The 72,089-nt window shown below is 36.3% G+C and overlaps 3 protein-coding genes and 1 long non-coding RNA gene across 9 annotated transcripts in view; 1 reads left to right on the plus strand and 3 right to left on the minus strand.

The window, feature by feature from the left end:
• Nucleotides 1-8,141: 8,141 nt before the first annotated feature.
• On the minus strand, nucleotides 8,142-15,846 carry LOC125650184 (uncharacterized). 5 transcript variants are annotated; one of them, XM_048878233.2, is made up of 2 exons: nucleotides 15,488-15,846; nucleotides 8,142-9,555 (listed from the first exon to the last, which is right to left on the minus strand). In XM_048878233.2, the coding sequence occupies exons 1-2, from the start codon at nucleotides 15,578-15,580 to the stop codon at nucleotides 8,539-8,541; spliced, it is 1,110 nt and encodes a 369-aa protein (XP_048734190.2). In that variant the 5' UTR covers nucleotides 15,581-15,846; the 3' UTR covers nucleotides 8,142-8,538. The 5 variants fall into 5 exon arrangements, with proteins under 5 accessions (XP_048734190.2, XP_048734189.2, XP_048734192.2 ...); XM_048878232.2 differs by lacking the exon at nucleotides 15,488-15,846 and adding an exon at nucleotides 11,968-12,097; XM_048878235.2 differs by lacking the exon at nucleotides 15,488-15,846 and adding an exon at nucleotides 11,996-12,064.
• A 6,696-nt stretch (nucleotides 15,847-22,542) lies between these two features.
• LOC125650182 (egl nine homolog 1-like) lies at nucleotides 22,543-42,858 on the minus strand. The gene is made up of 7 exons (XM_048878231.2): nucleotides 42,049-42,858; nucleotides 41,225-41,344; nucleotides 30,622-30,761; nucleotides 29,944-30,014; nucleotides 29,673-29,734; nucleotides 27,737-27,808; nucleotides 22,543-23,031 (listed from the first exon to the last, which is right to left on the minus strand). Exons 1-7 carry the CDS (start codon nucleotides 42,856-42,858, stop codon nucleotides 22,921-22,923), a joined length of 1,386 nt encoding a protein of 461 aa, XP_048734188.1. The 3' UTR covers nucleotides 22,543-22,920.
• Nucleotides 42,859-50,488: 7,630 nt separating this feature from the next.
• Nucleotides 50,489-70,495, minus strand: LOC125652597 (uncharacterized). Its single transcript, XR_008803180.1, has 3 exons — nucleotides 67,901-70,495; nucleotides 65,215-65,389; nucleotides 50,489-51,255 (listed from the first exon to the last, which is right to left on the minus strand). It is a non-coding gene; the product is annotated as an uncharacterized LOC125652597 (long non-coding RNA).
• The window catches only part of LOC125652594 (TNF receptor-associated factor 3-like), a 41,543-nt gene continuing 32,893 nt past the window's right edge, over nucleotides 63,440-72,089 (plus strand). Inside the window, exons 1-2 of one of the 2 annotated variants that reach the window (XM_056165784.1) lie at nucleotides 63,440-63,507; nucleotides 63,597-63,665. The gene's annotated coding sequence lies outside the window, so the exon portion shown is untranslated. The remainder of the gene's footprint in view (nucleotides 63,508-63,596; nucleotides 63,666-72,089) is intronic. The other variant, XM_056165783.1, reaches the window with a different exon arrangement.

A 72,089-nucleotide genomic window follows, 5' to 3' on the forward strand; every position in this document is an offset into this window, starting at 1 on the left:
AGGGGTATTCTTTCCCCAATAAACACATTAACACCTGAGGGTTTATTCTTTCCCCAATAAACATTAACACCTGAGGGTTTATTCTTCCCCTAATAAACACCTGAGGGTTTATTCTTCACCCAATAAACCACACATGCCCTCCGTCTTGATTGACAGATGGGGGAAAACGCAGGCCAGAAATGTCCCAAAATGCCCCCCAGACCCGCCACAAACATTGATACAATGTTTGGCCATTTCCCTAGACCCAAAAACACCTTATAGATGTAGGCCATCTCCTGTAGGTAATTAGGCAGAAATTCTTGTCAAGAACTATTTGCATCAATTTCCCCAAGGGGAATTTAAGAGTCACAGGTTCACAATGAGCACCACAGGCGCCAAGGAGTTGTGAATGATGTAATATGTTATCTGAGACTACCCGAGACTGATTTACAAAGATAAATGCATGTGATTACAGCTTGCAATGACAAATTGAACAAAGTCCAAATTTATTGGACATGGCAGGATGGATTATGACTTTTGATTATGGGATGTACTAAGAACTAAATCGCAGACACACAAGGAAAATCTCCGATACGAGTCTGAAAGACCTGCACTTAAACAGGTGTAAATACAGAGCCGACCCAGACATGCCACATGTACCAATTTTTGTCGGCACCAATGAAAGAATGCTTTCAAAAAGGAGAAATCTAGTCTCCCAAATGGTGAAGAAACAACCAACTCGGACAGGGAACGTTAATTTCCAATATAACTACATGAACCGGAAAATCTCTGACACGAGTCTGAAAGACCTGCCCTTAAACAGGTGTAAATTCTGAGCTGACCTATATATGACACGTGTACCAATTTTTGTCGGTCCCAATGAAAGATTGCTTTCAAAAAGAAATCTAGTCTCCCAAATGGGGAAAAAACTGACCAACTCTGGACAGGGAATGTTAATTTCCAATATCACTACCTGAACAAGGTAAATCTCCGACACGAGTCTGAAAGACCTGCACTTAAACAGGGGTAAATTCTGAGCTGACCCAGACATGTCACGTGTACCAATTTTTGTCGGTCCCATTGAAAGATTGCTTTCAAAAAGAAGAAATCTAGTTTCCCAAATGGGGAAAAATCTTACCAACTCTGGACAGGGAATGTTAATTTCCAATATCACTACATGAACTAGGAAAATCTCCGACACGATCGAGTCTGAATCTGAAAGACCTGCACTTGAACAGTTGTGAATTCTGAGCCGACCCAGACATGCCACGTGTACCAAATGTTTTGGCACCAATGAGAAAACTAGTCTTCTGAATGGTGAAAAACTGACCAACTCTGGACAGGGAATGTTAATTTCCGATACAACTACACGAAGAAGGAAAATCTGACACGAGTCTGAATGACCTGCACTTATACAGGTGTAAATTCCGAGCCGACCCAGTGTACAAATTTTGTCGGCACCAATGAGAGATTGCTTTCATAAAGGAGAAATTTAATCTTCCAATTGGGGAAAAACTGACCAACTCTGGACAGGGAATGCTTAATTTACCATGTTTTTGGCAATTTGTCCAAAAGTCGACCCACTTAGTGATAACTTGAAAACTGAATACTTTTCTAACCTTTTCATCATAAATTGCATTTGTTAAGGATGTAGGAATTTTTATTGGGCATGGCACAGAAAGAGTGCTGGATTGCAACTTGGTCATATGATGTCCTACGTGGATGTGAACAAGAAAAACTATGACAAATGGGATGACAAAAACATACGTGTGTGTGTGTAAATTCTGATCCAACCCAGACATGCTACAGTAAAAATTACTGCAAACCAATGAAAGACTCTGCTTTCAAAAAGGGGAAAAACACGTTGACCAACTCTGGACGGGGGACACTGCTTAAGCGAAAGCAAACTCCCCCCCCCCTAATGGAATAGTTTACATGAAAACAATCTGGAAGTATAAGTGTAGGTTGCTTGGAGTGTGAGATTGGACTAGAACATTAGGGGCTGTAGTGTCTATGGAATTGACTGCTGCGTAGGCCCCACTGCAACATATGAATGAAATTACCAACGGGGTGACTGAATTGCTCTGACGTATATCTTGCGGTGTGATGTACCATAGCCAAAGTTATGGATTGATAGGACCTGAACCAGAAGTTGACAGGTCTGTATGTGATACCCGACACCTCCGATGTGGTGAGACAAGTGTCTCGGATGTACTGGTTTTAAACATTATCTGCAAAAGACTAACGTAGCTGTGCCCTGTAATATTCAGGATGTGCTGGATTTTGGCTTAAACCCGGCATGGTTTCCCCAACTCCTAGTATCACCCCCGATGAATCCATGGGGTTTGGATGGCCAAGTGAAACCATACACTCCAGTATGCTTAAAGGTGAAAAGGAACCTAACCAGAGATAGGAATTGCCGATACAGATGACCTTTTGGCCATATTGTACATTGTATGATTATATAACAAATGAGTTTGAGTACCTGTGAAGGCCAGACCAACATGGCCTTCTTTGGACATAACTATTGATATTGCAGCATGGTCAGCACATTAAAGAGCCCACTCTGCTACCGCCCTGGTTTTGGGAACAAGTCAATCTGTGGTATCTGACCCCCAGTGAGCGACCCCTAGCACGGGGTGTGTGGAAGACGTAAAAAAAAAATTTGGAGGCTTCCATGGTGTTGTTGTGCTCAAACATGGTTGAAAAACTGACAGAGTTTTAACTAGACCTAAGGGGAGATGGACTGGGTTAAAATAAACAAAATATGGTGCAGATGCAAGTAGCTGCATGTATCTGGTATGACAAAACCGATTCTACTGGCAGGATCTTAGACTGTCAGATGGTGGATATGACAGTGAGTAGAATGACAACGAAACTGCTTACGTGGTGAAAATTTGCTGTGTTTGGGGTGCTCTGCACCCTATGACTAAATGGGGGTAATTGAGGTTAAAGCTTGATGAGCTGCACAACCTGAACTATTGGGTATGTGTAATAAAAGTTCTTTGGTCTAGCCGAAACGTATAGATAAAAACTGGTCTACAAGACTAATGTAATAGTTCTAAAAAGCTGGTAATAATAGGACCTACAAGTGTAGTATGGGTAACTGGAATTTATGCCAATCTTCCTACTCTACCAACTGGGTATATATCTTAAACTTATGTGTTGTGATAGGATATGAACCAACCCAGAACTCGAAAGTGGTTTGTGATAAACATGTTGCCTAATATAGACTTTACCAAATGGCAGAATTGGGTAGTGGATTTCCTCAATGTAGAGGATACGTAGTAATGGAATAACAATTGGCTGATACCAACAAGTGAGCCAATAAGCATGTTGCTGTATACAGAGTTACTACAAAGTGATGGGAAAGTAAAGGGTATATATCTGCAATTGGGAGTGAAACGGTGGTAACTTATTACATTACCGGTGCTTGTGTTACAATAGAAGAAAGGGGAATTAAACATATAAATTATATGAAATGGAGTTTAAACAGACGTGACTATATATTTAGGTCCTATACCATATGAATTACTAACAGACATTTGTAGAACAGTTGATTTGCAGATATAAATTATATTTGGTTTGCAAGAAGTATCTGCATAGTAATACTTGCCTAACTTTGCTGCGAGGTAAGCAGGTGAAAACTGTTGCACCCAGGTTCCTATGGGAATATTTGCTTGCCTTGGCTGCTAGGTAACCGTAAGCTGGATGCCCATATTCCAATACCTGAATTCGGCTCTCACCGGGTAACTCGTCTATGCTGATACATTCAGCAGACAGCAAGCATGGCTGTTAACTTCGTGATGTCCAGGTGCCTATGTTTGATTTTTGGCTCTCAATAGGTTTCATCTCCGGGGGGAATCGTCTAAGCTGCTGTAAAATTTTCATAGCAGACAAAGGTGCTTGGGTTGAATTCCCAGCCTGGCTTATTCAGTCTTCCTTTGCACCTTGGCAGGGATATTCGTTGTCTGGCGAGCTGGCCCTGGGTTTAGCGCTTTCTAGTAGCTGTTGTAGGGTGTATGATGAAGGATGATAGCGGATTTCTGACAATTTTCAACAATTGATGGTTGGTGACACATTTGACAGTGGCGGGTAAATGTTACAGGAAGTAGTAATGGGTTATTAACTTGTACGGTAGACTTCCGGTTAAGAGATTAGACAAGTTGTACCACAAATGTTTCTCAAACTGGATACAAAACTGATATACAAATATCTAGTCAATTAACTGGGATTATTTGTATATAGCATCAAATAATCTATATTAACAACATGTACAAAGGTTCTGAATGAAAGATTTTTAAAAATTCATTATAAGACTTATTTGCTGTTATTTAAATAACTTTCGGCATAATCAGATATTTTTCATTTGTGATTTTAAACGAAGTTTTTGCAAAGAGATGGGAACTTCAATATCAAAAACGTTTGAAATAAGGAACTTTTTTATGTTCTGAGTGACTCTGACTTTTCTAAACTATCCTTAAAAGACCTTGCTCCAAAAGTACTTGATTAAAGCTGAATTCGGCTCTCACCAGTTTCATCCCCGGGGAACTCGTCTTTGCTGATGCATTATCAGAAGACAGCAAGCATGGCTGTTAACTTCGTGATGTTCAGGTGCCTATGTTTGATTTTGGCTCTCAAAGGTTTCATCTCCGGGGGAAATCGTCTATGCTGCTGCAAAAATTTTCATAGCAGACATAGGTGCTTGGGTGGAATTCCCAGCCTGGCTTATTCAGTCTTCCTTTGCACCTAGGCAGGAATATTCATCGTCTGGCGAGCTGGCCCTGGGTTTAGCGCTTTCTAGGAGCTGTTGTAGGGTGTGTGATGAAGGATGATAGCGGATTTCTGACAATTTTCAACAATTGATGGCTGGTGCCACATTTGACAGTGGCGGGTAAATGTTACAGGAAGTAGTAATGGGTTATTAACTTGTACGGTAGAGACTTCCGGTTAAGAGATTAGACAAGTTGTATATAACTGATGTAAATTATACACGTAAACTATAGATAAATGATGTACCCTGTACAACGGTTGTTCGATATGTAATGTGTATTGTACGATATCTCAAAAGCATTTGATTCAAATAGTGAAATGAACGCTATATCACTTCAACATATTCTTCGCGGTTTGAAATACATAATTTCAATCTCTGAATGCATTTCTGAAATGCGTCACGGTACGCTGATTTAGGTAGACCTCTGAGGCACTGACTGAGCAAAGGTTTTTCGGGACCTGTAACGACGACCAGATAAGAACTTTTTAAGTTTTGGAAAAAGGAAAAAGTCGCATGGGGCTAGATCTTGAGAGTATGGTGGGTGTGGGAAGACAGTAACCGTCATCAATAACAATGTTTGCAAATTGTCTTTGATTGAATTTGGAAACATTTTGAGCAATTGCTTAGTGGTTTGTACTCGAACTGTTTTTGGTCATCTGTCAATATATGTGGTAACCATCTGGCAGAAATCTTTCATACTTTCAAAATACGCCTCAAAATAAAATGAACCCATGATAGCGATGATTATGCCAACAGTTTTGGCAATATGACGAATCGTGTATCTGCCATCACTTTCAATTATTTCCCTGACTTTTGAGACATTTGTCTTGCCTGTTACAGTCACAAGTCGGCCATATTTTGCTGCATCTTTGACGGACTCTGTGCCAGTCAGACATTTCGTTCTACACCTACGAACTATCTCATAAGATACCTTATCAGACCTATAAACTTCCCCCAATTCAGTAAAAATCTGCATTACCGAATGACAGAGTTTTGTGTGAACTTTTATATAAGCTCTAATTTCTTCAATATTCTCAACCCGTTTCCCAACCATTTTTACAACAGTGGTCAACGACTGGCTCTATTGAAATGACTATAAGTTTAAATCTATGTGGAGCTGAAGGCTCGTGTTTATACCGTTGGAAAGGTATTGGATAAAGCTAAAGAACTATTCAAGAGTATCATCATCCACGAAATCGTGCAAAGTGTTATCGCGCTGTGGTGCAATACACATTACATATCGAACAGCCCTCGTATATAGAAATGATGATAAACTGTATATTACAAGTTTGACGATGATAGACTTTATATTACACGGTACCTGTAGGATCATTACAAACTGTAAAAAAAATAATCGTATAATATACCCGAGATATGAATTTACACATCGCAGTTTATCGATCGGAATCAGAAGGACGGGGTAGGCCAGAGACACAATCATGTTGGGAAGTCGAAAACACCACTTAAGAGACCGTTTTTATGTTTGGAGTAAAAAAACAACTTTGTTGTTGCATCATTTGTTTCACTCGAGCAATCGGTTTACGGAGCTTAAACTACCGGGAATAATTCAGATACGTCAACGGTTTCGTAATTAGAGCGCTCCTATTTAAGACCATCTTTAAGCCTTTTCTTTGTGTGTTTATTTGGAAGCCCACTCCTTCAGTTCGAAGTAATACGATTATCTATCACCTGGCACTGATGCATGTAGTCGGCATTATTTTCCTTTTAATTCAACTTGGCTCAAAGAATTTAATTTTCAGATAACTTATTAGGGGCTCGACATATGTGGATCTCATACCCATGAATATATCTAACAAATGAATCAAATGGCAGAATATGTTGTTGGGTTATATAAACATAACATGGTATAGATTATGCCATTACTGATAAACTGCGAAGTAGTTTTATAAAAAGTATAATCTGCGCGCAGCAAGGTATGTTTGAGCGCAATTCTCATTCCGTACTATTTAATGTACAGTATAAGCGTGTTACAAATGAACTCTTATTATTCCATAGAGACACCAAGACTGAATCAAAGCACAGAAAACCGTCTCAGGGTTAATTCACCAAGTATTTTAAGGAAATGAACAATAAAAGTTCAAAAACACGGCGCCGAAACTTTCAGAACCAATCTGGTTCATGGTGTGAACTTTGTAAACAGACTGGATATTCATATTCATCTTTTGTTCTTCAGTCCACATTAGTAAATAAAAGCCCACATACAAATTATGAATATTAATAAGAGTATCAGTTACGGCAAATCCACCGCAATAATGATCTTTCTTCTATACTCAACAATTTAAAGATTATTAATGATTATTCACTTCGATAATCGAAGGATATCAGTTTCAGATTCCCTTGCCTCTTTTTTCGGACAAGCCTTTTGATCGCTGTAGTACATTTGTTGAGCAAATGTTTATATCGTATGCTTTAATTCGTGGTGGGTGTATGCATATTGTTCAAATGAATACTAAAATACATTGATCTCCGATAATGTGAGGTAAACGTTACCTTAATGTCAGGATAAATGGAAAACAACAAAGCTTGTACAAAATTGTATGAATCTAGAAATGAAAATTATAGGTAACGAACACTGATCAATCTCATAAATCCCATAAAGAATACAAAATCTAGATTATGGCAAGCATGGACCCCTGGACATACCAGAAAAGAGATCAAAACTAAGAGTAGTGCAAGTACGAATCCCTGAACATACCAGAGATGGGATCAGGTGCCTAGGAGGAGTAAACATCCCCTGTTGCCCACTCACATATCAAATGTTGTATTCCTGTTCACATTTTTGTAAATTTAGGGAAAAAACACAGTAATATCTGATATACATAAATAGTTGTAGGGTGTACGGATGTAAAACTTTAAATGTGCTATTGTAATTCTATTACACTGTAATTTTTAAATTCACGGGGTTGTGTAAATACAAATTACTACACAACAGCAGTTCAAAAATTACAACTGAATTCCCTGAATGTTGTCAATTCAACATTTTGAAATCTACAATTTGACAAAATTTGATACTTTTTCTCGTTTAGGGAGTAAAACATTATGATTTATTTCAATTTAATCAGTGAAATGTGCTCCGATATAACCCTAAATGGCCACAATGATAAATAGTTTACGACCTAGTTATTCAGCAGCGATTATCATCTGAAACCTGGATTGGTGCATCTGATAGCAACAATAATCTTTTTATACGCAACATCTGGAATACTAGATGTGACTCTTGGCTTTTGTTTATTTTTGTATTTAATGTTCTTATGTATAAATAAATACAGACCCACTCCGACAAATTCAGCACACCGACCAAGTTATGATGGGGGTTTAGCAAATCCTTGAGCAACCATAAGCATGTGAATAATTAAAAGGAACACCATTGATTGATCAAACTTTATATAATATATGAAAAAGAGATAAAGAATATTGAAACTGTATAAAGATAAGAGAGAAAACACGTAGGTCGAACACAGCACAAATACCGGGCGTCTCGATATCTGACATTTCATATTTAGCGACCAATAAACTGGGTGTGACAGCGGTGATTCAATAAATATACAAACACAAATATAATACTGCTCCAACGTGCCAACAAGAAAGCGAAAGTAATAACGACTGAGCAATATTTCATATTGCAGAATTCGTGCGTGAAAAATAAAAGTATCACAGACGTCCAAATTGGATTTGCACACGTCCCGATTTATAACAAAATGCGTTTTTAAAACATTCAGTTGTTTAATGTCTTACAAATGTTTAATTCGAAAAGTCATACAAGGTCATACTTTGACTTGACCTTCTTTGCTTTTTAGCCATTGCTTACTTGCACTCGGAACACTGATATGTGAACCCCCGGCACTCGGAATACTCATGTGAGAATCGGTTTCTTCTAGAATTCGATCAAACGATGATCCACTGTGTTGTCCGCTGCTGTCGTAATAGTCGGAATCATAATCCGCTCCCCACCCATTGGTAGCACCAGTTTCATTGTCAATAGTAAGGGAAAGGGTTTGACCCTCTGTATAAGAACTTTGGCGGGTAAATGCCTTCTTCTTTTTACTTTGGTTGGGTTTTCGTGAGTCCTGTGTTCGCAAAGGCAGTAAAAGCGCAGCGTGCGTGTGGGCACGCTGTTGATTTTTATTGTATTTTGATTCCATAGTTGGGCTTCCCACGTAGTTTTCTCGCGTCGATTCCGTACGGCGTAAATTGGCTTTTGTCCTTGACCTGTCCTTGACGGTCCATCCAAGACTTGTAGTTTCCGGTGATACACCCATTCCAGTGGAATTTTTAAAGATATTTGGCAACTTTACGTCATATTCAGGCAAATACTCGTTAGAGTGTAGATTAACCAGATTCTTTTCGTTCGGAAGTGGGGACTCAAAGTCATTTGTTTTAGGTCTTGTCGGCGGACAACTAGGGGATCTACACAACTTCTTCCGCCGATGTTTCCTCTCCCTGGTTTGCGGGGTTGAGTTACTTTGTGAAGACAGGCTTGGTAACTTACAGGGCGACTTCGATGGACTCGTATCACGTGATGATAATGGGAGAACTTCCGGTGCTTCGACTGTATCCGAGTCGTTGCTGCTACTGTTTGATCTTAGTACATGTTTCCTAGGAGACGCAATGGGAGGAAACAGTCCATTCACTTCCTCCCTCCCCGCATGTTCCTGTTTTTCCGACAGTTTACTGTTAGTCGACATGTTTAATAAGTCCGTTCTGTGATTCACGACAAACACACGAACATTTTGTTGTTGTTGTTGTTGTGATTTTACATTTTCAATTCTCTTGTCTATGATCTGAAAAGAAAAAAACAGTACATGTATATATTTGGTAAGATTTGTTAGAGTGATAAGACATTTCATAAGGACGGGACCAAACGTGCACGTCTTGTGGCTTAAGAGTTAATTATACACCAAGAGAAGAGAGGCAATCAAAGTCCTCTATTTTATTTGCCCTCTAGGAAATAAGACGGCAAAAAGAACATGTAACAAATGTCTATTAATCCGCCGGCTGTTATGTAACCAAATCGACAGGATGTATCGGACTAAGTCTGGATTTTTAAAGTACAAAATTAATTGTCCAATACACGAAAGCCAGTTGGAATTTTCATTAAAATTTCATGAAAGAAGAAATAAAACGGACAGGCTAACAGAAGACGGGAGCTATTAACACTTAACGTGGAAGGCATGGATCCGAGAAATTCCTACCATATAACGGCGATTTTTTCGTGGGTTTCGCAATTCATTTCACTTACCACTACACCATGCAGGTAACGCCAATTTACGGGTAGATAACTTATAATAAGCAAATCGCACACAGACTTATTAATAACCAGACCAATTTCCTCCGTGACCTTGCAGTGAACCGCTCCACACAAGAATTACTACTGATTTAGAGGGAATTAAATTTGCTGCGATTGTTGAGGCTGTTCTATGGTGAAATAATGCCTATTAGTAGAATTGAAAATTGTCAGATTTTGTTTGTATAAGGTAAAATGTTTATTGATTCCTGATGAAATATTCAAGCATGCGTAAAAAGAAAAAAGAAAAAAAAAAAAACCGTGATCTACATGAGGTATGCTGCCAGTATCATCGCAAAAAATAAGTAAATATGTAAATAAAAGATAAAAGAATTGCTTATTTAAATCGTGGAAATAAAATAATTGAAGATGAAATAAATGAAAAGGAAAACCAACATGTAAAAACAACCGCCATGGTAGATATTCAATTAGAGTGCGTCAATGACCGTTTTATTTGTATCTACAATGTATATAGATCTACTGAGTTCTCTAAAGAATTATTTTCATGAATAGCTATTGTAAATCGCATGCTGATAAAATTCCTCTCCGATTAGGCTGGCCAAATTAGTACCACGTAAACAAAACATAAAATTATTTTTTTTCTCGGTTAATGTCCATTTTCAGACTCAAGGTATTGAACAAGCATGTCGGTGCAAATATGCCTGGATCTGCTTCCGACAATAATTATTCTTTCAGCAGTAAAACATCAGGTGTGGGATTTTCATCACGAGTCGTAAATTCGGATTGATTTTTCCCCTGTAAATTTGCTCTACATACATTTCGACAGCACTTACTAACAGCTTTGTTTATGAAAGCATACAAAATTTTATAAGCATTTCCAAATTAAGATAAAATTTTCAAACAATGGTAAAATTTTAAGCAAACGTTAAGTCACTAAACTTTACATATATATACTACAGGAAAATCGTCTCGACAGATTACCTTACTGTACAGGAACATTCGTAGTACCATGAAAGACTGTTACAAATTTTGATCACAAGTAATTCCTGTTGTAAGTAAAATAATGATGCTATTTCATGATATATGTACAAAAAAATACGACATTTAATTAGATTCACAACATTTGCAACTGTCGATTTAAAAAATCCAACCTAACCCCTTTTTTTTTTTTAAACAAACCGGTATCCCCCCTTGCATGATGGGGCTACCGAAACCCGCGGCTTTTGTAGTACACATGAAAGAGAGATCACATCACGAACCGCTTATCGATGACAACATAAATCCTCAACACGAACATTAAAAACGTATAATTTTCCCGTTCTGAATTATTCAATCATAAATAATGCTCAATATCTATATACGACAGGTACCCGTGGATTATCGTAGTAGTAATTCGAACATAGAGGGGGTCGGCGTGCATTAAAAGTAACTTTTCCTAAACAATGGAGGAACAATACGGCTGCATCGTGTGATATGCAATCAATCTTACACGGCTGTTTAATTTGCACCACCATCATTGAATTGTGTATTGTTAACTCGTCTCATGTCGACACCTACATATCTCAATAAATCCCTCAAATTATTTTTCTTCAACAATAAAAAGGGTTGAACTGTTTGAACATACAAGTATATTTGAAAAGCAATGACGTCAATTTTTTGAAATCTAAAAATAGCTCAATCTAAATAGTAAAACGAAACCAGAATTATTTAACAAGTCTTATATTGCACCTTTGCATTTATCCAAGCCTCTTGATGACAAACTAACAGTGCATGTCAAAAAATGACATGCCAATTATATTTTGCACGTCAGCGTGTGACCCCATATCTGATCATACCATTTTAGGTTTGTTATTGACACTATCATATTTGATTACCATACAAGTTAGAGAGCAACGGTGTGTTATCTAATTGTATGTTTACATTTAAGTGCGAGAGTGATACCAAATACCTCAAGAACCGACAACAGTTTGCAGTACCATTTGGGTTTCTTGCATCGGAATGCATATCCATTGGATCCCCCTCGTAGGTCCCGACAAAAGAAATGATTGGCAGGGATTGAGGAGTCATAGTCCATCTAATTGTACATTTTTACCTTATATAGATAAAGAAATGACGTCAAACTCTCTCGACGTTCAGGATAACAGAACAATGCGATATGCCTTTTCTTTCAAGTCATCAATTTCGCCGTGGTTAAAAAACATATCTGTACAAATATTTTTCATCACTGTTAAACATGATAATCCGTTAAAGAGGACTTACAAGGCAGAAGTTCTGGGATAATGGAGTGTGTGAATAGAGTGATTCAGGGGGTCGCTTTAAGGGAAAGAACTTCAGAACTTCCCACACAGGCAGCTGAGTAAATAATATATTGTACTTATTCCTTCCCTATTTTGGTATCAAATGTTTTAAATATGTAATGAAATTAATTTTTCTCACTAAAAATAAAACTGGGTAAGAGCGGGGCAGCGGCAACCCAAAAGTCGGTCAGAGTTTCGGAACTTCTGACACTTGCACATATCAATTTCAGTTACCGTATAACTTGTCACAAAACCGAATTTAAAAGTGCGTATTTGATTTTAATACGATAAACACGACACCGCAAAGACATGTTTTCCAATGCGATTCAGATGTCAGGTATATAGTTGACCATTATGAGCTCGAATTTCTTTTGAAAATAGTCTTTCATGACCAAAGAGGGCATGTATAGTGAACGCAGCGGGGAGAGAAAACGTTGACTTTAAATAATTAAAATTTAAACCACTTTCATTAAGGGTGATTGGTTCAGTTTGGTGCAACACAGGAGACTTTCATAACCGAGGTACCTGGGAGATTAGAGGGTGGGTCATTTATAGCTTAGCGGGGGATATGTCGAAAACATGAGGGCATTGTTTAAGGTATTAAACGGATCATCTGATATTGACTTCAATTAATATTTTATTTGTTTACGAGGTTGATGGCGGGAAATGACCATCACGGTGAATAATGGATAATAATGATAATTTTATACTTAATGACGCTCTGGTGTATCAGAAAAGGCAAGCATGATCGACTCTCTAGACTATTGAACTCTAAAACCATTTGGGTTTGATTGCAAACAAAACATCCGAACATAAAGTATAATACATAGCTGACTAAAAACCAACGCTTTTATATTTCCTAAATATGGTACTCCAGAATAATTAACCATATACATTGATATTCACTAGAACGATATTTGTTCAATAGAGATATATTGGGATATACAGTATTGTATAGAAAAGGAACAAAAACAGAGAGAGAGAGAGAGAGAGAGAGAGAGAGAGAGAGAGAGAGTACTTAATAAAAATACCATTATTCATCGATATTTTATTGTTTTTTTAAAAAGCACATACACGATCGATTATTTGGAGCCAAAGGCTTTCATTTCGCCGCAGTTTTAAGTTGGCTATTTTCGCCGTTTTATTTTTAAATCGATGAAATTTAAAACTGGAAAACTGGTATGAAAATAACACAAGCAATGCTTTATTCAGACATTGAACAATGTGGAAAGAGAAATAGTGAATTTATCTCGTAGTATAAATATATTTCATTTGGAAAAGTAACAACGACCAAGAGCTAGAGTTCAATGTGCGGTTTGCGTCGATAGTATTTTTGTGGTCGCAAAACAAACCATGGGCACGTTATACGAGAATTTACACGTATGTTAACTGAATGGGTCGATTTTGTTTACGCAAACCATAGGGAAACAAAAATGTGATTAACTGTTTTGCAAAAACTAATATTTCGCAATAAATTTGATAAAAGAAAAACATATTTTGATTTTTTTTAAAAAAAAGTTACAAAGCAAATTGGTAAGGTTACAGTAATTAATTAATTCAAATCAGTATATCATAAGAAAAAAAGATACTCTATTTTACATTACAAAGGCAGCTTACTGACTCGTATTTCAGTTTTTGAATAGTTACTTCATAAACGATTATTTACTATAATCTGTGGCGGGCTGCAGTGAAATAGGACACCGGTCCATCCCCGGCTCGTTAGTTTCTCCGTGTAATTGATCGTTTCTTTTCTTGCTTTTTTTATATTTGATAATCAGCTATAGATTTCTTATGTGGACCGTCGTCTGGTGAACTGGAATCAGAACAACTCCAGCCGTTCTGTTATTGTCAAGGTGTTATTATGTAATGGCAGTCATTCAATAGTCTTCTCATTTTAAAACGTTTCGTATTGATCAAGATTTTATAAAGTCGGCAAGGGTTTTTTTCCCAACATTTTCTCGTTTCTTCTGAATTTTTGTTTGATTTCTTCTTTTTCCGATTTTTAAAAAACTCAAGTTCAGTACACACTGCAAGCAATATGTGGATGGGTGTATTCAATACAAAACTTACATCTATATGTACTAGACTTTGCATTGAAAAATTAGCATCAATTGTTCAATGATACGACTCCTTTCACTTGTCGTAAACTTGGATGTCACTTCCGGTCATGAGATGCGGTTCCATGGTTACACTGAGCCGATTTAATTCTTAGTAGTGTAAAATTCTTTTTAAATACTGTAATATTTTAAAATCATTAATTTGACTGTTGTTTGGAAAGCATACAAAATTCGGGAAAAAAATAAGCTTGGTATTTAAATTTAGCATGTAATCCTTTGCATGCTGTGGTGTTAATCCTTCCCTTCGTGGATTTGTTTAAATTCTAAATTGATTTTATTCGATTATGTGGGTCAGCGAATGTTGAAATTTTTAAACAGTGGAGTTCACTAATAGATATGCTGCTATATTTCAAATTCATTAAAAAGAAAAGGAGATATTAGAATATTTCAAAAGTTGGAAATGAGTGATGAATTGCTCCTTCATGAATACTTTTTTTGAAAATATTAATTTGTTGTCGAATTCAGTGTAGACCTTACTAATAATTAACACGTTATAAACTATATAATATACAACTTAATGAATAATTGAAAAAAAAAACCAATGTGCCCAGACTCATATGACAAACACAATAGGGGGATTCCGGTATTAAATTTCAGAGGATGTCAAATAATAACCAGGTAGTGGCAACATCTTAACGACATTGGCAAATATTCATTTGTTACATCTCAAATGTTGTACTGTGAAATACGATCCTACCATATAATAATACGAAATGATTTCCTCCGAGAAAAAGTCAATCGATTCTAGTCTTGAAATAAAAGCTTTAATTATTTGAAATAAACTAAAACAGTTGCTGGCAGATTACTTATAAGATCGATTTCTAAGTACACGACCTTACGAAATAATACATAATGATGATAATTTTTTTTTATTGCGTTTCAGACATCATATTTCATATCCTCAAATACGATGACCCGTGGAGCTTACGAAATACTTTACAAAAATTATGTAGACATGTTCCCATTTATCAAATCTTTATCCAAAAGTCGTAATAAATAACACAAATTATTCAGAATCTCAACAGTACATGTATCATATAATTGAGAGACCTACCTGTGGGATAAATCTCCGTGCTGTGTAGCGATAGCCGGGTAGACCTTTAATAATTTCTGAATGGAACCGTGAAATCGAAACCACCCGGCACATGCGCTTTCAATCACAACAAATCGGACCAATTGTAATTGATCGTGCTTTTAACCTTTAAAAAGTGCAGTGTAAATGTTTTGTTTGTATTATATCAATTGAATGCTTCACAGTCTGAGTGGAAAATGAGTTTGTTTAAAACGTCCGCTTTTGGAGAGCAGTGTTGCGGAAAAAAAAAAGCTTTACTATTAACTAGTAATTACAATGTATAAGATTAATATCCACAACGAGTGTTTTGCAATTACAGTTTTTTTCATCAACCACGAAGAACGAAGAAGTGGGAGTGTTTCAGAATGTAAGAAATGATGAGACGGAATCAACCTTGAGGCAAACAGTCAACAAGGTAGTTCAATGTAAGGTGCGATGATGTAATTACAAGACAACACATCAGGTACTCCGGACTACAGAGCTTCCGTTAGCCCATCATTTAATGGGAGTCTGAAGAAAAACAAATGCCACTCTATGTAAAGATTATAATTCAATCTAAAGATCGAGTGTCGAACCCGCACCCTGACCCGAACAAACCAAACCCAGACATAAATACATGTGGTTACGTATACAGTAGTCTATAAATTATACTTACTACAACAGACCGGCGTAAACAATTTCATTGCAAAGCAGACGTTCGTGATGTGTTTTTATCATGAGCTCAGCAAATGCACTTCATATCATGATGTCAGAGAAACGGGGATTCTATATATAGATATCACTAAAACAGATGAGTGATTGATTGTATATTGTTTAACGTCCCTCTCGAGAAGTTTTCACTCATATAGACATTACACGTACCATTGTCAGTTACCAGTGTCTTCAAATTAGTAAACCTTCTTAGTGTAAATAAAACAAAATAACTCAATAATTTAGGAAAGTTCCTACAACAGGCTACAAAGTTACGATCTTCGTGTAATTTATGAAATGCTGTATTTGCAACGACATATTATTCACGTGTATTGTTATATGCATTGATTTTATATCCTCAAAATTGTATCTGTATGTCTACTCACCCTCTACTGTCTTATTTGTATATAAAGTATTTGTAAATAATTTGTATTTCTGACCGATGAGCTGTATAGCTTAAGTATATAAAGAATCTGAATCTGTCAGTGAAGGGCTACACAATTTAGGCGTATGCTCAGCGCTTGTACCGTCTTTGAGCAGGGAGGGATCTTTATCGTGTCACACCTACTGTGACACGGGGCCTCGATTTTGCGGTCTCATCTGGACCGCCCCATTTAGTCGCCTCTTACGACATGCAAGGGGTACTGAGGACCTATTCTCACGGTTAGAACTTTGAATCTTCAGTATACATGGGATCTGTCAAGTTTTGGTTTTCCGCCGATTGTTTCCCCTTAAATCCCAACTTATTTCACACATTTCTTAATCAAGTTGAAACATGACCCATCATATGAACGAACTTTATTTCTCTTGACATATGAATGTTTCATGTTAATTTTTTGTTTTGTTTAATTTGTATGGTCTAGTGATAAAATATGAGAAGTTTATATTACGTCAGACAGACAGAGACAAATATGAACAGATATATTCAGATGGCGGACATGAGTCGTTTGCTGAAGTGAGCTGATCAGATTTTAATAGCCCAAAATACCTCAAATTATACCCTATATTTGATTTCGTATCGCCTGCAGCAAAGCAGACATACAACATCCTTTTGCATGCTTGTCAATCATCAACCCGATCTCTTAAAACAGTCACACATTCGATATGAAGTTCGTAGGCACTTGTACGTCTGGAGATGCTTTGAGGTCCCCATTGCTTTCAGGTTAGTATATCTGGAGGTGCTTTGAGGTCCCCATTGTTTACAGGTTAGTATGTCTGGAGGTGCTTTGAGGTCCCCATTGCTTTTAGGTTAGTATATCTGGAGGTGCTTTGAGGTCTCCATTGTTTACAGGTTAGTATGTCTGGAGGTGTTTTGATGTCCCCATTGCTCTCAGGTTAGTATATCTGGAGGTGCTTTGAGGTCCCCATTGCTTTCAGCTTAGTATATCTGGATTGATTGATGTTTTCCGCCACACTCAACAATTTTTCAGTTATCTGGTGGCGCTCAGTTTTTATTGGTGGAAGAGAGAACCCAGATACAATGTACCTGGGAAGAGACCACCGACCTTCCGAAAGTAAACTGGGAAACTTTCTCACTTACCGGCGCGAGCGGGATTCGAACCCGCGCCGACAGAGGTGAGAGGCCGTGTGATTTTGAGCGCGATGCTCTAACCACTCAGCCACGGAGCCTCCTAGTATATCTGGAGGTGCTTTGATGTCCCCTTTGCTTTTAGGTTAAAGCAATGGTGTGGACCAGTTGAGTGAGGTCCTGTAGTGTATTCAGATCAGAGATGGGGACCAAGCACCTGTGGTGGATCCAAGACAAAGCCTTGATGAGGACCAAAGTGAGGGGTTTCATAATCTTCACTTGTATATTTACTTTCTTTTTCGCCTCTTTTTTATGGGGAGAGGGACTACGAGCTTTTTATATCCATCAATACAATTGAGAACATATGCCATTACAAAATGTTTACGTTTTAATTTATTAACCGACTTAGTGAACAAACGTGACTGGTTTTAAGTTATGCCCTAAATACTGCATGTACGACTACGGACTATTCGATCCTTTCCTTGGTTGCATATAAGGTTCAAATATCATATCGTTTTTCCTTTATAAGAAAGAGATATTTTCGTGATTTGAAACCAAATCTTGTGCTAGTTGACCTAAAAATCAATATAGTGAAAGAGTTCACACCCGTGTAATTAATTCATTGATCAATGGCACAGTTACTTTTATGCTTACCAATTAACCGATCCGCCATAAAGATTTATTTCATTTGGCAATTCAAAGGATTCGTCAGACCCAATGCGGATATAATTTTTTTTATCAATATCTCGGAATTTTTAAGTATTTCTTGCTGAACTTGAGAAAGAATATATCTTTTAAATGGGTTTTATCCCCGTTGCCCTGGCTTTGGTATTTGTATGAACTATACAGCATAAAACACGCGCATACACCTGTCAAAACTCTGTGTGTCACGCGTGTAGGCCACCCAAAGATCTGTGTACCGCGCGTGCGCCACCCAGAACTTTGTGGCACGGAATGGTAGTGTGTCCAGCAGTCCATCTACATCTCTTTTACAAACAAAAGACCCTTTTTATCATTCCGGTAAAAAAAAAAAAAAAAAAAAACCCACACAAAAATCGTCCAAAATAATTGATAGCGTGTATTACTATTTCGTTGATGAAATCACGCTTCAAACGAGCCATCAAATAAATGCATTTTTAGTGTAATGAGCCACCCAGAGATCTATCATGAATTTTTCGATATATAAGCTCATCTGTGACGAGGGATTTATCTTTAGTATTTCTGGACACATGATGGAGACACTGCCGGGAATGGAGACACCGCCGGTCTGGAAATGGGGATACCGCCGGTCTGGGAATGGGGACACCGCCGGTCTGGGAATGGGGACACCGCCGGTCTGGGAATGGACATACCGCCGTTCTGGAAATGGGGATACCGCCGGTCTGGGAATGGGGATACCGCCGGTTTGGGAATGGAGACACCGCCGGTCTGAGAATTGGCACACCGCCGGTCTGGAAATGGGGATACCGCCGGTCTGGGAATGGAGACACCGCCGGTCTGGGAATGGGTATGCATACCGCCGTTATGGGGAGGCGATACTGCCGTTATGGGGATGGGAATACCACCGGTCTGGGAATGGGGACACCGCCGGTCTGGGAATAGAGACACCGCTTGTCTGGGAATGAGAATATCACCCTTCTGGGAATGGGGATACCGCAGGTCTGGGAATGGGCATACTGCCGTTCTAGAAATGGGCATACCACCGTTATGGGGATGGGGATACCACCGTTCTGGGAATGGGGATACCGCCGGTCTGGGAATGAGGCTACTTCTGACCCGCAGTCAAACGAAAGCTATGGGACCATATTGAAATTATGAAGATCTCGTCTGCCATTAAAAGAGTGGCAACAAATAATCCAATATTCTTTGATATCACCGACACCCGGATACAAATCTCGATATTTCATAAAACATACTTTCTTTCTGTAAATTATTGTTATAGATATTTGGTATACATATTTGAATTCTTTCTGTATATAAATCATTGGACGTATGCAAATGCCTCAAAAACCTAAGGCACAATTTTCAAACGTGATGTACGAAAAGTCGAAATGCTAATTGCGCGAGTCTATGTTTACATACCGAGGGGCAGTTCAGTTCACTTAATTCACTCAAACCATTCATCTACAATGGTACACGAGGTAACAATCAAGGTTGAGCAACGCGAATAATGAGGAAAAGGGTCAGAAGTATAAATAAAAGGATACATGTCAATAAATAAGTTACGGTGGGCATACCAAATAGTAGAGCTGAAGAATATGCACGCATAGTTTTGAAGTGATTTCACATGAAATCGGGAAATTTACTTACGTTTGAATTATGACAATATTTCTGTTCAGGTAGATTTTACGTAAATCTGACAAAGCTTAAACATAGTATAATTCGTCGGCTGTTGGCTTAGAATTACCATCTACTTGCAAAACAATTTCAAAAATAAGTAAATAATTACTTAAGTCGCCTCGAATATGGATTTTTAATTGCAGCGAATCATAGCACTCAGTGAACTGACTAAAATCCAGTGTTCCGGTTCAGTAAAATACCTGATGGTACAAGTTCATCCGCTCGATAAACAGCCAATTAACAAGTTTTCATGATAGACTTATTTAAACATGATTAAATCATGTCCAATTCAATTTCTTTAATGCAGAATACATGTCTTGTGGAACATATTGAACATAGTTTATAACGTAGTCTAATGGACGGTCAATTCAAGCTAACAGAATCCGTGGATTATTGATATTATTATGTACAAATGGAGAATGACCATAAAAATAGATTGTCAACATGCGCGTGTTACACAGTTTTGAATATAAACTCTCCTAAATTACACCTTTCTTAGATATGATTGACAATTATTAACTGTATTAATTTGTACATAAAGGGTTTACATCATGAACGACTCTCAGTAATTTTGGTCATATTTCGATATATACTGGGCACAAAGGTATACAATGATATTTAGCTTCAATTTCAGTCGTGTGTACTGAATGTTTTACAAAAGTTTTTATCTCTCGGAATATTCTAATATCTACTAATCATGCAAAGACCAGCTTATTTTTAAAAAATGCATTTTTAATTCAATTTTGGCATCGATTTTTTCCAAGCAATACTGTCAAAATGTTTGTAATTGTACCATTCATTTTGCAGTTTAAGTTTTAAATAAAATGGTTGTGTGGGCTTTGTGGTATAATTGACAGATGAATATGTTTATTGTTTATTCATCAATCAAGGACCCTTGGGGGCATGTAAGGTTAACAAGCAATTAATTATAACAATGAAAATAATTAACAATCATTCAGAAGTACTAATACTGTCAGAGTTCACACTTCTGCACTGCACATATCTATAATTATATATGAAATACTGATTGCAGACAAGATTTAAATTAACAACATGATATATACAATAAAATAACCCAACTGCTTCACGCATCAGTTTCAGAGACAGCGGATAATGATAGTGTTATGTGAAATAGTAATCCAATCAATATAATTATAGTTTAGTAAGTACAGTATGACTGATAATATCACTGTGATTGTTCCATATATATACATGTATACCGTATACCCAAACCCTAAACAAAGTAGTTATTCCTTAAATCATTTCTAGACTGCAATTTTTTAAAAATCGAAATTTGAGCATTCACAAAATGCAGGCTAGATACAAAGGTAGTCGCTTTGTCTCAAAATGCAGCATAGTTATCAGGTTATATCTGTAGTATTATTAACCCCAAGCACATATCGTTAACAACAGTTGTCAGAATAAAGCATACTAGTAGTTCGCCGAGAGGCGTGACGTTTTCAAACCCTCTTCCCCTTGGTTCAAATTAGATAGTCCAGGTTAAAGTTATTTGAAAAGTGGGTCGTCCAAGGTCACTAGGTCAAAACTCTTATTACTGAATCAAAGGCCTGGTCATGAGGAGTCTTTATGCAAGATATCAAAACTAGGTTTAAAAGATATAGCCAAAGTTAAAGTTTTTGAAACAAGGTCGAAGATTAAGGTCAATGTAACTAGGTCAAAAGTTTTGAAACAGAAAGAAAGGCCTATAAAATCTATATAGAATATCGAAGCCCCGCCCCCTTCGTTGAAAAGATAGAGCCCAGATTAAAGTTTTTGAAAATTAGGTCAAAGTCCAAGATCACTAGGTCAAAAGTCTTGGTTCGAAAAGAAAATCCTGGTCATGAGAAATTCATAAGTGAAATATCAAAGCACTATCCCCCTTGGTTCAAAAGATATAACCGAGATTAAAGCCACGGTGTGACGCCGTCACCGATACGGGGGTCATGACAATACGTCCTGGCGAGCTGAAATCCGATCACAACACAAGTTATAAAAGACAATGTGCGAGTTGTGTCATTTTTTTTCATGTTTATACTCGTGTATAAAGACTTTCATACAATGTCTTTGCTTTTTGCTAGTGTTTTGTTTTTTAAAATTATTATTCAAAAACATCAAACGGTGAAGATTTTCATGACCTAACGACACTTGCTACAATGTTGTTTTTAAAAATGAAAACTGAATTCATGTTTCTATAAGTAAAATAAATATAATTTACCTTATGAAAATTTATTGTAATTCATTCCCATTATCAGGCCTGGACCTCTCTCAGAGGACCTAAACTCCTCAGAGGGTCTGAACCCTTCAGAGGGCCATGTAGTTCACAATTTTGGCAAAGATATCCATGCTCATTAGAATAATACACAATATACTGTTTTTGTATGACAAAGAAACAATCAATACTGTTCACCATATGACTTACTCATTTCTGTTTTGGATCCTGGAACCATAACCCAAAGGGCACTGAACATACATTTTACAATTTTGGATGAGGAGACCTGTTTTTATAAGTAAAATAAATACAATGTAGCGTATGGAAAAGCATGAGTAGTATTTTTAGCTCCACCCCAAATCTCTAAGGTGGGAAAGATGAACTTCAAAATTGTTGTTCTATCATTCTCTTAGTTCCAAATGGAACTCAAATTTTACTCAGGTGACCTTGACATACAGGTCAGCCTTACTAAAATCTACAATAACCATACATCAAATCTATAATTGTACCTTCATCCATGAGTTTGCATGTTTTTAAACTGTTGAGATTATAGCGGCAATAAACAGAAAGCAAATGGATTATTCACTTAAAGTCAACAACGGAAAAACACCATTCTAATCCAGAACTATACTTCCAAACTTCTTTTCTTCAGAATTTTTCTAGTTCTTTCAATAAATGGCTTTGGATGGAAGGCGAAATTCCCATTTGCGACATCACAAAGTTTGGATCTTTATGGCCCCTCATCAATTCCGCCAAGGCCTATAATAAATAATAGAAGCAACATACTATTAAATAATACTAAATACTTCTCAAATGTATCAGGTTTATGGAATTGCAAATTTCCCCATCGCACACATTAATTCATAAGAGTTGTTTGAAACATGCAACGCTTAAAATCATATCAACGTAACCCGATATAGCAACTACATGTACAGGTAAAGTACTAATAAGAATTATTCAAAAATGAAGTGTTAACAATTTAATTAGGACGGGGGGGGGGGGGGGGGTTACTATGGTGTGAATAAGCCGTTGGGGGGATTGTACCTTTACTTTATAAAAAAAAACTATTACACGATACAAAGCAGGTGATTAATGTTGTTTCCGCATACTATACGATTTTTTAAATTTCCAACACAAGGATTGCAATCAAAACAGATTCATATTTCCGCGGATGATTTTTCGTTTTCGTTTTATATGTGTAAATCATGAAACATATAGTATCACGTAATATCAAATAATATAACTAGAAACGGTTTGATCTTGTGTCGAGGTCATTTAAAGGTCACCAACTCTTCATGATTCTGGTATACATGTACACAGATGTAAGATGTACCAGTTCCTATCAGTGATAGATAATAAATTACAGATGTAATATGTACCAGATCCTATCAGTGATAGATAATAAATTACAGATGTAAGATGTACCAGATCCTATCAGTGATAGATAATAAATTACAGATGTAATATGTACCAGATCCTATCAGTGATAGATAATAAATTACAGATGTAAGATGTACCAGATCCTATCAGTGATTGATAATAAATTACAGATGTAATATGTACCAGATCCTATCAGTGATTGATAATAAATTACAGATGTAATATGTACCAGATCCTATCAGTGATAGATAATAAATTACAGATGTAATATGTACCAGATCCTATCAGTGATAGATAATAAATTACAGATGTAATATGTACCAGATCCTATCAGTGATTGATCATAAATCACGCTCTGATTGGCAACATAAACAATATATGAAATATTATCACAAATTACGCTCTGATTAGCAACATAAACAATATATGAAATATAATCACAAATTACTCTCTGATTAACAATATACACAATATACATGTATGAAATATTATTACAAATTACGCTCTGATTAGCAACATAAACAATATATGAAATATTATCACAAATTACGCTCTGATTAGCAACATAAACAATATATGAAATATTATTTTTACCCTATTCATGAAACAGGACAAACAAGCACGGCATAAGTCAGATTGAATTTCCACTGAAATTTGTCTTATTTTGAATTGGGCTATAAAAACAATCATTTGATTCTTCCATACTTCACGCATTTAAAAACTTACTCATACAAGTACAATAAAACTGGTTTAATAGGAGTATTGGGCCAATGAAGGTAAACAGTGTTCTTAGTTTTTTTCTTCAACAACTTCTAAAATGAAAGAAAACATGAGCATGTTTGCATACCCCACGCCCCCACAATGAAGGACGATGCTGTACATAATATGCATAAAATACAACAAATCAATATGCCTCTGCGCTACATGTATATATATATATATATATATATATATATATATATATATATATATATATATATACACACACACATATGCTAAACCCGATTGTGCACGTCTACATCGAGAGAGACCTAACCATTTCCACGCATGTAACTAGGTGACACTACTCAAGTAATATGAGAAATGTTAATTGTGTAACATATTAAAGCAGAAATATTCTAATTACATTATGGCTTGAAAACCGGTTCCACAGAAGTTGCACCAAATAGTATAGTTTGACCAAACGCCACGGTCTATATTGAAAAGGTGCATACCTCCCAGAAACAAAGAATTTCACTATTAATCCAACTCTGTATCACTATTAATGGTGCATTACTTACCGTCTAAGTAATGTAAATTCCATAGAATAAATAAAAATTTTCGTTCAAATGATGACTTCCATGGCGCAATATCTAACCTCCCGAAATTGATGAGTCCTATAGTTTATTGATTTTTGGCAGTTTTTGTTCCGCCCCTAAGATCCAAGGGGTGTGGGAGTCCTGAAATTTGCAATTCATGCCCCCCTTGTCCCAAAGATGCTTCATACCAAATTTGAAAAGAATTGGAATGGTAGTTATCAAGAAGTTTAAAATGTTCAATTGTTAACTTACAACGTATGACAAGCATTTTTTATTGTTTTTATTCTTGCTCAACTTATGATTTTGAAATAGTGTTCTGTTTATAATTACACAGGCATATTCATTTAATAATTCTTTTAACCTGTATCAGGAGAATGTGTATCAAATCAATATCTCACGTCTTATTTCTTCAACAAAGATGAAATTAGTGTTCTCAAAGACATGAATAAATACAATTGGCACACGGTGTACTAATAATTTAGTCCTCTCTCGCTTGTTCAGCATTTCCTTAATGTCTGCCCCATAGTTCGGGACGTGCTTCCTCTGACGTCATAGCAACGGACACGGATGAACGAGGAACAGTTCACGTGAAGCAGTAAACTCCGGGAGGTAGTCACACTTGACCGAGATTGGGTCTTTGATGCAGACGATTGTACAATCTAAGTGCAAGGTCAAATCAATAACACCAAAGAAACTAGAAAAAAGCCATTTCCATTGAGAAAAAATTCCAATAATCGATTTCTTCACGGATATGAATCACTACGTACAATTTTATGGCACGTCGTTCATGAAAATGAACAAGGTAGGATATGGGCCCCATGTGATTCCCACTTTCATTTAAAGATGAAAATAGACTTAAAATGGTGAGACTTAGTACACACTTATTTCAAGATGATGCTTCAGTAAAAAAAAAATTAATCACGACCACAAATGTAAGTATTATAAGCCGTCACAGAATTTGTCAAATTTAGGGAGAGAAAATTATATCTCTTTTTGAAATTCTAAATACATTTCGATTTGGAAAACACGGAACACACATTTGCCTAAGTACCTTTTTAAGCCAAAGATGAAACTGATACAGAGGTACAAAATATGGAAGTTTAAAAAGTATGCAAGTATGCAATATACATTTTTTAAAAGCTATATATGAAGAAATTCAAAATTTTCAATAATTTTATGACCTTCCCATGAACTTGGAATTGGTCATTACTTTTTCAAGAAATAAAATTCATTAATGAAAAATACATGGAGGACATGAACTGTGGCGTTTTACGCCAGCATACTTCATGAAGCGCTTCAAGGAAAGTAGGCAGATGTGAAGCGTTGCAGTTCGTACCCTCATGTATTTTACAAAACTGGCATTTATTTTTTATATTTACATTTTACTGTCATTTCTGCCCCCCCCCCCCATTCTATCTCAGCTCTGCTAGGGACATTATTTCAAAAGGCCTGAGGAATATCATAATCTTCTTAACTTTTTATAAATATTTCATGAAAACGTGCGATGGTTTTTGGCGTTATGATTAGAACTGAATTCAATGCTAAGCTACAAATGACAGGCTGACACTTCCATTTTTCATACGCAACCGAATCGAGAATACACATTGTGGAATATAAGAGGCCCCATTTTATAACCTAAGTCTTTACATAGTGATCTACCCTCCCCCCCCCCCCCCCCCCCCCCCCCCCCCCAAAAAAAACCAAACAAAAAAAACCCCAAACTTAAAAACAACATACAGATCTGAATAAGACAATGAAAATACAAGATAAGAGAGACAAACGATGAAATGAAACCCGGCTCAGGTGAGCTAAAATTGTACCTGTAACACATGATCGTAAATATAAAGCCCGCATGATTACGTATTGTGATAACCATAAAACTTCTGTGTACTAAGGAATAATGCTCAATAGTTTGAGAACATACCGGGGATTTGATCGAAGTCAAATCAAAATCTCCATGCTCTCAATCTGATTAACAGGTAGAAGAAAAGTTATGATAACGAAGAGTGATCAATCTAATAAATTCTATAAAGAGTACAACATTGAGAAAAATGCAAAAAAATACCAGAGGTGGGATCAGATGCCTTGCAGGAGTAAGCATCCCCTGTTGACCGGTCACACCCACTGCGAACCCTATAGATTGAAGCAGAGTTCTGCTGATCGCAAGTGAATAAAACAAGCTACTTATTATGTGGATATCTATTCCTCATTGGAGGCCACACGATGCCTTCGCTCACCTTTAAACTGATGCACTAGTATATCCATTTTTTTCGAGCTTACTAGGTTACATGCAACTAATACACATTGTGTGAATTTTTTCTTCACCATACACTGAATGACTTTCGATGTGAGATCGGAAACCATTTCCCAAGCATTTTTTAATACATGTATGACCTTGATCCACTGACCCCAAAATCAATGGATCTATTGGAGATTATATAAAAGTGTCATCAACCCTGTCAGAAGAATTTTACAAGCGTACCTACAGCTCGGACATCACGATCCTCCACTGACAGACAGACAGTCGGGCAGAATGGTAAACCCGATTTACTCCATTATTTCTTTCACGGGAAGGGAATGGTGGGAGGGGGGGGGGGGGGTGGGGGTGGAGGGGATGATGATACGATGTCAGTTACAAATTCGGAGTTATTTAACAGTGGACATTTTTTTGCACAGGAAGTCATCACTCTTTCACGATAAAGAGTATGATAGAAAACGTTGTTATTAATTATGCATCATTCAGTGGATTAAGAGTCTAGAACACCTGCACTAGTTTTTTTTATTACCTGTAATTCTTCTGTGGTTAAGGACTCTATGACCCTCTTGGCTTCTTGTTGTATCTTTTGCTCTATATGGGTCTGCAATAAAAAAAAAAATGTCCTAACTCACATCCGCGTGTGCTTGAGACATCAAAGAAACAATTAGGCTCTGATACATTAGCGAAGAGTGAACTGATGGCTATGTCGTGGTGACCTTTCTCGCGGCATCACGACATATTTAATATTCTACAAACATGAAACAGAATTGGTCTGCAGAACAAACATTACATCGATAACATCAAAATAATAAAATGTACTGCAACTGACTGTAGGGCTGGAGTTAAAGTCCTGTATTCTCTCCCCTTGGTGACGAAGTACTTTCACCCAGGGGAAGGTTGTTAATCAACATTTCATTAGTCAGACCTTCACAATGTGATTGCTAATAATTAATTTGCGATTTACAACTTGAATATCATTTGTTAATAGTACATATATACCACGTGCCCTGTGTACAGATATATTCATTTATTTGATATTTACATGTAGCATAACTCTGTTATTTATCTACCATCGAGTAAACAATTTCAAGTAAAACGACTTGGACTATTCTACGAGTCGGGTCCATTTTTCTGGGTCCGCCTTTTAAAAGCAGAAACGTGTAAACTGGAAATCTTACATTTCGCCGGGGTAAAAAAACAACAACCAAAAACCAGCGAAATAGGTTGTTTTGTTTTGTTGCAAAATATCAAATATTTAAGGTTTTGAATTTACGATGGTTTCAGTCTAAATGAAATTAGATATTCTGATCCGCTCATCTACGATCGCTACACATGTAAGCGGATCAAAGAATCTACTTTTAGTTAGATTGTGATGATGTAAAATTCTTTACTTCTTTCGGTGCTTGGATTTCAAGCATAGATTTTATAGTCCCTCAACAAAGCCAGCTCTGAGTCTCCATGAGGTTTCACTGGTCTTCGTAAAAAAAAAAATGTTCTAAGAATATCTAAATTCTTGACATTATCATGCAGATATACACACAATTTATTCATATATCATTAGGACCTATATTATTATAATGATTTACCCCAGGAAATATATTTTCGTTGCGATGAGAGTGAGCGTGAAGTCTACTTGATTTTCACCAGTATGAACACTTGTTTGATTGAATGTATATTCTTTAACGTCCCACTCGAGAATTTTTCACTCATATGGAGACGTCACCATTGCCGGTGAAGGGTTGCAAAACCCGGCCTATGCTCGATGCTCGCCGACTTTGAGCAGGGAAGGATCGTTATCGTGCCACACTTGCTGTGACAAGGGAACTCAGTTTTTGCGGTCTCATCCTAAGAACCGCAATATATAGTTGCCTTTTACAACAAACAAGAGGTACTTCGGACCTATTCTAACCCGGACTCGGGTGTGTGTGTGTTTGTTACTGAGGGCCTATTCTAACCTGGATCCCCACGGACCACCAGTATGAACGAGGTTCTAATGAACACATAGTGTGGATCATATTGAATTTCGCGAAAATTGTCTATCGTTAATAAATTCGTAGAAATAAAGTATTGCTAAATTAAAGCGATCTATAGAATTCAAACAGTGCTTCATATTTCATTCTCAAAATACCCGGCCGTCGAAAGGATATGCCGAATCCACTTCATTATAACAAATATCGGATATTATTCAAATTTTGACTGCTCAGATAATAGAAAACTCAAACTTAAGTTTGAGAATTTTTAGAGAAATACAAGCCGGGACAAGCGAGCGACCCTCACCATTAAGGCTATCGCGACCGGAAAAAAAGATTGAAATCACTAAATCACACATGCATGTCTATTTTACAAACCTTGTTTGTAAGGGGGATTACTACCAAAAATAGTGAACACGAAATGAACTAAAACCACTATCAAACTTCTGACACATTTTGCTTTCTTTCATATCTCATAAATAAAATTCTGATTACCTTCTCATTTCCCATTCTTTGCAGATCTAAAATCATCAGCTCATTTTTCATAGAGGAGACATCTGTAGAAAAATAAATAAATATTAGGTTTGTCATTCCGAGATTTAGTATTTGTTCATCTGCTCTTAAATCTATTCGTAATAAACATTCAATATTTACATAAATATAAAGATTCACATCTATAGATAAATGTGAAGTCATATTTTAAAATCCCTTATCTCTTTATCTGAGATTGTAAATCAGTCGAGAGGTTTATGATGTCAATTCACACCCTGCAGAGCGCATTCCTCTTTGGCCTTTTCTCTCTCTGCTTTGTCGAAAAACCACACGGTAATGGCGAATCTAAAACACAGTTTATTACACAAACATTTAAGAAATTTCAAAATGAGGGCCCATAAATCATACAATACCGTTTCGATAAAAGAAAAAGAGCACAAAGGGTTGGCTTTTAATATCATCATAGTTCAAACAATCTTTGGTATCAAATTGCATTCTAAATCGGCCATCTAATGAAAACGGAGTCCCTCTAATGTATACCGTGAAAAACTGCAATACCCAGCCTTCAGAGTTAAAATAAATCAATTTTTGTTAAAATTAATATCTTGTTTGCACGAGATGTTAAAATCACGTTAATTTACTCAAAATTGAAATAAACCCCAAGAACAGGCTTTAAATTTTGGAATTTCTAGTACGTAGATATAATAAATAACACAACATTTGATAAGATGTGTAAAAGTTACAGAAAATTCCCAATTTTAATTATCTCATATATCATATCACAATCTTCTGGAGATGAGACAAATTCTTCAACAAAATTTAACCTGAAACACAAATCATACAGGCTTTGTGGGGGGTTGAAAAACTGCTTAAGTACGTTATCAAACATATCCGTGATTGTTCTCTGATGGCCATAGCCTGATTTTACCAGGAAGAATGTGGATGTTACAACCTTGTTCTAAAAGCTGGTTGGACCTCGTGTGGATTTCGTCTGTCGGACCAGAAGAACAACATCCGGTTGTAAATGGGACTTACATCAACATAACAGCTCTCATCTTGCGCAGAGAAGATGCGCAATACCCCGCCATGTTCCTGGAACGACAGTCCAATTCTGTCTTGTCAAGAATAGACATTTTATTTGATATGAAAAAGCATGCAAGAAAGTTTAAAACACAGAACGTCTGCAAATTTCACATTACCCCCCCCCCCCCACTGAAGATTAGAGGAGTTAAATTTTTTTTTTTTGGTCTGCAATTTTACCATGGTTATACAAAATAAATATTTCGAATACGGTGAAGTCAAAGATCAAAGCTAGTTTACTGATATATGTCAAGGCCATTTATCAAGGTCAAATTTGTCAATGTTACCCTCGGCGCTGTGTTTTAGACTGCAAACTTAATATATTTATCTTGGGTGAATAAATTCTCATATCTCCCGAACATTCATGCAATAAATTGTTTATCATACCGAAAAAAAGTAAGACTACAGAAATGCAATTGGGATTGCGATAAAAGTTCTGTATCCGCTTCCTTATAATTAAGTAGTTAATCTAACCCTCACAGTAGCGGGGTATTAGAATATACATGTACAAGTAACGAATTAAAGTTATGTGATAATCTTTTGTTCTGTTTCCATTCTCTCCGTATGCTGATTACTTGCACGGTAGTTCGTCATGAAGCTTAGAAGAAATTCGTAACTATATAAAAATCCTTTCTTCTGCACTTACGGGAAATAACTCCGCTGTATTGTGGCGTCACAACCCCCAAGTTTGATGTCTGTGATATTGAGCGGTCAGTATTTTCAAATGTCCAGTTCCTATGGTGCCATAGATCTATAATGGAACACTTCTAGTATGCCGGTCCTCATAAATGTGGCACCATCAATTAGCGTAAGGCGGTCCCTATAAATATACCCACCGTCTAACCCTAAACCTATTATTATCGTACATGACCCTTGAAAACTGTCTTGGGTATAGTAAATCATAAATTTGTCAATTCACGATATGAAAACAATATCGTCGATATCGACATCGTACTTGGTCATTGGAAAACAGTGTGGTATATGGTAAACAATAACCTTGTCAGGTGACGATATCGTCATGCTATTTTCGATATCGACATCGTAATTGGTCTTGGACATGCATGAACTTATGGCGTATGTCTAATTTAATTCAAATCAATACACAATTAACATCTAGTCAGATCAAAGACGTGAAATCGACATGCTCATGGAAGTTTTTACATTTCAAACCTATATATTTATTCTTAACGTGTAAGTGAGATATGTGTCAATGTTCTCACAACATTTATTACGTATGAAGGTATATCGCAGAATAATGACCGTGGCATTTTTTTTTCTTTACAATAACCGTGGTAGGATAATAACGAATTTTAAAACTTTTTAGCTATATTACATGTACAAAAAGATGATGGAAAAGATCATGGTTAACACCACAGTCATTTGCCATAAAGGACTTTTAATATTAAGGGCTTGTGTTACTGATAAACTGCACGGATCCTGAAAACAAGTGCGCGGATTCTAAATCCTGAAAACAACATACTCTTACATTGCACCTATGACCTTTAAAATATTTTCCAAAATTAGAATACTTTGAAATTTGGAAAAGGACACAAAAGATCCTTTTAAAGACCACCCCTTTCTTAATTCAATGTCACGTCGACCCTCCGAAATATTGAAATGCGCGAGGTTCAAACGATTTTTATAATAAGTTTTAGTAGAAAGGTTATAAATCAACAAAGAGAAAGAAATGGTTGATTTTTTTTTTTATGTTTGGTTGCATCCTGTAGGATATTATATTATACAACTACACAGATCCCCGGATCCATTGGAACGATCGTGGATTAAATACTAGGTTAAGAATTGGTGCGATAATCTTGATTAAATTAATTAGAACACCTAGAAATGGGTTGAATTAGGGTTTCTATGCTAAGCTGGACTTAGTTCTTCAGCTGTTCTACATAATCTCTATAAACGTCTGCTCTACTGCTGTATAAAAAGTGCAACTTTTGATATATACAGTTTGTTTTCAAACTTCAATTAATCTTTAATAAATATGCTTTTAATTATTGAGGACTTTTTTTTTATAGAAAGAGGATACATTTTCAATGAATATGTATGTATATTCTGAAATCTCGAACATACATTTTAAACATTATATATTATTCTGTAACCTGAAACATATATTTTAAACATTATATATTATTCTGTAACCTGAAACATATATTTCAAACATTAGATATTATTCTGTACTCTCAAACCTAAATCTTAAACATTATATCTCATTCTGTAATCTGAAACCTGAATTTTAAACATTACATATTATTCTGTAACCTCAAACCTAAATTTTAAACATTATATCTCTTTAATTTCTGTAATCTCAAACCTAGATTTTAAACATTAGATATTATTCTGTAACCTGAAACCTTAATTTTAAACTTTATATATTATTCTGTAACCCCAAACCTAAATTTTAAACTCTATACATCATTCTGTAATCTGAAACCTAAATTTTCAACTTTATGAATACGAATACACTGTACATGCAAGAACATATTGCTTTGTATACTGACCAAATCTGCCCTACATTAAAACACCGACATACATGTGTATGTGAATTCCTTTGTACTTTTAAACCAGTCCCACATCTCTAAATCGTACTTAAGAGAACTTGATTTAATACCTGCATTTCTTACACACTTATTAGTCAAGTCTCGCGACATCAAGAAATCACCATGGCTTAGGATAATCGGGTTGTCCTTGATAAAGTAATTTTCGATTAAACAATCCAAAGAAATTCGACGATTGAACAAGTGTTACTCATTTTCCTCTAAAACACCCACATACAGCCATTTCATTTCATGGTACTTTAACATACAGGATATAATAGAGAATAAAACATTAATATACAATAGTGTCTCCTGCACAGTCCGGGAGTACTGGATGAGGGGTTCAAGGTTATTTCAAATATATATTCCCGAAAATGAGTAATAATGGTTAGGGAATAAACCAGTTACGTAGAAGCCGACTGCGTGCAGGACCCCCACCCCTGCTTCCTTGTTTTTATATCCTCTTTCCCCATGACATTTATTTTCTTATATTTCTTAATTTGAATTTTAACTTCATTCTTCGGATCAAGAAATAAATGCATTGTACTTTCAAACAGCGTATGTTTATTATAGAAAATGAATTGAGAGTATGATAGTAAATTAGTTAAAAATCATTATTAACATGATTGAAATCTACACTCCTTTTAAATATGTACAAGTATAATACATCAGCACATACTTCAGTTCTATACTATCTGAGTTTACCCGCAATGAACGCGATCAAGTAATTCATCTCAAAATATCATTATCATTATTATTTTGCAAACAAAACCTCGTCTGATTGGAGAACTTAATAGTGGAGTACTTCAGAACAGACAGCCGGAACATTATCTACGCTACTTTTATTTACAAGATTTAGATCACAGTGGTTGTTCAGATCCGCTAATAAATTTATAAAATCCAACAGAATCTGGTTATTTTTATATCTGTGTCCGTGGTTTTGGGGGGAAATAAAAATCCCGTTCCTAACATACAAGCATGTATTTTAATATTTGTCTTTCATATTAGAAAGTAAAAAAGCACGCATGTCTCTGTAGGAACTCACCAATGTTACATTTAACATGTTTAACAGGTGATTCCGGGTATCAGGAACAAAGACATACCCCGACCTGGTTAACCACTCAAGTGCCAGCCATTCTCGCGACTGCACTCTCCACGTAATGTGCACACACTACAGGGGCTCTTCATATATCACGCTGAATACACTCTGTCAACATTTTCTGTGGGTAAAACTATGCATGAGGTTCGAGAAGAATACTCTGGACGTAGGGTTGCGTGGGGGAAAGTTTGCAGAAAGGAAACTTGAAAATGAATGATTACTATCATGACTTCAGATTTTATCAGTTTCATAAAAAAAAAAAACAACACACCAGCTTATCAATCATTTCTAGCCTCTGCTGAAACCTCATCATTCTAACATAAAATAAATTAATTTGTCTTTTATAGAATTAGCTTTTGGGTGGGTATTTCTTTGTTTCGGGCAGCTTTTGGGTGAGTATTTCTTTGATTCGGACAACTTTTGGATGGGTATTTCTTTGTTTCTGACAACTTTTGGGTGGGCATTTCTTTGTTTCGGACAACTTTTGGGTGGGTATTTCTTTGTTTCGGACAGCTTTTTGATGGGTATTGCTTTGTTTTTGAAAGCTTTTGGATGGGTATTTCTTTGTTTCTGACAACTTTTGGATGGGTATTTCTTTGTTTCTGACAAGTTTTGGGTGGGTATTTCTTTGATTCGGACAACTTTTGGGTGGGTATTTCTTTGTTTCGGACAGCTTTTGGATGGGTATTTCTTTGCTTCGGACAACTTTTGGATGGGTATTTCTTTGTTTCTTGCAGCTTTTGGGTGGGTATTTCTTTGTTTCGGACAGCTTTTGGATGGGTAATTCTTTGTTTATGACAGCTTTTGAATGGGTAATTCTTTGTTTCGGATAGCTTTTGGATGGGTATTTCTTTGTTTCTGACAGATTTTGGATGGGTATTTCTTTGTTTATGACAGCTTTTGGATGGGTATTTCTTTGTTTCGGACAGCTTTTGGATGGGTAATTCTTTGTTTCGGACAGCTTTGGGATGGGTATTTCTTTGTTTCTGACAGACTTTGGATGGTCTATTATGAAGTATTGGATAATGTACACCTAACCTACATTGTATTCACTTTGTGTACAACTTTTGTTGTAACTATGTTTATTCTATGTAAAAACGTTAAAACATATGAGCTGTATGGTTCTTGGTGATAAACAATACAATACACGGGCCATGAAATTCCAATTAGTTATGGTAGTTTAATTGATAAGTTAATTTGTCAGAGTTCATATCGTTCAAAATTGGGTCAACACAAGGCGTAAATGTACACAGAAGGACCATGATAAAGGGTTTGACGTGAATGTTGAAAAACACATCGTAACATCACGTGCGCATGGGCGACAAAAAACTTTGTATTTCTAGGTGAAAATATTCATATTTTCTAACATTGTTAATCCTATGCTGTTAAGTGTTTCATTGTATCACATTTCTCTATATAAATATTGTTCTCAACAAGTTAAATTACAAATTATTATAGCTGATGACCTTTCTGTGCAACGGAGAGGTAAAACAAAAACAAATTTAAACAAGATAAAACAATAAATGTTTAAGTTGTTTATATCATGGGTCATGATGGGGGGATGTAAAACATTGGTCATAATGGGGAGATGTAAAACATGGGTCATGATAGGGGGTGTAAAACATGGGTCATGATGGGGGATGTAAAACATGGGTCATGATAGGGGGTGTAAAACATGGGTCATGATGGAGGATGTAAAACATGGGTCATAATGGGGAGATGTAAAACATGGGTCATGATAGGGGGTGTAAAACATGGGTCATGATGGGGGGGGGGGGGTGTAAAACATGGGTCATAATGGGGAGATGTAAAACATGGGTCATGATAGGGGGTGTAAAACATGGGTCATGATGGGGGTGTAAAACATGGGTCATGATGGGGGGATGTAAAACATGGGTCATGATAGGGGGATGTAAAACATGGGTCATGAAGGGGGGTGTAAAACATGGGTCATGATGGGGGATGTAAAAAGAATGAAAGTATGGAATAATTTTGGCATAAGTTCGCCAATTATGCAAAATATCAAATACTTTCATTGGTTTTTTCTTTCTATCCTTTCCATTGTTTTTTTTCTCTGCCGTGGTGGTTTATAGAGGAAGAGCGTTTGCCCCGCATGCAAAAGATCCGAGTTCGAATCTCTGCTGCAACAGACCCAAGTCGTTAATATAGGTATTGACAATTCCATCGCCAAACGCTCGACATCAGGTGTGAATGTGACGGGTCTCGGAGATGACCTTAAAAATGGATGCCCCGTGTCACAGTAGGTGTGGCACGCTAAATAATCCTCACCGCTCAATGGCCGTAAGCGCCGAGCATAGGTCTAAATTTTGCAGCCCTTCATCGGTATTGGTGACGTTTCCATATGAGAGAAAAAATCTTGAGAGGGACATTAAACAAGATACCTACATACATATACCTTACATCTATTCCTTAAGATACGAGACCACTTACTAGTCAGTTCATACACGTGTACGTACAGTTAGACGTAGCCATTATTTTATAAGTTGTGGTAGTCTTATTTTATAATTCAGGGGAAATTATTTGAATCATTTTTTTTTTTACATTCATTGTTGGTATATATTCAAATCGCCATTCTTATATTGGAAACATATCAGTTATTGAAATAGCATTTAGTTCTTATGATTGTTTTAATTAAAAATATCTCATACTGAAAAAGTTGAACATACATGTATGTGTATAAAGAAAGAAAGACAACTTTGACAACGTTAACGATTTGCATACAAACTGAAACCAAGAAGTTTCGAAGTTGCGCAATACTGTTTAAATGTAAAATATTTATTGTGGGAAAATATCTTTATGACAGGGTCCTCGAAGTCAAGCCGCATGTTGTATAATCTTTCTATGACAGTTTTTGAGTCACGTTGACATTTCTCCGAAGTTTATTTGTCGTATAAAATTGCCTACACGACTTTCGCACACCTTGTCTACGACAGGCCCATATAAAGAATTGGAGACAGCGAATATCGCACGTTCATGTTCGACAGCGAATATCGCACGCTCAGTCTACGACAGGTCCACGAAAAGTCCCGACAGCGAACCAGTCAACGACAGGTCCACGAAAAGTCCCGACAGCGAATATCTCACGCCCAGTCTACGACAGGTCCACGAAAAGTCCCGACAGCGAATATCTCACGCCCAGTCTACGACAGGTCCACGAAAAGTCCCGACAGCGAATATCTCACGTCCAGTCAACGACAGGTCCACGAAAAGTCCCGACAGCGAATATCGCACGCTCAGTCTACGACAGGTCCACGAAAAGTTCCGACAGAGACTATCTAACTAACAATGATAGTGAATGACTTATTCAAAATGAACTAAATACAAAACTGGAATTTGTATACACAAACCTTAACAAAATATGCTACATTTCATCTTTGATTTTGAGTAAGATTTACGTTAAACATGGTGATGCCTAGGAGAATAAACTTCTAGGTGTTAGAATGGTTTAAACAGAGGAACTGCCCAATGTTGTTAAGAGGTTTCTCGTCCATATTGCCAAGTAAAACTTTGAATCATATATGTGGCTCTGTCTTTACCTTTAGGATCATCATTTGAACATACAAGAACTAGAGATTGTTTTTATGAAAAAACAAGTATCTCCCCAGATTGGAAGTGCTCCAAATGAAACTTTCTCTCCTTAATATACTGCATGGTATGGAGGAGAAAGCATAAGCAGGAACATAGACATTATGAACTTTGATAAGCCATATAAGAGAAGTGTTCACAAAACTATTCTACACCCTCCACTACTCAGATCCACTATAACTTTAAGGTTAAAAATTGGATCCTCCTGTCCCTATAATATGCACATCTATAAATGGCATTAAAGTACAGGAGGAGAAGCATTCACAAGCTATTTTAATATCCTCCACCCCTCTTAGATCCACTATAACTTTTAGGAAAATAATTGGATCCTCCTGTCCCACCAATATGCACATCTACAAATGGCAATGAAGCATTGTACCAAGTGTCAAGTCTATCTAAGAAGTATTCACAAGACTTTGTGACATACAGAGGGACGGACAGAAAGTACTAAAAACAATGTCTTCCCTTGAAAGAGGAGAGACATAATTCACACACATAAGAATACCAAGTTTTTCTGATGAACTAAAAACAAAAGGTCCATGGGCCACATCGCTCACCTGAGCAGCAGTTCCTAGCAATAAACAAGCTTGAGCAAAACTATCATTATGCAAGCAGCTTGATTCAGAAAAAAAACCTTTTTTTTTTTTAAAGGTAACAGCGAAAAGTTAATTAATTATCAAACTTAATTATCAAACTTGACTACAAATTCATCAAATATCATATGCCCTTGTAGAAGGGTAAGACCTTTCATATTAACAAATTACATCTAAGGATGATTTGTGCCATTTAGTTTGGTTCCCTTCACATGTAATACTTTCACCCCCTATTGTGATGTCATCCTAACCCCAGGGGTCAAGATTTTAACAAATTTGAATCTTCACTATGTCAGGAAGCTTTAAAGTAAATTCAAGCTTTTCTGGCCCAGTGGTTCTTGAGAAGAAGATTTTTAAATGACCCCACCCTATATTTGCATTTTTGTGATTATCTCCCCTTTGAAAAGGGCATGGTCCTTCATTTGAACAAACTTGAAACTGTGTTAATGACAGACAACAGAAATTTTTGATCAGAAAAGCTCATTTGTGCCTTTAGCTCAGGTGAGGTAAAAATGTGCCCTGCATTATTTAAACTTAAAGCCTTGATTGAGGTCCTGCACTGGCCCTTTTGATCATGGGTTGAACAAACTCAACTCTACAGTGTATAGGATATATACATATTGATTTACTTTCTCCTTATCAGATTTTTCTAATTATGCCTTTGTGAAACTTAACACACAATTTGTGGGCCCCAGAATTCATTGTTTGAACAAACTTGATTCTAAACTACATGTACATGAAGATATCAGCATTTAATTTGATATATGTAGACTTTGCATTTGTGGTTCTAGAGAAAAAATTTCATTATTTTACTTACATATTCATGTGTAAAATTTGAAAATTCAATTTTTGTGACCCCACCCTAGTCTCAGGGGCAACTGGAATCTACATTACATAGAGAGTTTGCATATGATATTGAAAAATTCTAGCTTTATTGAACTTTTGACCTTTGAGAGAATTTTAGAGATTTTCACAAATAACTTAATATTATATACAACTTTATTCTGGTCCCTTCCTGATTTTAGAATTGCAATCTTGAATATCTTCATTATTATATTTTAAGAAGATTTCATGTAAATTTTGGCTTAACTGGCTCTTGAGAGGAAGATTTTTAAAAAATTAATACACCTTATTTTTATGATCTTTTAATCATTTCTCCATAGATCCAAAGGCCCTCCATTTCAGCAAACTTGAATTACTTCTAAGCAGAAGTCAAAAGGGAAAGTTAACAGATGACAGAGTCAAAAGGGAAATTAAGTTAACAGATGACAGAGTCAAAAGGGAAAGTTAACAGATGACAGACAGATTGTGATCTAGTAAGCTCACACAAGCTTTCAGTTCAGGCAAGCTAAAAATCATATTAAAGTTATACAGCTATTGTAATACAGTCACAAAGTGTTGATAGACATTAAACGATAGACTTATCATACATGTATCAATCATAATTTAGGCTATGTGGCTGACTTATGATACATGCATCAACCATTATTTAGACTATGTGGCTGACTTATGATACATGCATCAACCATTATTTAGACTATGTGGCTGTGTTCAAAAGTACATAATTCCAATGTTATTTATTACATTTGTTTTGATTGGACAAAAATAAAGCTGAACGAGAATTTACACATCAATAAATCCGAAAACACAATGTTTTCATACACACTTGAAAACAATTAAATAGTGTAGTGCAGGGAAACTATTTGAGGTTTTGAAATTGTTAATACAGTGAACAAATTGGAATTATAAGAATCAAACATTCTTTTTGAAGAATTTATCGATGTGTAAACTCTGGATATTTTACTCACAAACTTAACATTAAAGTGCTTTGCATCTTTATTCAGTTTGTGATTAAAATGTCCAGAGTTTACACATCTATAAATTCTTCAAAAAGAATGTTTAATCCTATAGTGAAGAATATTTTGTGTTGTAAAACACTTAATTTTGTGCAATATTATGGTGAAGATTGTTCTAGGAGTTTCCCCAATTTTCTTCCTTATACCTGGCCTTTAACTTTTTCAAACTATAAACTGAGAATACATTTGTAAGTCTAAATTTCATACTAATCAAATCAAAACTACATCAATTATCTTTAACTCAGTTATAGTCATGGTTGATTCATGATTCTTTGATTTACAAAGTTGATACTGTATAAATGGGTAACATGACAAGACTTTTAAAAGTCCTAGATTTTAACTGAAGCTTTTTCCAATTTTTTGCTCTGAAGATCAAAGACTATGTTACGCAAAGCTCAGTTAAATTCACTGAATTTGTGCAACTGGGTCCTTGCTGGGATTTCTCAAAAAAATCTCAAACTTTAGTTTGAGTTTCCTTTTATTTGAGCAGTCAAAATGTGAGTAAAATCTCAAACTTAAGTCTTTATTGGGATACAGTACCTCTTATGTCCAGTCTTTATTGAGATACAATACCTCTGATATCTAGTCTTTATTGAGATACAATACCTCTGATATCCAGTCTTTATTGAGATACAATACCTCAGATATCCAGTCTTTATTGAGATACAATACCTCTGATATCCAATCTTCATTGGGATACAGTACATCTGATATCTAGTCTTTATTAAGATAAATACAATACCTCTGATATTCAGTCTTTATTGAGATACAGTACCTTTGATATCCAGTCTTTATTGAGATAAAGAATGCATGTGATTACACGCCCATCACCACTCGGGTTGTCGATGTGACGTCTGTAGTAGGAACCGTTACCAGGGTAACACGCAATCATAGCCTGCAGGAAAAAAATTAACTTTTAACTTTTCAATTTTATTCTAACTCTTTGCCTGAAAAATCTTAAAACATACATGTCGAAGTATAAACATGAATTAAACTATTACAGTCTGTTATTACTGGTCTTAGTAAAGAAAACCAAAATTGCTAAATATCAGTAAAAGTTGATAGCATATGTACATTTCACTGTTCGGACGGGTAAAATTATTAATATGACCAGCATGCAAAAAGTTGATTTCGAGAACTCTCTAGCACATCTTCATTGCATCTCAACTGAATAACTATATATGTAACAGAGTTTATTTAAGCTACAGTTTAATGACCTACCAAATCTCTCATCTTCGACCAAATATTGTATTTGTTCATCCTGTCTCCCAAGTTCTGCTTGCTAAAGGACGTCAACCCGGTCTGGGTCTCTATCGTGACGTCATATGAACAAATATACATACATGTATAATCAATACGAAAATACATGTATAAAATATCTACAGTCTTTGAAATTAGCAACATAAAAATGTGATAACACTCAACGATAACACTTGTATAAAACTCTCTAGCACATATTCACTGCATCCCCACTGGATCTGCACAGTGATGTAGTATATCTATAGCATGTAGCAGCTACCAGTCACATAATGGACAGCTGTACATAAGCCTTAGAAGTAACCCCATATGAATTATATTGAATTACTTCAAGGCATTTACCTTTGTTCGACCGTTGATAAAGTACTTTCCCTGAAAGTGATTATTAAGGGAACATATGATGGCGTCCATCTTTTGCACCACTTTGTTGATGTTAGGGTGTCGAGACTCTGTCCCTTCAGCCCAGTATATCGTGTCACTTCTTATTTCAGTCTTGGTCACTTTCAATGCTTCCTGTCCACTCGTGCGACCTCCTGATAAACGTCCAAGTTTTAGGCATCCATCAGAATTCAGGCTGTTTATTTCACTTAAAGCTCTTTGTAAATGTGTGTCAGAGAAAATTCCATCCACAACACAAAAGTTGTTTTTGTTTATATATTGAATCACGAACTCGGCAAGATTCGAAACTTCGAAAGATGTGGGTTTCTTAAAGTTTGTTTCTTTGAAAGGACGGCCGTCAAATTCAACAACATCTCTTTCATTCGCATTAGTGGTGTTCGGACGGCCGTCAAATTCAACAACATCTCTTTCATTCGCATTAGTGGTGTTAGGACGGCCGTCAAATTCAACAACATCTCTTTCATTCGCATTAGTGGTGTTAGGACGGCCGTCAAATTCAACAACATCACTTTCATTCGCATTAGTGGTGTTTTTGATTTTGGAATCATTGTTTTCGTCAAGTGTGCACGTGTTAGCCTGGTCACCTACTGCTCCATTCTGGTTAGGCGAACACGTGGTTTTGTGAGACGGCCAGTCTTGTATCTGGTGCTGTCGACAACAATAAACAGCGCCCTTACATCGTGTGCATCGTTTCAAATTCTCTTTTGATCCACACACAACACATGCATGATCCGAGTTGGCGTCCTTATCCATTGTTGACAACCGAGAATATTTTCTGACCTCCTTTTAAGAAGAGTCAAACCGATCATCTTGTTACCGGAGTTATCTTTCCTGACAAGTACTGTATAATTTTTTATACATCAATCTAATTAAAATTAGATGTTAGATCCGCTCACATACTCGCTACACAAACGTTTGTGTAGCGAGTATGTGAGCGGATCTAACATCTAATTTTAATTAGATTGTATATACATAAACCTGGGATTTACAAATATTTTGAACAAGAAGAGTGTTTTACATACACACAAAAGCAAATGATATATTAGGGAGCAAAGGGAATACTAGGCTTTTAAATCAAAATGGATTTTTTAAATAATCAAAACCATCGGATATGTTCAAGAGCAATGAAAGTCTATACATGTACTAAATAAATTGCAGTCTGGTAGCTGAAATGTGTAATTCTGAGTTCGAATAACAAACAGCTATCTTTTTTAAAACAGTAATCTACCTGTTTAACTGTTTCATGTTTTCATGTGACATTAAGGAGGTGTCCATCACTTCTTTTTAAATCATGAATGAAAATATAAATAAAGTCATCAATGATTCCTTTAAAATTTCGTTGCCTATCTGAGTAGCTCAGTACATAGTAAGTAAACGTGTGGACTGCAGATTTGTAATTCCAGTAGGGGTTTTAATTTTTTCCCCCAGATTACTTTTAAAGTATATATGTAAAGTAAGTTTGAGAGTTTTTAATTTCAAAATACATGTATTACTGAACATATATCCTCCACTGTTCATCCATATAAAACGCTGGTGTGTAATGCCATGCAATTACTTGACATATATTACATAATGATAATACCATATTTATATAGCACCCTTTTCATACACTATGTACACTCAAAGGTGCGTTACAATGCATATATACCTTACTACAGAATGTTATACACCAAATACATAGAAAATAAATAAAACATTAAAAAGCAATGATATAAAAGGCGTTATCACATGTAAACGGTCCGTAGCTGTACCTATCCTGATTGTACATATAAAACATGAAAACACAAGATACCACAAATATGCTAGATAAGAATAAACATCAGTTTCAGGGCGTATTAACATAAGGATAATAATAAAATACATGTACACACACGCACACACAGCATATAATGTCTCGGTTATAATACATTAAAACATAGAATTTAAGAAAAAAAATAAAACATCACAAAATGGTACTCGAAAAACTAAAACACACAGTCAAAACAGGCAAAATAATCTTAATGCACTAAAACAGCAAATTCGAATGATTGAATTGATAGAAACTAGTCCTGGAAAACTTGATGGAAAAAATATTACATGTACATAATCTGTGATTCAATTAACTATGTTGACATAAAATTATAATTATGCTGAAATACACGACACGACGATAATTGAAGGACCGCTGATTTGATTAATTCTGTTTTGTCGGTGTTTTAATTCCGACCTACAAGGAAAACTAAATACTGCAGTCATGTAGCATGGTCCCGTATATTTCGGCAATCTCTTTATATGCATTATGCTATGATAGGTAGTGTCTTGTAGATGTGCAATAAGGTTTTGGAATTTTCAGTTGTACTCGGGTGGTGGTGGTGGTGGTGGGGGGGGGGGGGGGGGGGCAAATGGGGGTAAAAAGAACAGATGGTTTTTCTAAACAAAGCTGGTCCCCGGAACTCCTCTCATATTTCATGCAGTAGCCATAGCATCATTTGGTGTGTCCAGGGGTCAGTTTTTCCCCCAACTATCTACTTTGTATTGCTGATAGTTAGTCCCTTAGGGTCTCTACAACCCAGTAGCTAAGTACTTCGTTACTAATATGAAAGTACGGATGTATATTTAATTGCTGTGATAAACTTTAGAAATTTATTTCAAAATTAAGGATTATCTCCCTCATGTATAGCTCTTATCATTAGACAAATTTAACTCCACTTTTTGGCACTCTGTATTTGGCACTCTGTGCTTCCCTAAAATAGCTCTAGTTTATTTCTAGTTTATTTCAAACATTTCGGTTGAACATCACTGAAGAAACACTATTTGTCGAAATGCGCATCTGGTGTCCTTTAGCTGTGCAATAAGTTTTCGGAATTTTCTTTTTCACCTTGAGGGAAATATGTCGATTCGATATATCCATATGAACTCGATATAAAAGACACCACAGAGTCCTCTGCATCTGCTTCGTACTTAGATATTTTAATGAAAATAAATATTAACGGCAAACTAACAACCCAACTTTATGACAATGATGCTTTCAGCTTTTCCATCGTCAACTTTCCATATTTATGTAGCAATATTCCATTAACATCTGCATATGGTGTTTATATCTCTCAACTGATTCGATACACCAGAGCTTGTTCTGCGTATGATCAGTTGAAAATCGAGACAGGTAACTGACAAACAAGTTGATGTTATAGGGGTTTCAACAGTCTCGTTTAAAGTAAGTATTTCGCAAATTCTATGGTCGTTATAATGATCTAGTTCGCTAATGCAACATATCGTTGGGAAAATACTGTCCAACGTGTTACATACCGTTTGTTAGGCCGTGCGTGGCACATTGATTTTGACTACGGATAACTCCGTTTACCCGATCAAGATATAGGGCTCATGGCTGGTGTAACCGGTCGACAGAGGATGCTTACTCCTCCTAGGCACCTGATCCCACCTCTGGTGTGTCAAGGAGTCTGTGTTTGCCCAACTATCTATTTTGTATTCCTTATAGGAGTTATGAGATTGATCACTGTTTGTTATCTTCACCTTTCATGTATTCAAACATGACTATGCACAGACAAGTTAACACCCATTCACGTATGTGTAGTTTTCTTGAACTGTGTATTAAAGGGGCATGGACAAGATTTGAGCTGAAAATTTTCAAATTTTATTTTTTCATTTTCATTGTTTACGATGCTTAACTAAAGTTTTTCTAATAGTCAACCAAACTTTGAATATCAGTTGTTGAGTTTACAAGTAAGATGCAAAACTCACAATTTGTTGTTACGTAAACAAAGCTCGTGCCATTTTTTTTTTTTTTTTTTTACATATAGATGGCTTAATAGAAAATAACATTTTAAAAACAAAATGAGATGTGCCAAACACTAGAAACTATTTAATTGTGTTCAGAATTAATTTGTATATTTAAAAAAAATTGCTTTAAACGAAACTTTTACTAGTATATTTACCTATGTAAACAAAAACAGGACAGGAACCTTGTTTACATAACAAAGAAATTTGAGTTCTGTGTCTCCTATGTACCTTGACAACTGATATTCAAATTTTTGCTAACCATTAGAAATGCCTTAGTTACGCATTCTAAAAAAGAAAATTTGAAAAGTTTCAGCTCGAATCATGTCCATGTCCCTATATAACACGTCAACATCAAACTAGATACTTGAAATATTTTTTTTTCAAAACAGATCTAGTATACTCTACTATCTTACCTTTTTCGTCAGCCAAAATTATGGCCATAAATTGAGAATATTCTTAAGTCTAAACTTCAAATCCAGTTAACTTTTGAAATGATTTTCATTAACAAATAAAATTTTCAGTACGTTTGCATTTGATTTTTATTTTATAAACCTGCAGTTTAAAAAACCCAAACATTTATACTAGATAAATCTTAATAAGTCTATTCTCAGATTATGGTCATGGGGCCTGATCTAGCGCGGAAATCCTCTAAGGACTGGGTTGAGGTGATGTCCTCTGATAAGTCATCCCGGTCCCGCACGGATCTGGGACCGAACGAGAGTGGTGAAAGACACCTTTGAGGGTCCTCTACTGCCAGGTTCGGTGTGGATACTGTCCAGGTCTACTAAGTTCATTTGTGTTTTGAAGCAGATAGTCAGTCCGCTTTTAGTGTGACGTGCTTGGAGGGAATCCTACCTCAACCTGTCCAGCATTGCTGTTTCACTTCCTGGATTACGGTGTCTGTAATCGCTGTAGACGAATATGGCAGCTCTCCGTTGTACCACCTCTAGGTCCTTAATGTGGGTAGAATGGTAAGAACCCCACACCGTAGATGCATATTCCAATCCTGGTTTTACCAATTGGCAGTAGGCATTGACCTTTTCCTGCCTTCATCTGATGAGATTTTGTCTCAGGGTTATGTTTGCCTTACTAACATTGTTGATATTCCTCAACCAGTGCAAGGCCTCACTAATTGTCACCTTCAAATATTTTCCATTTGGTTCTAGATCTATTTCTATATTGTGTCGCTACACAAATTTCTGAGTCGTAGCAGAATAGAAATAATGTTTTTGTTTTCTCGAATGATACAGGATAACCTCCTCGGTCTCGAAATGATGTTTGCAATATGAAAGTCTCGGCTAACGCCTCGGCTTTTGATATTTCAAAACGACATTTCCCGACCTCGGCGGTTATCCTGCATCATCCACGAAAACGCGATCTTTATTTCTTTTGGCAACTTAGTTTTGTAGTACGGTCAATATTTTGGCGTTGTTCATGGTTATGATAAACAAGGGAATGAGCCGAAAAGTAGTTACAAAAATTATCGAAGTTATATGGGTCGATGAGGATTATTTCTATCATGGATCAATAGTAAAGATTGAAATTACTGGATCAGGAAGAACTTTGGGATGGGTTACGATAAAATCGAATTTTAGATCTACATGGATGTTGAATAGAAGTTTTGAGTAAAAATACAATTCATTTCCTGCGTTTTTTGTTAGGGGGTGATGTGGTATATACTTGTACTATTATTATTATCGATTCCTTTGACCGCAGTGACGGATACATTTTGCTAGAGCACTACAAGTAATCCTCGTCATTTTTCGGCTGATGAAGACTGGTAATACAAGATTATCTATAGTCTCGTTCAACTAGACACTCAGCTGTCTCCGTAAATCTCCGACGAGCAGAGAGTCTGGTAAAGACACGCGGTAATAACTGTTACCGCTAAGTAGCGCTAATTTAGTTCCCGTTGGATTCTTTCTGACATAAACAGTCAATTCCGAAATTTGATGCTAATTAGTTGATCCTTCATTAGTGATACCAATGGGAAAATCATTACTACATGTACAATAAAAAAATGCGCTCTTTGTCAGCTGGAAATTGTACTTTCACTTTTGCCTCCTAAAGTAATTTTGATAAAACGGTTTTATATACCATTTCCCGTCGGTAGAACAGCAAATAAATCCTTTCCTTTTACAAAAGTTTTTATAAACACTCTAGTTGTAAATCCTTAAGCTTAAACGGCAAATTCAATCTATTACAAATTTCTTCGGAAGTCGTTATTTTGAAGGTGTGTTGAATCAACCAATCCAATTAAATACCGAAATTTTGGCAAGCCTCGTTCTGACGTTACAAACGTTATCGCGTTATCTCTGCTCTTCGGATATTTACGGGAAAAGCAGAGCGTCTGGTTGCACGAGACTAAATTATCTATAGAAACAGACAGATGAAAAGGCATACCTAAAGAATGTAGAAAAAAGGTAACATAATGAATCTCCATCACGCACGAGGTGAGTAAATGTTCGTATAGGGGTCAAAGACCATATATCTTTATTTGGAGGTTCCCCCTATATACAGTGTAAAATGGATCTACAATCTCTGTATATTACATGGTTATCGCTTATCATACTCTATACTTTCTCCAGATTATAGGAACACATTGCATGATTTTTGTTTAAAACATTTTTGTTACACAATCCTATGTCTTTTTAGGCTTTTATATAGAAGAAAGTCCACTTGTAGTGAAAAATTAGTTACCTGTAGGTGTCCAATAAGTTGACAATTGCTGTCCATTATTTTTAAGAATGGACAGATGCTGTTCTTTCTTAAAAATAACGGACAGTAATTGTCAACTTATTGGACAGTGCCAGGTAAACCCAATACCTTATTAGATAGGCTAAAAATAAGAGAAAGACAAAACATTTGTCAAAGAGATACATATTTAATTTTCAATTCCCTACAAGTAAGAATCAACACAGATATCGGAAAAATCACTGAAACACTTAAAACGATATTCCTCCTTAGTAGAATTCTCTGTTCCAACTTTAAGATTAACATTTTTTAAAATTCCATTGGTCATTATTATATCGCATCAAAACTTAAATTTGAAAGACATGTTTCCATGCTGTATTTGAATTTCGCTGGATCCAGAGTCACATTCCGAAACTTCTTCACAATGCTTTTTTTTTAATGTTTTCTTTCAGCATATCCTTAATTTTGAATTATTATTTTCGCTTTCATGAATAATTTCTTTTCACGAGATGGTTGTATTGGGTTCTTTTGGCTGCCGTTAATTATTTCCTCATCCAAATAATTGAAAACACAATGCTTTTCAGATCAAAAATTTGGCTCCATAACTTTTTCACCCTCCATATCCAGAATATAACACTCATTAAGATGATATTAGCAGTACTTTCATTAAAATCCTTAAATTGATTTGATTGTGCAGTGAAAATGCTCTCCCCATCAGAGGACGGCATGTTGATATGGCCCAGTACTATATAGTCAGTGAATATAAAACCTGCAGTACAAGACTACTTACCTGACACTGTCCAATAAGTGAACAAAAGGAACAGACTTCTACACAAGACTGGTTATATTGTCAGACTATTCAAAAATAGCTTTATTCATAATTATCATTGTCAATGGGTTACCTGAGCCTGTACATTCTAAGAACAAAAGATGTTATGTTTTAAGTAGGATATAAGCCTCAAACGGTCCATTCTGTGAGAGAAAGAACTAATCTCGGCCCTACGGGCCTCGATCAGTTCTTTCTTTCACATTCACAGAATAGACAGTTTTTGGATTATATCCTTTACTTAAAATACAACCTTTGATTAAAGAAATGAATATGCATTAATTTTGGTCACGTGCAAGTATAACACTGTAACGTATTTGACGAAGTACTAAGTATACTTTAAATTCGTACCTGGTCAATTCCAGGGTTTGGGGTAAACTAAAGAAACGTATTTACAAACTATATTTACGTATAATGATTTCCTTTTGATTAGACTAATAATTTTAGTGGTCTGTCAAAGTTTACAGATACTACCACCTGACCTTATATAGGTTGTAATCAAATATTTGATAATCACAATATTCAATTTATTGGGAGGTCTTAAAATTTCTAAATGTACTTTCGAGCCCTGTCGACTTCGGATTACCACATATACTGTATGCTGCCTTGTTCAGGACGGACAGTATATGCGATAGTCCCCAAACCACTGCACTCACTGTAGATTGCCTTATTCAGGACGGACAGTGGGCACAGCAGCCTGGACGACGGTCTGTTCAGCCAATACAGATGTTAACTATGGCTAGCCTCTCTACTGAGGTCAGCCTCTCCGTGGCAGGCCTTATCAATACCGAAATGGCCTTCCAAATTATCTCTCCAAACCAATGGACGGACAAGGAATTAAGCTTTATTTAATTCATAAAACTTACATTGTTTTCTTCGTCTTCTTTCCTCGGCCGAACGCTATTGACAATAACATCGACGATTGCTAATGCTCGGTATTTATACCCTTTTATCACGTGACATTAGACATTGACTAATAAAAGAATACAAGTGGGTAGACCTCAATATTTGGGAATCATTACACTACCCATGCCTCCGATGATATGCGTCCCGAATGTATGATCAATAAGTAAAATGAATAAGTACTGAATTTAAAATAGTTTAATACAATTCAAAGCAATTTGAAGTACAGCGGAACTCTTCCTGAGTATAACCGAAAGTTAGCAAATACTTAAAAACTCAACTTTCTCCTCCCTCATCTCTTCATCAATGCCAACCTCACGAAACCGCTTAATTTGTCTGGTTACGACAATCCTCTTACTGACTTCTGTCTGAACATCAACATCAATCAATGGATAGCTTCCTCTTGCGACATTCACAATCGGCTTCCTTTGAGGCAACCTCTGGTTTACTGGAAGAAAGAGAAATCTTGGTTTGAGGAGCATACTGCTTAGCAGGTGTCGTATGTTTCCGAATGACTCTTCCCTCCAACAACTGATCTTTAATGGCACTTTTCTCTTGCCTGATTTGGTCATCTCTCGTGTCACCTTCATTACTACTGTCGCCACTGTCAATTGAAATATTACCAATTACATCTCCATAGTCCTGTTTCAACCACTCTTCCACTGACTGTTCTGCATCTTGCACTTCCACAGATTTACTGTTGCATGGAGTTGATTCTTTAGCATGATCTCGTTTTCCATCTAGTTTGATGGGCTCTTACCAGGGTGACTTCTTCTTTCGTGCCTCTTCACATTGATTTCCTTGTTACTGTTGTAATTGCAGTAAGTACAATTGAAGGTTCGCTTAGCACATTGCAACACATGCTTCTTATAATCATCTTCAGCTCTTGTTACATATGTACACATTGGACATCTACGACTTTGTCCTGGAGTTACTTTTGTTTTTGCCATCTACAAAAAATATAGTATTGGAATGTACTCTTTTTTACATAGTAACTACAAATTTATTACATGTCAATTTCATAATCATTCAACCAGATAGGTGGCTTGCGAGACCTACTTGGACGAGCATTATCTGAAGGTTTGGTTTCAGAAAAAATATCAACATCACATGTATCATGATCAACATCAGATGTTTCTATCCTAACTTCATCATTCAATATGTCATCATGTTCACCAGATAAAACTTGTTTGCACTTTTTGTGCATCCGGTGTACTTGAATTACTTGATCGGAACCCCTTGAACCACAATTCACTAAGTATGACCAACGAAAAGTGAAGATAACGAACAGTGATCAATCTCATAACTCCTATAAGCAACAGAAAATAGATAGTTGGGCAAACACAGGCCCCTTGACACACAAGAGGTGGGACCAGGTGCCTAGGAGGAGTAAGCATCTCCTGTCGACCGGTCACACCCGCCGTGAGCCCTATATCCTGATCAGGTAAACGGAGTTATCCGTAGTCAAAATCAAAACCAATCTGATATCTTTTTAACAACTATCGTATGTAGGGGCCTTGCCAGAAGCTTGTTAACTTCGGTGATGTCCCAGGTTTCCTTCTAAGAAATAGACATACAATTCCTCACCATGATCAAGCGTTTTCCATTTTAAGTTGCGGTCATGGTAGTGTTTTTGTGTAATCATTGACTGGTTCATCTTATTCCTAACAGATGCATGTGCATTTTCAAGACGTCCTTACAATTTCCATACCCATTTATTGCTGGGTGTCTCTTTTATTTCAGATGACATCTCATATCGGAGATCTAAAGGGGTAGCCACTTCCCTTCCACACATCATGTTGGGTGTCATGCTTGTTGGTTCGTGTATGGAACTTCGGTGCACCATCTTAATGAAAAGCAAATGCACATCCCAGTCTGTATGATGATCGTTCACAAAAGCACTGAACATTGTTGTAAGTGTTCTATTAAAACGCTCAACCATCCTATCAGACTGGGGATAGTATGGAGTGGTATGCGTTTTCTTTATGTCAAGTAACTTATATTACACATTTCATTGAAAAGAATACTTTCATATTACGGGGTTAGATCTGAGTGTACTACTGTTGGTACTCCAAATCTAGCAATCACCTCTTCGACAATCTTTGCAACAACCGTTGACGCTTCCATATTAGGTATTGCAAAAAATTCTGTCCACTTCGTGAAATAGTCTGCAACAACTAGAATGTATCTGTTTCCATTAGTTGTCAGAGGTAGCTAGCCTTCCAAGTATGTCAATGGCAATTCTTTCTAGATACCAACTTCATAAGAGCTTTGTTCGCTTGAGTACATGTAGGTACTTTCCACCTAGTGAATGCAAGGTGAAGATAACGAACAGTGATCAATCTCATAACTCCTACAAGCAATACAAAATAGATAGTTGGGCAAACACGGACCCCTGGACACACCAGAGGTGGGATCAGGTGCCTAGGAGGAGTAAGCACCCCCTGTTGACCGGTCACACCCGCCGTGAGCCCTATATCCTGATCAGGTAAACGGAGTTATCCGCAGTGAAAATCAGTATGCCAAGAACGGCTTAACAATCGGTATGAAACACGTCAGACAGCATTTGACCCAATGCGAGGTTGTGTTGACGAACTAGATCGTTATAACGACCATAGAATTTGCGAAATGCTGACTTCAATCGAGACTGTTGAAATCCCTGTACCATCAACTTGTTTGTCAGTAGCTTACCTCGATTTAAAAGCTGACTATACCCAGAACAAGTTCTTGCATATCGAATCAGTTTAGATATATAAACACCATATGCAGGTGATAATGCAATATTGCTACACAAATATGGGAAGTTGACGATGGAGAAGCTGGAATCATCCCGTTTGTCATACAGTTGAGTTGTCAGTTTGCCGTTAATGTCTACTTTCAATAAAATATCTAAGTATGAAGCAGAAGTGGACGACTCTGTGGTGTCCTTTATTTCGAGCTCACAGGGATATATCAAATCGACATATGAATGAAAGCTATCATTGTTAATAGACAAAACGTCATCGATATATCTAAAAGTCGAATTGAAGGTCACAGCGAGAGATTTTTTCTTCTCACGTAGATGTTTTTGAATAAATTCTGCTTCATATGAATACTTCACAACCACATATATAAGAGTGTACATCTCTTTACAGACCAGGCCAATAATAGGACTGACGAGTCCGAACCAACGTTTTATGTATACCAAGATGACCCGCTATTCTACAATCATAATAATGTTTTAGTACATTTCTTCGTTCGGTTTTGGGAACAATAGCTTGTACGACATCTTGTCCCGTAGCGAAGTCAGTCCATGTCCTGTACCAGACATCATTATCAATGACAAGCCTGTCCCACTGTGCACAAAGATACTTTACAGTGACTAATCCTGATGACACATCTTTAGTAGGTCTACTATTGTACACTAACCAATCTTTTACTTTCCTGATGTCCTTGTCCTCATTCTGGAGACATTTCAAAGGTTTCGTCAGGATCAACTAGTTCTCCATGTTCGCTCTGCAGATATTGACGTGGTCGATAATACCATGGTCTACTTTACATTGTTTACAATATTGCCGACTAAGACTGTCCGCATTGTCATGCAACTTGCCTGCGCGATGTTCAATGGTGCTGTCAAATGTTGACATTCATCCATCGGGCGAATTGACCTTCGGTATCTTTAAAATCCATGAGCCATCTCAGCGAGCTGTGATCTGTACGCAATGTGAAATGGCGACCGTACAGGTAGTGCTTAAAATATTTCACAAAATAGACTGCAGCCAATAATTCTTTTCTCTTGATGCAATATTTATTTTCCGATTTTGATAAACTCCTACTTGCAAATGCAATAGGCTGTTCTATGCCATCTTGAACCTGTGACAATACTGCGCTAATAGCATAACTGCTTGCGTCTGTGTTCACGATAAATCTTGTATTGAAATCTGGATGCACCAGTACAGGTGTGGTCGACAATTCCTTACGAAGGATATCAAAAGCATCCTAACACTTGTTGTTCCAAATAAAATGTGCACCTTTCTTTGTTAGGTCACGAAGTGGCTTTCCTATTAATGCAAGGTTTGCCATAAATCGTCAGTAGTAGCTACAGAACCTTACGAAGGACCTGAGCTCTGATACATTAGTGGGGACTTCCCATTTCTGTACAACCTTAATATTATCTGGATGAGTTGATATCCCTTGTTAGGACACGATGTGTCCTAGGTATTCTACCTTTGTAGCAAACAATTAATATTTTGTGGCTTTCAATTTAAGTCCTGCTGTTTATAAACAATCTAAAACTTGTGCAATGTTGGCAATGATACTCTACAGTTTTTCCAACTACAATTATATCATTAAAGTATACAAGACAAACCCATTGTAAACGTCTTAGTACCGTCTCCATAAGTCTCTCAAATATTGCTGGGGCGTTGCAAAGCCCGAATGGCAAGACTTTAAAGCTGTATAGACCCCTTCTGGTCGTAAAGACCCGTCTTTTCTCTGTCATGTGAAACGACCTCCACTTGCCAGTAACCAGCATTTAGATCCAAGGTGAAATTATACTGAGTGTTGCACCAGTATATACAAGTAATTTTACCCTAAAGCCATTCATGATTGCCTCAATAAATATTACAGTTTCACCAGCTTTTCGGCTTAAACCTATACGATTTGTAGATTCGTCCTTTTTCATCCTAGTATTCTGTTGGTAATTCTCTTTTCAGGGGTAGACCCTTGATGTACTTTGTCTTCAATCATACTCTGGTATTTTAAGCAATTCTTTTTCACATGACCATTTTTCTTGCAGAAATGGCAGGTCACTCCTGTAGAATTAGGCTTAGCAAAACTTTGTTAATTTTAATCTTCATAACTTTCATCTCCCTTTGGAAACCCTGCACTGTTTTCAGTAGGGAAGTGATAGTGTCTCCGGTCTCAGCCTTCTCCTGTGGCTTCATCTCCCTTGAATAACCTTTGCTCTCAGTCAAACGTCGTTCGCTGAATTGAAGGCATCTAATTCTACGGTATGCCTGATTACATCATTTAAGTCTACAAGCCAGGCCTCCTTGATGCGTGATCGCATGTCACTTTCCTTTATGGCGTCAATGAACTGCTCTTTGACAAGGGTTTCCCTTACTTCTATTGGGGCTGTTGGATAGGCCATGTTTTGTTTACTAGTAGACGCAAGTCCTGTCCAAGCTCCGGCGATGACTTTGCGGCCCTCTGCCTCCGCTCCCACAACTGCGGCCGGTACAGCTCCGTTCGATTTAATGGCAAAGATCTTTCCTCGAGTGTCTTGCTTAAGAGTCGATAGTTACATATGTCCCCTACTGGCAGATTTCCAAGAACACTCTGTACTTGACCCCGCAAAGCGTCCGCTAAATACATACCATTTTCAGTGAACGTCCACTTATTTAATTCCACACAAACCTCAAAATGGGACTTGAAATCCACCCATGATGTACCCCCAATCGAAATTATCAGGCTTCACAATGTCAACTTTACGTTTGTCAGCCTGTGCAATATTTTCAAGTCGGCGTGCGGTAATATTTGTTTTATTCTTCAATAGGAAATTATGACCAGACTTATTGGCATGATAAGGTGTGCCGGTGTGAGAAACCCTATCTGGCTCCTTTTCCGTCGTTCTACATAATTCAGTGAGATTGTCAGGCCTGGTAGATGTGTTTGGTTGGGCAGTTGTTCTAATTGATTTAGGTCTTGCACCTTGTCCCATATAATTTTGCTGAGCTATTGTAGTTCGCCTACTTTCAGGTAAGCTTGAATCTCTGGCGATAGTTTGACTTTTGTTAATACTAGCCCAAAGCTTACTTATCTCCTGTTCCAGTGCAATTGAAACGATTGAGAGTTACACCCCTTTGTTAAAGGATGTATCTCCCTTTGACTATGTAATTAAATCAGTGTAAATATTGTAATTAATATGTGTATTGATTAAATAGAGTTAACAAGAATTTATATTAATAAACAGAGAGAGAGAGAGAGAGAGAGAGAGAGAGAGAGAGAGAGCAGCCACTTTTGTATGATGTTGATAGAAATTGATAGCAGCCACTTGTGTATGATGTTGATAGAAATTGTAAATGTGGATGATGGAAATTGATGGTATTTCCATGTAAGGTAAATACTATAACAGATTGTTCCAGTGTCAGGACATGGTTGACATTGTGGTTTAATAAATTCTGAGCAATCAACAAAGGCACCTCAGGCAAGTATAGCTTACTGATAAATTGTGTATGCAAGTGGCAAGCACAAGTTGTTGCAGGCAAGTGGCATATGCAACTGACAAAGGAAAGTGACTATAAACAGGTGGCATGTGCAAGTAGTAAGCACAAGTTGTTGCAGGCAGGTGGCATACGCAATAGGCAGATACGAGTTGGTGAAGGCCAGTGGCTACAAACAGGCATAGATCTGACAAGTGCCAATTGTGCATAGGGGTTAAACATTAATATCTGTATATATAGCAACTTGTTGTACCTCTTGTGTTTAGGTAAACACCAGATAGGTGAAATTTACTATATTGATCATTGTTCATTAAAACTTGGGTGAATCGGGAATGAGCCTAGACACTCTGTAAACACCCGGCATGTTACACAATCATTTCAACATCTATTTCACTCTTAGCCATATTATATAGTAAGTTTAAAAAAAAAACATAAGCCAAATACAATAAGCAAATAATAAATACTCTTGAAAGTTTAATCAATATTTAATTCTACCCAAAATCCCGCCGCTGCCACCAAATTCTGTAACGTATTTGCTGAAGTACCAGGGACCTATATACTAACATAGTATATAGGTCCCTGGAAGTACCAACTATACGTTAGATTCGTATCACGTGACATTAGATATAGGCTAATAAAAGAATTCATTTAGTAAAGGTAATTTAACCAATAGAAATCTGCATGTTATTTTTAGATACAAGTAATCGGCTAGCACGGAGCTATTAGTTCGCGGAAAATGTTGTGTCTTATTTTCACATTTTAAACAAACAAACAAAAACCTCTTGTCCATGGATAATGAAATCATTGATTTGATTCGTTGACTTGAACTGTATTTACGAACACACGCTGACTGTGACTGTAGTAGGGAACGTATGTGTGTGAATTGCGTATTTTCTTATCACCAATTAAGGTAAGCTGTTATCTAATTATTGGAGATTAAGTGCCTGATATACTGTCACGACATTACAACTTTTAAAATATAGCATGTTCAGGTTAGAATGATACATTTCTTTTTATAGGAAGATATCTATTTTTAGCGATGGGAATTTCCTATCTCAGTAACTATATAAATAGGCATACCGTGGGACAGTGAGTCGTAACAAGATACTTCATGTAGAAAAGATGATATTGTAATTTCACATACTTGATATGTACGGAAGCATATTAGGGCTGCAGCAGTATCTTTTTTAGTTTGTTAATAACAAATTAATAATTTGTTATTTCAAATTGCTAATTTGTTATAACAGATTAGATGAATTTGTTATTTCAAGTTACTAAATTGCTATTTAAAATCATTAATTTAACAAGAGATCCACATGCTTTAATTGTTAGTAACCTGAGCATTAGTTAAAAGTATCACTACTGCAAAAGGCTATGAAATCGATACTAACTTTCCTGGTTGCATATATAAGCTACATATAATGTAAATTCCAGGCCCGTGGGAAGCAATTTCACTTGGGGGGTGGGGGGCACCACACCAAAGTAATTTACGACAAAAAAGTGATATCGACAAAACCATTACTAAAAAGATAACTGCATAAATATGTGCAAGCATTGAGGTGTACGTCATGTACATAAATTAATGTAATTATGTACAATTATAGAATCTAATTAGTTTCCCAGAAAACCCTCAACTTTAATTTTAAGTTTTGTTTTTGTTTTTTTTTTTGGAGGGGGGGTGTTAAGGATTTTTTAAAATCTTTTTTTGTTTTTGTTTATATCTTTATCATTTTGTTATCAATCATTTCTGAGTCATAAGGTATTTAGTACTCGTTAAACTTTCCAAAAATCGCCAGTCTGTGTTCACTTTCACTTACGAACTCCTCAACTATTTGTTCTGGATTCTGTTCATCAGTCTCATTTTTATGAACATGCAATAAAAGCAAATTGTTTGTTCGTATTTGGCTCATTGTTGATCTCAGTGATGTTTTCAATCTTTTCAAGGCGCTGAATGAGCGCTCACTGGTAGCGTTAGTTGCAGGAAGTACCAAAATTAGTTTGAGAATTTTGAGGATCTCGGCAAACAGACTTTTTTCATTCGAATGTCTGAAAAATTCAACCACACTTGGTATATCTGGCGTAAAGTCTTTTGGCAAAACAGTCTTTAACATTATAAGCTGACAGTGAAGATCTTTTGGCTTCAAATCTGTATCATATAGGGTCGTGACAAAATTGAATTCTTCTTAAAACGTTTGACCTGTGCAAGCCTTAATTACGAGGTTTTCAAGATTAACATAAGCTTTGTAACCTGGTTGGTCAAATCTAGATTTTATGACAGCTAAAAGCAGATCTAATGCCTCGTAGAAATCTTTCCTATACATATCTACACACGATGAAAAAGTTTTTCACCCAGTAAATACCCAAAGAAGAAATCAAACCTGCACATATAAGCAGCCACTCCCCTAATTCTGTTTCTCATTTCTACCTCACGCACGTATTGGAGGCTTTCATCCCAAACATTTCTTAGAATTTCGTAGTTTGACAAAATGCTAAAAAATGTGTCGGCATTTATTGTCCATCTTGTGGGACACAAAACCCTTATTCCCGCTGACGTTTTCTCTAGATTTTGGGCATTTTTTAATGTATTGAAAATCATCTCCCTTCTTGGAGATTCTTTAATCAAATTTGTTATGTCCTTTGCAATGTCCAGGGTGTCTCTAAGCAACTTACATCCCTTAATAGAATCACTGCAAGCTAGGTTAAGAGCATGACCATAACAATGTATGTAAAGGGCTCTGGGTTCAAGTGCATGAATTTTTGTTGCAACACCTGTCTTTGAACCAGCCATAGAAGCAGCCATGTCATAACACTGGCCTCGTACTTTGTTGATAGGCAGATTGAACCTCAAAAGGGCATCTTTAATTGCTAGGGTTATTGAATTAGCCCCAATGTCAGAAAGACAGTACATCCCTAATAAATCTTCATGAGCGGTAAAATTTTGATCAACCCATCGAATGCATAAAACAAGTTGCTCTTTGTTGGAAATATCTCGTGTTTCGTCTGCCATTATTGAAAAGAATTCAGACGATTTGATGAAAGCAACAATTTGTCGCAAAACCTGCAACCCCATCACCTGCAAAATTTCATTTTGTATATCTGGAGCAACATATTTATTTGTCTTGCGTTGTAGCCATTCCTGAAGCTGAGGATCGCGTTTAGCCTCTAGCATGAGAAGCTGATTAAAGTTCGAGTTTTTCTCGTCTTTGTCACCCCGAAGAGCAATTCCTTGTCGAGCAAGAAACTTCAAAATGTTTGTGATTTTAAGCAAATTCTCTCTGTTAGATTTCTTCTCGACTTCGTGCGTCTTTGAAAGACATTCTCCAACATCTTTAACCTCCTCCTTTATCGTAAACTCCCTTTCCATTGCCTCTTTAAGGCAATCACTTTTCTCGTGTGTGGCGAATTTTGTGGTTGCTTTTTTCCAGTTTTTAAAACCACTTCATATGAAAGAGTCTTCTTCTGAAATGATTTTATGCAAGGAAAACAGAATACAACATCTTTGATTTCTACATAATGTAACCAAGACCACCGATCAAACCAGGATACATTGAAAGATCTCATCTTTTTACCAAACTTTTTTGCTGGAAAGAAAATATTCCATGGCTGATTTGGGGTACTACCGATCTCTGGTGTATGCCATTTTTCATGTACAACCTGGGCCTTTTGAACTGGTATTTCTGAGATATCATCTTCTGAAGAAGAAGAATCAATAAAGGAAGCAACCTTAACATGTTTGTCTGTTTCTTTGTTTGCAGTTTCCCCCAATTTACCTGTTTCAATAAACTCCTCATTTGTGTTAGACTCCAAGAGTGGGGAAGAACTATCTTGTGATTGTTTTGGTTCAAATGAGCGATGAGGTTCAGAATCCTCAAAGGATAACCTCGAACGCTTTGAAAGAGGTTCCTCATGCTTGTGAATGCAGGCAACAAAATGATTAGGTGTCCAACCATCTATTTTTGTAGCAATTGTTTGAGTCCATATGATGTGGATAGCATCCTGATATTCTTTAGCATCAGCACGGTCAAGAGGAACAATAAGCTGATTATGATCTTGTCTGTTTACACCAGGGTTTTGTACCTCGGGGAAAATCGACATGATTGGTTTCTGCAAAACGTTAGAAGCTTCGAACATATGTAAAAGGCTTGAATAGTAACCGTTCTGGGTTGTTTTTATTGTTTCCTTTTGTAACGAAGCAATCAAATCACCAGTAATTAAACACTCTTCGGACAGGGAACTTTCAAAGACATATTGAAGTGAACTTTTGTTTGTGGACATGGTCACAAAAGTGTTTTCATTCGTGTAGCGCTTCAGGTTTGAAACAAGTTCAAACACAATTCGTACCCTCATTTCCTTAAAATTGTCCTCATGTCTAAACACAAAAAAGAGAGTTCTGAATAAACAATTCCCATCACCATATATCTGAATCGGGATAAGCTCAGAAGGAGCATCATTTGGATAAAGCTCTGAGGAAACAGCATCTTTTCGAATATTCGGAGTTGGGATATTAGGTATGCTTGTTGGAAGAGGATATTTCTTAAAAATTTGCCCTTTGAGTCTAACAAGAAAACTTAGTGCTCCCCATCCCTTTTTTCCTGCATTCCTTGCTTCTTCGTTCACTTTTTCGAAAAATGTCTTTCTTTCGTCCGTCTGGGCATACATTGTGAAATGTAATCAAAGTTAAAACTGCGGAAGGTTGATCTTACACTGATACGATACTGTCTACTCTTAGACCAAGAATGAAACAGGTCTTGACAGCCTGAGACTTTACAAGCTTTGAAAAAGTTGTTACACGTCATGACCTACGTCACATTGGGGGTGTTACGTCACTGATAAATAGTACTTCACACATTCTCGGGTTTACCTTTACAATAAAAACTGTGATGATAAAAAAGTCAACAATTCATCATATTAGCTTTACAAAAAGATTTTAAATATATACAAACGTTGAACTGGTATTAGGGCAGTTGGGCATAGACATTTTTGTATCAAGACGAAGTTTCTATGAACAAGCTATCTAATGAATTATTAGACCTTGAAAGTTAGTCAAGTTCACACATATTAAATACCTTTTGATCAGTCGTCCCTTGCGAGATTTTTTCACTCGTATGAGTCGTCAACAATTACCGGTAAAAGACTTTAAACGAAACTAGTGCCGGGCACTTGGCAAAGGAACATTCACTACATATCATGGGTTTGACGCCAGATGCGGAGATGGGAACGAGAACCGAACCATTACTTCATGATTTCGACCTTTTGGATGATGCCCTAAGAAATGTTAAGGCATTAAGTGCTTTTCATAATATTTTTTTTTTTATTTAAGCTAAAGGACAGTCCCACTAACTGACTCTGAGTCTCATTGAATTAAATGAACTTTCTGCTTAAAAATAATTATACATTACACTATATGTGAATTTTACTATATGAATTTTTTTTTGAAAAATAATGGGGGGGGGGGGGACCCCCCCCCCCCCCGGTTCCTACGGCCATGAATTCTATTCATATTACATTCAGCTTTTGCAGATTAGCTCAGACTCAGGCGATCTTTAAGGCCCATGAACCTCTTGTTTTGCTTTATTGCCACTTTAGTTACTACTGTGAATTATTGTAACTTATAAAGCCTTTTAGTACATGATGCTAGATCTGATATTGAGCACATAACTTTCAGTTTGCAGGAAACCCATTTTGAAAATGTATGCTTGTTCTTGAACGTTTTTGTCCCGGCGGTATTTCACATTTTTTCTATAAAAATATGTATGAATAATTATATCTCCCCTTCCCAGAAAGGGGACATATTGTATTAATGTGAATTCTTCTTCTTCCGCTTCTCATACTAAGTTTGTCCGGGACATAGTTTTTTGTCTTTTGACATAGACCTTTGATATGCGGAGACTATGGAGAGAAAATTCATGATTGTCTATTATGATCTCTTGTCCTTGATATTGATAATCTGTTAAATTTCTCATAACAAATTACTAATTCGTTATAACAAATTACTAATTTGTTATAACAAATTACTAATCTGAAATATCAAATTAATAATTTGTTATAACAGATTACTAATTTGTTATAACAGATTAATGATGTGTTATAACAAATTAATAATTTGTTTAAACAAATTAGTAATTTGTTATAACAGATTAGTAATTTGTTAACAAATTAGTAATTTGTTATAACAAATTAGTAATTTGTTATAACAAATTAATGATCTGTTATAACAAATTATTAATTTGTTATAACAAACTAAAAAAAGATACTACTGCGGCCCTAATATGCTTCTGTAGATTACCAATAAAGCATGTGGGCCTCTTGTTAAATTAACGATTTTAAATAGCAATTTAGTAACTTGAAATAACAAATTGATAAGCTGTTATAACAAATTAACAATTTGAAATAACAAATTAATAATTTATTATAACAGATTGATAATTTCTGAAAACAGATTAGTAATTTGTTATAACAGATTAGTAATTTGTTATAACAAATTAATAATCTGTTATAACAAATTATTAATCTGTTATAACAAATTATTAATTTGTTATAACAAACTAAAAAAAGATACTGCTAATATGCTTCCGTAGATATGTCATGTATTCTGGACTTAGTATTATAATTCAAATCCAAAAAGAAAAGAAATATAATATAACATTTCTGTAGATTTTCAAATACGAAGGGAAGATATCTAAGGTCAAATACAGTAACAGCATGGGGCAATCAAGCAAACGAGAGAGAGAGAGAGAGAGAGAGAGAGAGAGAGAGAGCTAGCTAGCTATACCATGGGTATATTAAATACACACTACAGGCTTATGTCCATTTTCTCTCTCTCTCTCTCTCTCTCTCTCTCTCTCTCTCTTGAAAAAAGTATCTAAGACTCCGTGTAGAGAGGATTTATGTATATCATGTGAAAATTTGCAGCGTTTTCTTTTCTTTGTGTTGTAGGGAAGCAAAGTCTATTTCGGAATACGGAGATTCTGTTTGTTTATCCCATCATGCCTAATCTAGGTGATATTTTTATTTTCCTTTAAAGCAATCTAGAAATTGTACACATATATAGGTTTGATCAAATAAATTGTTGGGTGTTCTTTATTTAGAACTTTCCGGAAGAAGAGTATTTTGGCTGAAAACAAGTTTGCGGAAAATATCCAGAAATGCAATTTCAGGTAAACTGAACTTAATTTTTCTCACGTCACAATTACACAATTGTATACAGAGATTTAGTGTTTTCTATAAAAGCGATGGAATAAATCACTAAATATTTCAAGGCATGCATATGATTACGGAGATTGACAACATGTGCAGTTATAGATTCGAGTAGTCATTGGGTCGGGGAGAATAGTTTATCAATATTTCTTATAAAGGAGCATATTTTTCTTAGAAAAGATTGCTTGTTTGAATTCATTACATTTTTAAATGTAATAATATTTTGAAACGTAATTGTTTCGGTGATAAACATTGTTTTCTTATATCAATCAGATACTTGTAATTAAACACGTAGTGGAATTCATCACCAATTTCATTATAATCACATTTATTTAATATTACAAAGTCATGTTTCTCTGGCCTCGTTTCGCCAGCGTCCACTTTCAATAGGCAAGTGATGACTACAGGTTCGAAATTTACCAAAGCTTATAGGCCTAGCATCTTTTCTGGGTAAGATATCCAAATATTTTTTCGAATTTTAATTCATCCGTCTATAGTTCATAGTTTTTGATAGCGTTTTATTTCAAAACAACAGAACGATAACACGTATTGGCAGTCTTTGTCATGGCTTTACCTAATAAAACATATATCCAATTCAACGACAATGTTCATATTAATACAAACCATCAGTATGTATATGAAATACACTCTGTAATGAAATGCATGATCTACAACGACTTTTGGATAGTTATGTTGTAGCATCAATAGTCCATGCATGTTTGAGTCAATCAATCAATAATTCACTCAATATTTTCAATCAATCAATCAATCAATATTTCAGTCCACCAATGTGTCAATCAATCAATATATCAATCAATAATTTATTCAATATTTTCAATCAATCAATCAATCAATATTTCAATCCACCAATGTGTCAATCAATCAATAATTCACTCAATATTTTCAATCAATCATTCAATGTCAATAAACCCAATTATTGGCCACGGACCTGGACAAAAGCAAAATCTGTGGTAGGCTTAGCAAAATTCGGCCATTTGTCTCCATGTATGTATAAGAACTGTTAACGTGCATGAAGACATCCGCCACGAGCGGGCAAAATTTTGCTCAGGTCATGACAGGGAGACTGCTTATCAAATAGCAGTTTGGTTAAGGAAATATTCTAGCGTTTCTTTGGACATTGCTGAACAATCCATCCCGGATGGTGTTTAAAAACATAACCTGAGCAATATCAGACAATGCATACTGTGTTTGTGAAATTTGGAAGAGCGTTGTTGAAGACCTAGGTATTTTATGTATTCGGCATTGTGTGGTGTTACGAATGGCGCTAAAGATTTGATAATACGCTTACGTGCGTTGTCTGCTGCAATATTTGAGAACGTATGTGTATAGTAACGCCTGGGAAGAATCTGAGACGATATGAACCGAGTTTGTGGAAGAAAAGTTTGTAAATAGGCAATAGTTAATTTAAGAAATTTTCGCAATCTAGCCACTGGCGTTGTACCAATACTGCCCCCCCCCCCCCATTAATTAATATAACATCAGGCTTACCACTTTGTGCAACAATAGGCTCCACCTCCTTCCACACCATACCATTCTTACCGCACAAAAGATTGTGCTTTAGTAGATCCATATGCGGGTTTCCGAAATGCTTTTCTGCGTGGCGAGCAGGATAATGAATAATGGAAGAGGCAATAATCCAGACAGTAGTACGGGAACCTACAAACTTGAGTATTGAATTAGGAAAAAATATTGCAGGTAAACTTAAAATTTTAAATTTTAGGCTTTGATATAGGAATTAAATGATTGACATTCCCATCTGCCTCTAGCCTCAATTTCGTGTAGGGGATCTAGACCGATGAATTCAATAGACCTGTGCAATAATGATGCAAGTTGATATTTTGTGAGCGGTTTGGCATTAAGGTGGCAGTAAAATGGGCCACGTGATTGATCTTATGGACAAAAAGTTGTGCATGTGCTTGAACAATGAATCTGCTCGTGAGTTGAGTGAAATGTGTAACGTAGAACCCCTATTGCATTGATGTTTTGAGCCAGTCATAAAAAAACAACGAAATATGTACATCACCTATTGATACGTCATTGTACAATAGTGTAGGAATGGCATGACTAGCAACAACCCGCAACAATGCAAAAAATGCCAACTGAAATGCGGTGGAAAACATGGCGGCTTCGTATGAGCTTGAATAAACTATTGGTAGGATAGATATTAACTGGTTCAGTATACGAAGAGTGATAGGGAAACGGGCATGCTTTACTGGGTTCAACCTATGGAATCCCTGTAGCATTTAGCTTACTATGAATGTTTTGTGTTGTCAATACCGCCCTCTAACTGAATGTTTTAACTAATGCACTTAACCGTTGAAAACGATACTTAGGTGGCACTTAAGAAAGCAATATAATTGACAAACTGGTCAACTGGTGGGGGCCAACATAGCTGGAATTCATATTTGGTACGAAAGTTTGAAAAGAGTTTATGCCTATTTGATAAGTTGATGCTGTGTGGTTTAAGGTATGAGCCTTTAAAATGATAATCGAAACGCTTGAGGTCAATGAATCCATAATTCACTGAATATTTTGAATCAAACAATGAATATTTGAATGCACTAATGTGTCTGTGGTTTTTGACTGATTTGAAGGGTTACCTGGTAGGAAACCTAGGATTGCATATATACATGAGCCATAACACAGCATCGATGTAACCAAAGGAGATTGGGGGATTTTTTAAGCCTTAACTGCCTATCGTACTCGAGCTGGTTAGAATTAGTGTCACGACCATGTACTATGCGAATGGCATGGATATATATTTTAGATGCCCTGGATGTCAGAAGGGTGCCTAGCTAAATTTATACTTGCGAACATTAAAAATCTATCCAGTTATCAATCGTGGCAATGTTGTTATGTTTAACCTTGGGTTCGACAACTAATTGACCTTGAATGATTGAAAATTTGTGCATATCATGATTCTTGTGCGATTGCGAATTCAGGAGGTTAGATAGATTGACATATTGCTTTGCCCAAATTTTATCTTTGATGGCTTGAGAAACGTGAATCCCAAGCTCATCAGTAATGCTTGTAATAACAAGAGATGTTTGTAAAACATATATGCCCCCCATGGTGCAAAATTGAAAAGGGGTATACACGTGCCTAATTTGATTGATAGTAGTATCACCAATTAGAAATATTGAGCAGACAATATCTTCCAATGTCAGGAGTGGATTGACCAAGTGACCTAAAAATCAATAGGGGTCATCTACTCCTTATGCTGTACCAGATTTGGTGTCAATCAAGAAAATAATTCTTAAAATTAGGAACCAATTAAACCATCAATAGGGGCCATCTCCTTAAGAAGTATCGATGTACCAAATTTGATGTCTGTCAAGCAAAGGGTTCTCAAGACATTGATTGGACAGTATATTTCTAAGTCCAGTTTGACCATTGATCTCTGGCCATGTGACCTCAAAATCAAGACGGGTCATCTCCTGAAGATGCACCAGTGTACCAAATTTGATGTCTGTCAAGGAAAGGGTTCTCTAGACATTGAGTGGTCAATATATACATATGTCCAGTTTGACATTTGGCCTTTGACCATGTGACCTCAAATCAAGAGGGGCATCTCCTGATGATGTACCAGTGTACCAAGTTTGATGTCTGTCAAGGAAAGAGTTCTCTAGACATTGAGTGGTCAGTATATTTCTATGTCCAGTTTGACCCTTGACCATGTGACCTCAAAATCAATAGGGGCCATCTACTCTTTGTGATGTACCAGTGTACCAAGTTTGATGCCTGTCAAGCACAGGGTTCTCTAGATATTGAGCAGACAAGGTCTTCCTATGTCTAGAGTAGATTGACCCTTGACCTGAAAAACAATAGGGTTTCTCTTCTACTCATAACCAACCCACATATGAAATATCATTACAATGAAACAATTGGTGATATTGAGTGGACAACACGTGGTCTACCGACCATCAGGTGCAAACCAATATGACCCTCTTCTTTGAAAAGGGGGGGGGGGCATAATAATTATATTATAATAAATAACCATTAAGTGCTGCACACAATCAATAAAAATGATACAGCATGTTATAAAAGTATTAAAAGGAAATTACCATAGCATTAAGACAGGTAATATCAAAACAATGCTAGCAAAACATCAATAATGTGAAGTAAAATTACGAAAATTAAAAACATGCTGTGCATTAAGAAAGGGGATTTTCACCTGTTATGAAGGGTGTCGCCGGTGGTTATGTGGATGCGACGGTTTCCGCGATTAGGCTGGGAGGCTACCTTTGTGATTGAATGATAGTTGTGCCCTCTATGACTATCTGGTTCTCCTCTTGGGGTTGACTTGATGTCGGACGGGGCTGAATCCGGGTTGGAATTGCAGGGGTCAGATTCTGTGTGGGCAGTGACCGAAGAGCTGGATGTTGTGCCGGTCTAGCGTAAAGCGATTTAGATGGGCGCTTGGTACGTCGCAACATTTTCTACGAAGTTGAACAATATTATCAGAGGAATAATATGAATCAGCACGTGTTGTCGGGTTAGCTAAGTAGGCCTAAATATAAACAATACGATCTTACAGATAAGTTTAAAAAATAAACAAAATTAAAGCTTAAATATTACAGTAGATGTATGGGAATAAAACAGCAACCCTTAAATCACTTAATTCAGTTAATTCAATAATATCAAAAGAACCGACCATGAAGCCAACACGACATGTACAATGCCGGTGGAGAAGCGAGTCGCCTTGCAAATGTCACAAAGGTCCTCCCTGTGACGGCACTAGTTTCATAACGTCAATAAGCCTGTAGTACTATTTACAAATTTATTTACAAATCTACATATATATACAAGGACACGTTCAGAAGTATATGAAATTCACAATCCAAAAATCACATGCTTTCACCTTCACTGTTAAACTCGATCTCTCCTTTCTCACGAGGTACATGTACCTCCTAATTTAATCCACTCCCACAAGACTCTTTCTCAAGCAAAATACATAAATTCATCAACTTACTTTCATCTCTCAAACTTCGATCATTCAACAGAGACAGAAAGCATTCAAACCAATTAACTCAGAAACCCCCCACATTCGCTCTCCTCTCTAACTCTGGGCCAATTTGTTGCTCATAAACTGGTTAAGGTTTTGGTTTATGAGTTTGAAAATAGTTTTCAAACCAGTTTTGGTTTCACTTTGGTTTACAGCGAAGAAACAAATGAACAGTTTAAATAACATATATGGCGTCTAGAAGACAAAAACAAGTATGTGTATCTCTAATCCTTCATAATACATTATTAGAAAGCGATGATACAGAAGATCCTGAAGTTGGGCTATCTCAAATCCAAATGCAAACATCAATGTGCTCTGCTCTGATGAGCCTGGTCCCTCAACGTCGGATCAGAGTCCCTAGATTTCCTTTTTATGTTGAGGAGGTAATTCCCCAGTATACCGAGCATCATTTCAGACAAAGATTTAGAATGAGTCAAGAAACTTTTACATCCCTCTTGTCAATGTTTGAAAATTTTAAAGACAAAACAATAATATCAATGGAAAAACAATTATTCCTTTTCCTACGCTACCTAACAACTCAAATGACAATACAAGCCATCGCTGACCAATTTGGAGTATGTGAATATACAGTACATTATGTATTTGGTATCGTGAAACGTCTTGCTAATATTATTTGTCGAGAATTTCTAAAGCAATACATAAAATGGCCTGTTGGTGAAAAAGTTTCCAACATCGCCATGCTGGATTGATTTCCCGCCTCTTTCGTAAACTGAATAAACTGCCCCCAGAGGTGGTTTAGTTGGTTTAACGAACTGGTTTAAGTTTTGGTAAAAACAAATAAAAAACCAGTCCTGGTTTTAAACTAGTTCAAAACCAGTTCGAAAAACAAATGAATAGTTTACTAAACTGATTCGAAACTAAAACTAGTTTAAGCACAACAAATTCGCCCTAAGTTGAACGGGCTAACTCACACGATACCTCTGGGAAAAGGCTAGACGACCAGCGCCTTGCACCTGTTACTTCAAACACACACACCCAATCTCTATTCCACGATGATTAATTGACAAAGAGATATAGCTCTATTACACAAAACCCATTAAAATAAACGTTGAGCTGTCAAATTAAGCAAAAATAATTGAACGTAAATACGTACCGCAGTTTAGATATGTTTTACTATACCCAAATATATGGTGAGTCAGGCGAGAACAGGGCGATGGTGTTGAATAGGATCTGTAAGTCTCGTTTCGTTTCACTTTCGGTTTTACTACTTCCGGGTACAACAACGTGTGGAAGATATACAATCGTAATAGAGAGTCGGCGCTAATATGTAATTTGGTATATTGTTTAGCGATCGGCTGCATACATGAGACTGGTAAAACTCTGCCATGTAGCTTATTTAGGTTCCTAGTCGATACTACAGTAAGGAAGCGGTGGATACAAAGATGTAGGTACGTAATATTATCATGTCAAATTAACACACGTGTGTATAAACTGACAGAATATACTGGACTTGTGGTATAGATATTTCAGAGGGGGAGTAGGCCTACAAAAGATTTTGACAGACGAACTGAAAAAAAATGCAATAATGAAAAAAAATACCACAATTTCATAAATGGGGGGGGGGGGGTCAGTTTTTCTTCGTTATTGATTTCAACATTTATTAACATCTTTTACTACATAATTCCTTTCTGCCTGAAAAGGGGAAGGGACACTAATATATTGTTATTGTATCAATATAGAATAAATAACCTTGCTAGGAAAAGGAGAAAGGGTTGACAGGATATCCTTGATACTACTTGCCTGTATATAGGCTTCTGCATGATTAAATTTTGTATTGTGTTTCAAGAGAACTGGTATATATCTTTAATGTATAATTATGTAAAAGTGACACATGACCTTAATAAGAATGATTGTAACACTCATATTCTGTGCTTATTTCAGAAACTACAACTTTGTTGTTACTTTAAGTCAATAAAAACAGCAACTTATGATATATTATTTTTTTTTCATAGACACAAAGTTACGAAACCCGCTGAAGCAGAAGCATCTGCTTCAAACGTGCATGTAGGAACCGAAGTTGATACTGCTACCAATATAACTGTACCAGACAACAATGAAGTGCATCTACATGATCACGAGTATACAGCATCAAACCCTCAACATTTAAAAAGGTATAGTCTACGATACAAGTATTGTCAATACCAGATACTAGTACATCAAACCAGGAAGTTACAACTGTTGTTAAGTTTAGTGTCAGGTGGTTTTTCTGTATTTTCTTCATTCTCTTTTCAGTGTGATCTAAATTTATATGCACACCAAATACTATAATGGTATTGTTTTTGTTCTTACAGCTTCCCTTCAAGACTTGGATGTTACAAACTTGCAGTGAGAAATATACCTGCTTAATTAAAGGAAACCATCCATGACAATTGGGAACATCATAATGGAAAGACCCTGAAAAGGTATGTTTTAGCAGTTAATTCGTTAAGGAAAAATGAACAATGCACTTTCTACACACTGACTAGTTATCAATTTCACAGGTCAGCGCAGATTTCACAATATTCAATTACCTAGTAATTTTTTGGGGTTATAAATGTTGCTGTATACACCATTTTCTGTGGATATTTTTCATATGTTCATGAAATTTTGTTTGAAGGGATCATGAACCCTGTTTGGAGTGTCCATTCAACTGAAATATCAAAGTCAGAAGAATTGAAGATTGCAATGGATGCAACAGAAGTTACCTAATACATGTATGACCAAATTGATATGAATGGCTAGTCTTTCGCTTACAGTAATTACAAGAGTCGTCACAAAGATAAGACTTTAATGTGTATTACACCTAATGCAGCTCATTTCCAATCTGTATGCTGGATACAAATCTGATTTGGCAATTGTGAACCATTGTGGCATTTTAGAGAAGTTGCAAGTTGGTGATATATTCCTGGCGGACAAAGGATTTTGTATATTTGACAAACTTCCAAATGACATGACACTTAATATCCCACTCTTTCTTACAAATAAATCCCACTTCTCAAAAGAGGATGCACAACTTTGCTATAAAATATCCAGATGCAGAATCCATGCTGGATGGGAAAATGAGAGAATAATTTAAAAAAAAATCCTTAGCCATATTCTATCATAGTATAGATATTGATCTGACAAAATATTTCAGCTTTGTGTGGCCCATGTGATTTCACAGGTTCCCCTTTTGAAGGAGATTGCAGATACATCTTACAAACTTAGATTAATTGCATGTATATATATACCTCGAATCTGCACATACCTGCCACATTGAATTTTTAAAGTTAAAAGTAATGAATACCATACATGCAATATAACTTTTCTACATATTTATATAAATATAAAGCCTATTATATTCATATGAATATAAAGC

This window comes from Ostrea edulis, chromosome 5 (assembly GCF_947568905.1).
Source record: "Ostrea edulis chromosome 5, xbOstEdul1.1, whole genome shotgun sequence".
NCBI lineage: Eukaryota > Metazoa > Mollusca > Bivalvia > Ostreida > Ostreidae > Ostrea > Ostrea edulis.

What these genes read in the sequence shown, in the direction of transcription:
- LOC125650184 (XM_048878232.2), bottom strand. Translation starts at nt 12,093, where the DNA reads ATGGACTATGACTCCTCAATCCCTGCCAATCATTTCTTTTGTCGGGAC. An exon ending in AACTGTTGTCGGTTCTTGAG is followed by an intron (nt 9,556 to 11,967) that starts GTATTTGGTATC and finishes TTTTCTTTTCAG; the next exon opens with ATCATAGACAAGAGAATTGA.
- LOC125650182 (XM_048878231.2), bottom strand. Translation starts at nt 42,858, where the DNA reads ATGGATAAGGACGCCAACTCGGATCATGCATGTGTTGTGTGTGGATCA. An exon ending in TTATCAACGGTCGAACAAAG is followed by an intron (nt 41,345 to 42,048) that starts GTAAATGCCTTG and finishes TTTTTCCTGCAG; the next exon opens with GCTATGATTGCGTGTTACCC. An exon ending in ATAAAGACTGGATATCAAAG is followed by an intron (nt 30,762 to 41,224) that starts GTACTGTATCTC and finishes CTGTCGTTCCAG; the next exon opens with GAACATGGCGGGGTATTGCG.